At 41.3% G+C, this 72089-nt stretch overlaps 1 long non-coding RNA gene across 2 annotated transcripts; it reads left to right on the top strand.

Moving 5' to 3' along the window:
• The first annotated feature begins 18955 nt into the window (after window positions 1-18955).
• On the top strand, window positions 18956-44193 carry LOC133093103 (uncharacterized). Of its 2 annotated transcripts, none has more exons than XR_009701223.1 (5): window positions 18956-19065; window positions 20104-20295; window positions 31306-31464; window positions 41540-41783; window positions 43787-44193. It is a non-coding gene; the product is annotated as an uncharacterized LOC133093103 (long non-coding RNA). The 2 variants fall into 2 exon arrangements; XR_009701227.1 differs by having other exon boundaries at window positions 41540-41787; window positions 43787-43799.
• The last annotated feature ends 27896 nt before the right edge of the window (window positions 44194-72089 follow it).

Genomic DNA, 72089 nt, shown 5'->3' with positions numbered 1-72089 from the left:
ATTGGTGTCTTGAGAACATCATCCTAGCTGCTGTGTGGAGATTGGATAGGGAAGGGAGAGGAAGACAAGAAGAAATAGGGAAAGCAGTTGGGGGACTATGGCCATGGTCTGGGAAAAAGATGATGGTACTTGGACTATGAGAATGACAGTGAAAAGGGAGCGATGGATACAGGATCTAATTAGACTTGGTGTTTGCTTAGATGAATGTTGAGGAGGGAAGTGGGTGCAAAAGGGTGAAAGACAAGAAGTGAAGAAAATGACATCCCAATCTGAGTTTCTAAGCAAGTCATCAATGAGATGAACCCTCACTAACAGGTCAGTTTAGTGCCCAAAACAAACAATATAAGGTAGATAATCTTGAAGACAATCTGTTCTTGAAGGTTTTGTAGAGACTCTGAGATATTCTTCCCAAAAATCATCTAGGACCTGAGGAAGAGTTTATCTAAACACCTTTATGCTGCGTCAGTGTTCTCTAATATGTCATGGGAAGTTGGGTGATTGTACATTCCATTTCTTTTCTACTACACCCAAGGTGTTCTCATGACACTACACACATGAAGAGACAATGCTAACTCCAAGCTGAAATGTCCTTGAAAGGATATGAGGTTTGCAATTTTTAAAAAGCCAGGTACCTACTCTAATAGTAATTGACACATATGAGAGTTTTTAGGTTTCCTTCTAAATAGAACATTCTGTGACAATGGAGGTACTAGGCAAGGTGAGAGGAGATGCCCTAAACAATTTTTTCAAAGGTCATGGTGATTTTCTGGTCTGTCCCCAAATAACTCAAGCATTCTGCTTCACTTAACAAAGATTTATTCCAACATCAACTAATTTCATGAGCTGGTAGAAATAAAAGTATCAGTAATCTTGCAACCCCTAAGTCAGATAACACAATTCCATTCATTGGGGCATGAATGAATGGCTTGTTCAATTTGCCTCAATATATCATCTCGATCTGAACATTGTTTTTCTCCCATCTGTTCTCTTGATTCCTTTTCTCTTTCTTCGGCTCCACAAAGTACATCACTGTGTTTACACTGCTTTACGCTGCTCAGAGTCACAGAGACACAGGAAGAGGGAGCTGTGGGACTCGGAGTCTTCTGTGTGTCGTCATCCTGAAATTAGAGGACCACTACTGGATTGGCATCCCTAACAAAAACTCAGATTTATCCCAGACTCTTTACACTTAAGGATGCAATTGAGTCACGTAAGGTTCCTATGCCATCCGTTTATTTTTATCCCCTATGATCATTGTGATCATTAATTTTATATCAACTTGACTGGGCTAAGGGATGCCCAGATAGGTGGTAAAACTATTTACTGGGTGTGTCTGTGAAGGTGTTTCTGGAAGAAATTAGCATTTGAATTGATCGACTGTATAAAGAAGATCGCCCTCCCCAGCGTGAGTGGGTATCTTCCCATTTGTTGGGGCCCGATTAGAACAAAAAGGCAGAGGAAAGAGGAATTTGCTCTCTGCTTGAACTGAGACATTCATCTTCCGCCCTCAGACACTGGCAGCACTCCTGGTTCTCGGGCCATTGGAACAGGACACGTACCATTGGCTCCTCCGGTTCTCTGGATTTGGGGTTTAGGTTGGATCTACACCACTGGCTTCCCTGGGCCTCCAGCTTGCAGGCGGTAGATCAGGATACAGGACACTTGTCAGAGGGGAAGTAGACATGCTGGAGACAAACGTCCCACTCCACATATTTTGCCATCAGTGGGTCCTCCCAGAATGTAGTCTACGCATGGATTTGTCACTGCAAAGATTCTGACACTCCTGGCCGGAATGGAAATTACAATAAGGAAGGAAAGAATTTCCAAAGAAACTGCGAGTGACAAAAGTCAGTCTGTTCACAGCAAAAAAAAGGTACCCTGGTCCCAGTCTGGAGGGTACTTAGGGACGAGTGGAAAAGGGTTGCATGAGAGGACCCAAGGTGGGTAGGTGGGGATCAGAGACAAAGGGCAGAGTGAACAGGAGAGAAACTGAGGTGGGCAGGTGTGATGAGGCGCCCATGCTTGATTACCAAAGACTTCTATAAAACGAGTCCCAGGAGGTGGCTGGATGTGAAGGGGTCCCATGTACCTGGCCCCCTAGTGTCCCAGTTTCCAGTCTGGGGGCCAAAGGAGGAGCACACAGGGCAGGATTGCTGCTGAGGCAGAACTAAAGGAAAAAAAGTCAAACCACACCTCTCGGCCTTTCTCGGGGCTCCTCAAACCTCCCTGTGCTTAAGAATACAGATGCGGGGTGTGGATCCCCAAAATTTTGATTCAGTAAGTTTGGGGGTGGTTGCAGGCAGGAATCTGCATCTTAACGCTGGCTCTTGATAATGTTGGTGCAGGGGGGACCACAACCCCACACTTAAGAATCGCTTAGCGTGTTAGGATGGAGAGGAACACTGAGAAAGCGTCGGGCCTCTTCAAGGGAGGGCTGGGGAACAAAGCGCGCTTATCCCGTGCGTCGTGCACAAAACTGGGTCGTTTCCCTGGCCCAGAATGTACCCCTTGGATGGGTTTGTCACTGCTGAGGTTCTGACACTCCCGGCTGGAGTGGAAAATCTCCATGCATGACGGCTCTGCCCGGGGTGAAGAAACGTGGTTTGGATCTACTGCTTCCTTTCGGCTGTGGGAACAGTCCTGTGCTGAGCTTCCGTCCCAGCACCGGGCTGCTCCGAGGGCATCCCATTCAGAATTGAAGTCCCTGGCGCTGCACTTGTGAAACCCAGGACATTAGCACCGGGCATGTTTCGATTTTATTCTTTGCTTTTCTTGGCAAAGCCCCTTCCAACAGCTTCAGACGAGAATAGTCAAGATGAAAGCATTTCGGAAGCACTTACACAATAATCCTGTCACTCGTGGACTTTGAAAACCGATCCGCTTTTCCTCAGGATATGACAAGCCAGAGTGTGACCCATTAACAGCGGTCAAACCCTTCGCCAGAGCCTGGAGGGTCCTCCAACTTGAGCCAAACCCCTTTAAAACCACCCCTCAAAACCCTTGTCTCGGAAGTGGCCACTACTGCCCCACCCCCATACCCGCCTGACCATCTCTTATTCACCGTGTGCTTTTCAGAAGACAGTGCCAACCAGCGTCCTGTAATGCATCTCACTTGTGAGTCAGTGAACGCAATTTCAATCAGCTTCTGCAGATGAAAATGTTAATAACGTTGCACTTTCTCCCTACATGGAAACACGCATATACACACACCCACCTCCTGCCAACCCAGTGAACATTAGATAATGAAAACAAACAGAAAACTCCTAGCAATATATTTTTTACCTTCGACATCTTCGCTGAAACTGTCATGGCAAGCTGGTACTTGCCTACATACATCTAATAATTTTCCTTTTGAATTGCACCAGGAACCATCAGCAAATGATCATTTTTTACATATAGGAGGAAGTCAAAATAGATTCTCTTTTCAGGCTTTAATCAGAAGCATAAAGTTGGTCTGGGCTAAGGGCAGCTATAGCACATTCTTCCCAAAGAGTGTCTGTAGCAGCTGGCCTCCCCTGGAGTCATCGGCATTAAAAAGTCAGGATGGAAAAGGCAGACAGGATGTCCAGAGGTAGGGAGGACGTGTTCTGGGGTCCAGGTGTTTGTTAGATCAACATCATCTTCCAGTGAGAGTAGAACTTGTGACCCATTCAGAACTGGCCTCTCCAGTTATTATAAAACCCTCACTCTTCGGACCAATTAAACTGTGTTGTAAACACATTTTGAGTTCATAGTGTCCAGAGTTGAGCCCTCAACACATACATCACTACTATTTGGCGTTTACCTCCTCCTGAACTATCCCCACACACTGCCGTTTTTTTCTCTTGCTTCTCTGAGTTGATGGTGGATGTATTATGAGGGCTCTAAGAAATATTAGGCTTTATTTTGGTCTGATCTTTTAAATTTTTCCTCTGACCTTATTTGTCCTTTTGGCTTAGATCTGGACATACCTCTGAGATAAACGTGCATTTACCTGTTGATCTGAAGCCTATTCTCACTCTTCAGTGAGAGAGACCACTGAGTGTTTGTTCTCTCAGACACCAGCCCCGCGCGCTGAGGATGGCTCATGGGAAATCGCCAGCTCTCAGAAGCCTGTTCATCACACCAGCTCCCAGAGGAAACCTTGGATCCTGGGAGCCGCGTAGGTTTTCCAGGATCCCTGCTCCCACCTCGAGGGGCTTGCCCAGAACAGGTACTCCAGAAATACATGATGTAAGAATGTACAAAACTAGTCCACGGGACTTCCCTGGTGGCGCAGTGGTTAAGAATCCACCTGCCAATGCAGGGCACACGGGTTCGAGCTGGCGCCCTGGTCCGGGAAGATCCCACATGCCGCGGAGCAACTAAGCCGGTGCACCACAACTACTGAGCCTGCGCTCTAGAGCCCGCGAGCCACAACTACTGAGCCCACGTGCCACAACTACTGAAGCCCATGCTCTGCAACAAAGAGAAGCCACCACAATGAGAAGCCCGCGCATCACAAGGAAGAGTAGCCCCCGCTCGCCACAACTAGAGAAAGCCGGCAGGCAGCAACAAAGACCCAACACAGCCAAAAATTAATTAATTAATTAATTAAAAAAAAAAAAAAAAAAAAAACTAGTCCAGTTCTCTCAGTGAGAAGAGCAAGAAACAGATTCAGACAAACAGAATTTTGCCACACAGATAGTTGGTGGCAAAAATGGGAACTGGGTAGTGGTCTTTCCTAATATCATTTTGCAGGTGGAAACACCCCATATTTAGTGGCCTACAAATAACTAAAAAAAATGAAACTCAAACTTTTATACTCAAAAAGATAAAATTCGTAAATAACGGGCCAACATTCTGCTTCTGTATTTTTTTTTAAGAATTTTTCTCCCCTTAATATAAAATATAACACACTCACTAAAAAAATTGGAAACATCCAAAGATCAGAAAGAAGGGAAGAAAATCAGCTTTAAATTTAGAGTCTCAAAGAAATCCATCGTCAACAGTTTGATGTATTCAAACCCAATCTTTACTATTATGTCTTTTCTTTATAAAAAATACTTTTAAAAAATACAATTGTAATGAATATGTGATTGTGTGTACTTTTATTTGTTTTTGGTTTTTTATCCTTTTCCCCCAGTTATTATAAAATCTTTGTAAATGTATAGGGCTGTATAATTTTTCAAATAATTGGTACACTAAAAACAAAATCCCTATGATTCAATTTTAGGCTGTTTCCAAGACTTCCTTATTATAAATATTATTGCCATGAATATCTTTGGGAAAAGGGGTGGTTTTCATTTTTGGAATTTTTTCTCTTAGGATAGGTTCCCAATAGTAGAATTACTGGGTCACTGTCAAGTTCATTTTCAAGGCTCAGGTTGTATGTTGTTTTGTGTAGATAATGCACATTGCCAAATTTTTGTCCAAAAGAAAAATATAAATATACATGTTCACTAGCAATATATGAGGGACTATTTCATCATACCTTGATGAATGTTTTTTAATCACTTAAAGATATTTCCTAAAGTAAAAATTGATATTTTTAAGTTGTTTTAATTCCCATTTCCTCAATTCTTTGTGAAATTGAACATTTTCTTAAAGCACTAGTTATATTTTTGTTATTTTTTAAAAACTGTATATGACCTTTGCCCATTTACCTTTTGGACTATTAGTATTTTTCATGTCAATGTACACAAGCTTTTTATCTATTATAGATGTGATGTGATTACCATATTTGCTGTAAATATACTTTCCTAGTTTTGCTTGTTTTTTAAAAAAGCATGCATACGATAAATGGCACACAAATGGATAAATTTTGACCTGTATTTTCAACATAGGCAAGATAATGAACTTATCCATAACCCCTAAAATTTTCTCAAACCCCTCCATTTCCATCTCCGGGTGCTTACTGACCTGCCTTCTGACACTGTAGATTAGTTTGCATTTCCTAGAGTTTTGTATTCATGGGATCATATAATATGTACTCTTGTTTGTTTTCTTTCATTCAGTATTATTGTTTTGTGATCCATCCATGTTGCTGTGTCTATCAATAGTTCATTCCTCTTTTATTGCTAAGTAGTATTTCATTCTATGGATATACCACAATTTGTTTATTCATTCACCTGTTGAACATTTTGGTTGTCTCTAGATCTTGGCTATTAAAAATAAATCTGCTGTGAACCTGTACAGGTATTCCTATGGATAAGCTTTCATTTCTCTTGGGTAAATACCCCCTAGTAGAATAGCTAGATCATATGGCAGGTGAATAGTTAACATTTTCAGAAGCTGCCAAACTGTCTTACACTGGTTCTTCCATTTGACATTCCCACCAGTGTACTAGAGATCCAATTCCTCTTCCTCCTTACCAGCACTTGGTACAGTCACCCTTTTAATTTTAGTCATTCTAATAGGTATGTAATGGTATCTCACTGTATCTTTAATTTGCACTTCCCTGACGTCTAATGATGTTCAGCATCTTTTCATGTGCTTATTTGCCATTGTGTTTCTCTGTTGATGAAGTGTCTTTCCAAACCTCTATTGCTGAAACTCTCTGTTGAATACTTCAGTTTAGACATTTCAGTTTGTTTCTTTTTTTTTACGGTTACTATTTCTTAATTAAATTTATCATTTTGTTCATGTACTGTTTTCCTGATTTAATTTAATTGTCTGTGTTTTCTTGTAGCTCACTGAGCTATTGGGTTGGCCAAAAGGTTCATTCTGTTTTTTTCGTAAGATAGCTCTAGTAGATGCCAAATAAGATGACTTATTTGTCTTTAACTTCATTCGAAACAATTTTGTTAGATTGTATGTGACAGCTGTCGTATCAGCATGCATTTTAAAAAGGACTTATCAAAATTGGTGAATTTTTGTGTAGCCACTTTAATATTGAAAATAGAAGAAAAAAAGCAACATTTTCGGCATATTATGCTTTATTATTTCAAGAAAGGTAAAAACACAACTGAAACGCAAAAAAAAGATTTATGCAGTGTATGGAGTGTATGGAGAAGGTGCTGTGACTGACCGAACGTGTCAAAAGTGGTTTGCAAAGTTTCGTGCTGGAGATATCTCGCTGGACGATACCCCACGGTCCGGTAGACCAGTTGAAGTTGAGAGCCATCAAATCGAGACATTAACTGAGAACAATCAACGTTATACCACGCAGGAGATAGCAGACATACTCAAAATATCCAAATCAAACGTTGAAAATCATTTGCACCAGCTTGGTTATGTGAATCACTTTGATGTTTGGGTTCCACAAAAGTCAAGCGATAAAAACCTCTTGACCGGATTTCCACATGTGATTCTCTACCTAAATGTAATAAAAACGTTCTGTTTTTAAAGCAAATTGTGATGGGAGATGAAAAGTGGATACTGTACAATAATGTGGAATGGAAGAGGTCATGAGGCAAGCGAAATGAACCCCCACCAACCACACCAAAGGCCAGTCTTCTTCCAAAGAAGGTGATGTTGCGTATATGGTGGGATTGAAAGGAAGTCATCGATTATGAGCTCCTTCTGGAAAACCAAACGATTAATTCCAACAAGTACCGCTCCCAGTTAGACCAACTGAAAGTAGCACTTGATGAAAAGCATCCAGAATTAGTCAACAGAAAATGCATAATCTTCCATCAGGATAACGCAAGACCAGGCAAAAACTGTTACACCTTGGCTGGGAAATTCTGATTCATCCGCCATATTCACCAGACACTGCACCTTCAGATTTCCATTTATTTCGGTCTTTACAAGATTCTCTTAATGGAAAAAATTTCAATTCCCTGGAAGACTGTAAAAGGCACCTGGAACAGTTCTTTTGTCAAAAAGATAAAAAGTTTTGGGAAGATGGAATTATAAAGTTGCCTGGAAAATGGCAGAAGGTAGTGGAACAAAAGTGTGAATACATTGTTCAATAAAGTTCTTGGTGAAAATGAAAAATGTGTCTTTTATTTTTACTTAAAAACTGAAGGCACTTGTTGGCCAATCCAATACTTTGAGATGATGATTTCGAATTCTTTGCCAGAAAATTCATCAATCTTCATTTCTTCGTGCTCCACCAATGTAGTTTGATTTCATTCCTTTGAAGGTGCCATGTTTCCTTGCGTCTTTGTGTTCCTAGAAGCCTCCTGTTGCTGTCACCAGCTCCAGTTTTTAGTGACTGGCTTCAGGGAAGAATGAACTTCACCAGTCAGCCCAGCTAGAGATTCTGGGGTATCTAAGATATTTTCTATGGGTCTACCAGCTCTGCTCCTCTTGTTCCCTCTAAGGGGGGAAGTCTTAGGACGGTGTGCCTTCTCTTGATCCCAAAAAGCCAGACTGGGTGCTCCAGTTCATGTTCCCTAGGACAATACCCTGAAGTTTCAAGGCTGTATGCCCAGTCCTGTCCAGCTGAGTCCAGTCGGCTGCTGACATCCATCCCTACTATCGAGATCTGTGTGCTGTCAGTGGGGCCTCACATAGATCATTTGCAAGGGCATGTAGGGTGCCATGCACAGGGGCATGCAGGGTACCTTGGCTGATTGGGGGTTCTGCAAGCTGGTTGTCCTGAAGGGTTCGTGGACAGGCCTCTTGGTAGAGTCTGCAAGCCAGTGAGAAGGACTGTGGCCACACTTTTGAGATCCACATGCTTGTTGTTGTGAATTCCCATCCCCTCTCTCTCTGCTCCTAGCTGTTCCTGACCGCCCCCAGAGGATGTAGCCCCGCTGATCCCCTGCAGTGTTCTGCATGGGGCAGGATGGAAGTGGGCCTCCTGGGGATCATGCTGCAAGCATGGGGAAGCCAAGTGCTCACTTTGCTCTCATTTTCCCCCATGGGAGAAATCACAGGCTTAGGGTCCTCTTTAGGCACCAAGCTGTGTCACCTTTGGGAAGGGATGACATGGGTAAAATAAAACTGGTCTTCCTACCCTCTTCAATGCGTCCACTCTCAGATTTTTTACTGGACTTGTTTCACTGCAAAAGGGGAAAACTGTAGCAATGAACATCTTCCATACAGGAGAACATTTCCTAATAAATCCATGTAACTGGAACTCTGAAACTTCCCAAATGTTATACATTAATAATAGTAATGGCCATGAGCAAATATTTATACATACAACCATCTGCCAGTGTAAGCTGAAGCCAACCTATCTTAAAAGTAGCAGTGAGCTTTACTATACATTTATTTATCTGAGGGAAAGTATCTTAACCCAGCATACTGCCTGTATGTTTTAACTTATCCTGGAATTGCTTTTGCTAGCAACTATTCTTCAGCTAAAGTTTTATTGTTCCCTTTTAATAATAGCCTAAGCAACTATTCTTTTTTTTATTTTTAATGTAAAGTCCTGGAACTTAACAAGCTGATCAAATGATAAAGACATCTTTTGCTTCTTTCTGTACCTCTGCCTTCTTCTAGGTCTTTCTGCTCTCCAATTCTTAATGAGTGTGTTATCTAGAACACCAGTTCAATAAAGGTCTTCATAAACCAAGAAAAAGATAAACTTCTTTCTTCTCTACACTGTTAGTCTCTGAGCACAGTGAGACTATTAAGAGCCTTCCTACTGGGAAAAGGTCATGTGGTAAGGCCCACACACTGGCTGTGAACTTCTTGTTTCTGAAAATTGTGTCCATGGTGCTGATAGTCATCTATCTGAGAAGACATCTGCCCATCTCCTATCTCATCACCAGTAGAGCTCTGAACCTAAAGATGATGAATAGTCAGGGGCTGCCACACTGTGGACCATGTACAATCCACATAAGCAGAGATTAAAATGAGCTAAGCAACTAGACACATCTCTGAATGTATCTCTTTCCCTCCTCAACACTGGCCATCAGTAGCAAGTAATAGATTTTTGTGTCTTAGCTTTGACATCCCAAATCCTTATTCACAGTTTAATTCCCGGACCATCAAAGAAAAGGGGAAAAAACTTTGCAGGCCCTCTGTGTCATGGGCTGAATGTTTGTGACCTCTCAAAATCCATATGTTGAAATATAAACCCCAATGAGATGGTATTTGGAGCTGGGGCCCTCAGTGATTAGGTCATGAGGGTGGAGCCCTTATGACTGGAATTAGTGCCTTTATAAAACACCAATGTGAGGACCCAGCAAAAAGACAGTCATCTATGAACCAGGACATGGGCAGACTCTGAATCTACCAGTATTTTGATCTTGAACTTCCCAGCCTCCAGAACTGTGAGAAATAAATGTGTATTGTTTAAGCCACCCAGTCTATGCTATTTTTATTATAGCAGCCTGAGCTAAGCCATGCAACAAACAGCTTTCTGGAGGCAGCAAGTTTATTCTCGGAGTACTGGATAAAAGCTCAGTGCTGGAAGCAAGTGGGGAGCCTCATTCATCATTTACTGGTTGAAACCAGGCAAGTCAAATGAAGTCTCTGGGCCTCAGTGTACTCATTTCTAAATGGGAATACCATCACTGGCCCTCAGGGCAGGAGTAAATTAAATTTGATAAAGTATGTAAAACCCTTGATACCAAGTCTGATACAAAATAAGTGCTCAATTGCCCCACATCAGGTTTCCCAATCTGGGGGTCCAGCAACGAGAGGAGGAATTCCCAGAGAATCAGACTCTGAAGGCTAGTGGGATTTGATTGCAGGACTTCGACAGGACTGGGGGAAACAGAGACTCCATTCTTGGAGGGCACACACAAAGTAGTGTGCACATCAAGAGCCAGGGGAAAGGAGCAGTGACCCCATAGGAGACTGAACCACACCTACCTGCTAGTGTTGGAGGATCTCCTGCAGAGGCGGAGGGTGGCTGTGGCTCACCATGGGGACAAGGACACTGACACCAGAAGTTCTGGGAAGTACTCCTTGGCATGAGCCCTCCTGGAGTCCACCATTAGCCCCACAAAAGAGCCTGTAGGCTCCAGTGCTGAGTCACCTCAGGCCAAACAACCAACAGGGAGGGAACTCAGCCCCACCCATCAGCAGACAAGCAGATTAAAGTTTTACTGAGCTCTGCCCACCAGAGCAACACCCAGCTCAACCCACCACCAGTACCTCCCATCAGGAAGCTTGCACAAGCCTCTTAGATAGCCTCATCCACCAGAAGGCAGACAGCAGAAGCAAGAACTACAATCCTGCAGCCTGTGGAACGAAAACCGCATTCACAGAAAGACAGACAAAATGAAAAGGCAGAGGACTATGTACCAGATGAAGGAACAAGATAAAATCCCAGAAAAACAACTAAATGAAGTGGAGATAGGCAACCTTCCAGAAAAAGAATTCAGAATAATGACAGTGAAGAGGATCCAGGACCTCAGGGAGAAAAAGGATGGATGCAAAGATCGAGAAGATGCAAGAAATGTTTAACAAAGACCTAGAAGAATTAAAGAACAAACAAACAGAGATGAACAATACAATAACTGAAATGAAAAATACACCAGAAGGAATCAATAGCAGAATAACTGAGGCAGAAGAAGGGATAAGTGACCTGGAAGACAGAATGGTCGAATTCACTGCTGCGGAACAGAATAAAGAAAAAAGAATGAAAAGAAATGAAGACAGCCTAAGAGACCTCTGGGACAACATTAAACGCAACAACATTCACATTATAGGGGTCCCAGAAGGAGAAGAGAGAAAGACCCCAAGAAAATATTTGAAGAGATTATAGTCAAAAACTTCCCTAACATGGGAAAGGAAATAGCCACCCAGGTCCAGGAAGCACAGAGAGTCCCAGGCAGGATAAATCCAGGGGGAAACACACTGAGACACATAGTAATCAAATTGACAAAAATTAAAGACAAAGAAAAATTATTAAAAGCAACAAAGGAAAAATGACAAATAAAATACAAGGGAACTGCCATGAGGTTAACAGCTGACTTCTCAGCAGAAATTCTACAAACCAGAAGGGAGTGGCATGATATATTTAAAGTTATGAAAGGGAAGAACCTACAACCAAGATTACTCTACCCAGCAAGGATCTCATTCACATTCGATGGAGAAATCAAAAGCTTTACAGACAAGCAAAAGCTAAGGGAATTCAGTACCACCAAACCAGCTCTACAGCAAATGCTAAAAGAACTTCTCTATGTGGGAAACACAAGAGAAGAGAAGGACCAACAAAACCAAACCCAAAACAATTAAGAAAATAGTAATAGGAACATACATATCGATAATTACCTTAAATGCAAATGGATTAAATGCTTCAACCAAAAACACAGGCTCGCTGAATGGATACAAAAACAAGACCCATATATATGCTGCCTACAAGAGACCCACTTCAGACCCCCAGGGACACATACAGACCGAAAGTGAGGGGATGGAAAAAAGATATTCCATGCAAATGGAAATCGAAAGAAAGCTGGAGTAGCAATACTCATATCAGATAAAATAGACTTTAAAATAAAGAATGTTACAAGAGACAAGGAAGGACACTACATAATGATCAAGGGATCAATCCAAGAAGAACATATAACAATTGTAAATATTTATGCACCCAACATAGGAGCACCTCAATATATAATGCAAATGCTAACAGCCATGAAATAGTAACAATAGTTACTAAGAAATAAAAGGAATACAAACTGGAAAAGAAGAAGTAAAATTGTCACTCTTTGCAGATGACATGATACTATACATAGACAATCCTAAAGATGTCACCAGAAAACTACTAGATATAATCAATGAATTTGGTAAAGTTGTAGGATACAAAATTAATTCACAGAAATGCCTTGCATTCCTATACACTAACAATGAAAGATCAGAAAGAGAAATTAAGGAAACAATCCCATTCTCCATTGCAACAAAGAGAATAAAATATCTAGGAATAAACCTACCTAAGGAGGTAAAAGGCCTGTACTCAGAAAACTATAAGACACTGATGAAAGAAATCAAAGATGACACAAACAGATGGAGAGATATACCTTGTTCTTGGATTGGAAGAATCAATATTGTGAAAATAACTATACTATCCAAAGCAATCTACACATTCAATGCAATCCCTATCAAATTACCAATGACATTTTTCACAGAACTAGCACAAAAAAATCTTAAAATTTGTATGGAGACCCAAAAGACCACGAATAGCCAAAGCAATCTTGAGGGAAAAAACAGAGCTGGAGGAATCAGACTCCCTGACTTCAGACTATACTACAAAGCTACAGTAATCAAGACAATGTGGTACTGGCACAAAAACAGAAATATAGATCAATGGAACAGGATAGAAAGCCCAGAGATAAACCCACGCACCTATGGTCAACTAATCTATGACAAAGGAGGCAAGGATATACAGTGGAGAAAAGACAGTCTCTTCAATAAGTGGTGTTGGGAAAACTGGACAGCTACATGTACAAGAATGAAATTAGAACACTCTCTAACACCATACACAAAAATAAACTCAAAATAGATTAAAGACCTAAATGTAAGACCAGACACTATAAAACTCTTAGAGGAAAACAGAGGAAGAACACTCTTTGACATAAATCACAGCAAGATCTTTTTTGAGCCACCTCCCAGAGTAATGGAAATAAAAACAAAAATAAATAAATGGGACCTAATGAAACTTAAAAGCTTTTGCACAGCAAAGGAAATTATAAACAAGAGGAAAAGACAACCCACAGAATGGGAGAAAATATTTGTAAACAAATCAACGGACAAATGATTAGTCTCCAAAATATATAAACAGCTCATGCAGCTCAATATTAAAAAAACAAACAACCCAATCAAAAAATGAGTGGAAGACCTAAATAGACATTTCTCCAAAAAAGACATACAGATGGCCAAGAGGCACATGAAAACCTGCTCAACATCACTAATTATTAGAGATATGCAAATCAAAACTGCAATGAGGTATCACCTCACACTGGTTAGAATGGGCATCATCAGAAAACCTACAAACAACAAATGCTGGAGAGGGTGTGGAGAAAAGGAACCCTCCTGCACTGTTGGTGGGAATGTAAATTGATACACCCACTATGGAGAACAGTATGGAGGTGCCTTAAAAAACTAAAAATAGAATTACCATATGACCCAGCAATCCCACTACTGACATATACCCAGAGAAAACTATAATTCAAAAAGACACATGCACCCCAATGTTCACTGCAGCACTATTTACAATAGCCAGGTCATGGAAGCAACCTAAATGCCCATCAACAGACGAATGGATAAAGAAGATGTGATACATATATACAATGGAATATTACTCAGCCATAAAAAGGAATGAAATTGGGTCATTTGTAGAGATGTGGATGAATCTAGAGACTGTCATACAGAGTGAAGTAAGTCAAAAAGAGAAAAACAAATATTGTATGTTAATGCATATATGTGGAACCTAGAAAAATGGTACAGATGAACCGGTTTGCAGGGCAGAAATAGAGACACAGATGTAGAGCACAAATGTATGGACACCAAGGGCGGAAGCAGTGGGGGTGGGGTAGTGGTGGGATGAATTGGGAGATTGGGACTGGCATATATATACACAAATGTGTATAAAATAGATAACTAACAAGAACCTGCTGTATAAAAAATAAATTAAATAAAATTCAAAAAAAAAGATAAGTGCTCAATCAATGAAAGCCATCACTAGCCAAGAACATATTGTGCAATGTAGGTGCTTGATATATGTTTTTGATTGCAATTGAATTCAGCTAATGTGAAAGCAAAAGAAGCTTCTTGGGAAAACTATATTTTATATTTTTCATTTAGTGAACTCATTTAACATAATCTCTAATTTTTTCACGTAAGTCTTAGGTTAGCTAAACTCCCCTCAAGGTGGTTCTTTATCATGCTATCATATTAGAGAATGGTTATTGGTTTTGTTTTTTTTCCAGCATGTTCAAGTTTTGGAGGGAAATCATACCTTTCTTCCCAGGCATTGACGCATTCAACCCAGGGAATCAATGAGACAACAGATGTTAGAGACAGATGCCCAACTATCCACTCGATAGTCAGGCTTAATGAACTAACACAGGAAGAACAATTAGAGACTTCATTAATTATACTCTAGGTTCAATTCCATTGTTAATTCTAATCCTTTATTTGAGCTAATGACTTCAGGTTTTCTTATAATTTGTGCCTATCAGTGAATCATAACGTCTTTAAATTTCCATGACTGTGTAAAATTCACACTGTATATATATAACTTTCTATTTCCAAAAAAGACCTAAAGTATTTCTAAAGATACATGAAATTCTTCAAGATAACATGATTTCTTTAAAAAAAAGTATGACTATAACATGAAGCAAGGAATAAAGTTAATACAAAAATGTATATTACAAAGTCTTACACATTTGTCACAGGTTCTATTTTATGAACAGGAATAGCTCAGACAGCGCACAGCCAAGATTTTCATCCGTTAACACAAAATCAAGGCCCAGACTTTCGTTTAGGTAAACCTCCACCATAGTAAATCCACTCTAATTCAGTAGTTTGCTAATTGTTTGTCTTTGTTATTCTTGCACAATAATAGTATATTACAGGCTGTCCTGTATTCCTTAATAGTTTATTACAGAAACGAAAACAAAAATTCCTTCAGTTAATAAAACATAATGAAAATGCATTTTTGGTCACTTGATGTACTCTGGCCATATTTCGAGAGGAGGGTAATGTGATTCTGGGCTTCTAGCCTTTAAGGTGCTCAGTCTTGCTCTTGAACTAATGCATATGTGCTCATTTGCATACTCTCTTTCCCTCCCTCTTGAGCAAGCCACACTGACACCAGGAGCCTCCTTACCAGGCACCGAAACTGTTTCAAGATGTTTCAAGCCGAGAAATGGCCACCTGCATGCATTCTGGTCAAGATTTTAAGTTATCCTACCACTCAAGTCTTCCTGAGGAAAGTTCAAAAGGTGTTCATCTGAATCATTCATGCTTTTGTTATCCTTGACCTAAAGCAATCTGGTGGATTTTTCTTTTGGGGGCGTGGGGTAGAGAGGACAAACTTTTTATTAGAAAACGTAAAAAAAAAAAACACATTATATGCTCCAATATGTCAATAATTGTACGGATTTGTTTTTTATTGTATTATAAAATTATTTTTTATTACTTTAAAGTTAAGTTCTAATATGAGGTATAATAAAATAAATAAGATTTATAAAATATCTACTGTCATTTTGATCAAAAAAGAGAACCAGGTATAAAAATATGATTTTAATCAACTACACTTCAATAAAAAGTTTTAATAAATAAATAAAAATTAAAACCCCACAAGATATTAAAAAAAGATCAATTAATATTTCTTTTCTCCTTTTTTAAAAAATATGACTTCGCGCAAGTGCATAATTTTATCTTATGCATATATACAATTTCGTTTGCTCACACAAGCAAAAGTAGTAAATAATACAGCTTGATTTACTGACTTGGTTTAAAAGCTAGAAAACGCCTAAGCTAGAAAACAATTACAGTAGCAGAATTTTATTTCCATTTATTAGTATGGAAACCTTTTTTGTGATTTCAAGACCGGAAAATGCATGACACATGAGAAGATGCACCTTCTTCTGTTCAGTGAGAAATGTGCGAATCAACATCAACACAGAACTGCTGAAGAGAGAAAACCTATATAGCGTGGGTTATTTCACCTTCGCAAGCTGGGAGCCATTAAGTAATGGCTCCCTCCACTCCCCCCACCCCCTTCGGTAAAACACATCCTGAACATTGGGCCCACCTTTTCCAGAAGAATGTGCCCCACTGCCCCTTGGAAACTCCATTTCGTTTACTCGGTTCAGTTAGTTAATGACGGTCCATTTTGGCTCAAACATCCAATTCCCTTTCATCAATCATGTCTTTCTGGACTGTCAGTTTCACAGCGGTGATTACCAAGCCTTTCCAGGCGACATCCACAGACGTTCTCGAAGAAAAACCCAGATCCACTTCTCTGTTTAGGATGTCCTAGGGACCCGTTTCCTCCACTTCCTTCCAAATGAAAATGAGTTTTGTGAAAAGGGGAAACCCCACCAGAAAATGGATGTTGGCAACTCAAGTGTTAATCTAGAAATCTTATTATTTGGTGCTGGAAAAGGGCATTGTAACAAGATGGGTTTTTTATACAATGCAAACATGGGGAATGCAAAACACTGGCAACCATGAAAATAAGATTTAATTTGGAATCACAACACACAGGATTTTTTCTACTTTAAATTCTTCTTATTCAATCATATCTGTTATAAATATTCAATAGAAACAGTTTTCCAGGATTGAAATAGTCTTTAAGGAAGCAAGCCATGTGTGGTTTTTCAGTCAAGCATTTTCATGCTTCGCTAACTGTCAGGCTGTTCGTGTTCCTTTCCCAAAAAATATTCTTTATGACTCTGCTTAGGTCTCTGAAAAGCAGCTTATTCTCTGGAGACTCGAAGAATCATCTACACATCACAATTCTATAGACATCAATGCATGCAGCATGTGGATGTGCTTTAATACAGAGGCAGACCTTCCATTTGGACATGGCCACCTGTCCACGTGTCACTGCAATTAATTCAGCCCATTGTGAGCGCCTGCCTGGAAGCTGGAAAGGCCAATTTCAGCTCTAACTCTGCCACTTGTTGTGTAACTTACTGTTTAACTTTGGGTGAGTTACTTTCCCACAAAGGACCTAAGGTGTCTGATCTTCAAAATACGGAAGTTGGGCTCCATGAGGGATCATCAGAATACGACAGGTGGGTTAAAATCTGTCTGCTGCCTGCTTTTGTAAATAAAGTTTTATTGAAACACAGCCATGCCTGTGAGTTTACTATTATCTGCAGCCACGGGGGCAGAGTTGAGTAGTTGTGACAGAGCCCATCTGGCCCCCAAAGCCTAAAATAGTTATTATCTACCCGTTAACAGAGCAAGTTGGCCAGCCCTGGACTAGTTGATTTTGGGGGTCCTTTCCAATTCTAGAATTCCTTATATATTCTATAAAACACCTAATATTTATATATTAATCCTTTCAATCCCCAAATCTTTATGGAGCTTCTCCTGTGAATTATGCCTTGTGCTGCTTCAAAAGATACATATTATACATTAAGCAAACTTTATAATAGTTTCTTTTTCTTATAGGATTTAAATTATGTTAACAGCTCTTGGAAATATCCAAGGCAATATTTTGGGGCAAATGTCTTATGATTTGATTATCATTGTTAAACAGAACATATCTTTTTTTCTACTATAAATATTTAAGAAGTTTTTAAAAAAGTACAGCACAGGAGACATCTCATTAAGACATCATTTTAACAGATTGTTTAGCTTTGGTAATATAATTTGACATCTAAACATAAGCTGAGAAGGATCTCCCTCAAAACCTTTGATAATATGATTCATTGTCAAATGTTTGTTTTCGCTATCTGGCACTCATTAATTAATTCTTTTTAATATAGCTTGGATTTACTGATTTTGAAAAAGAGAATTATTCTTATTGATGTTGCTAAAATATCCAGGTGGCTTGAATTTCACCAACTAGATAGTTTAATCTAGCACATTTGTGTAGCCCTAATCAAATCTTTACTAACAGATGTGAGAAGCCCAGTACCGGAGCTAATGTTTGTGTCTCTATGATAATTAAATTAGCTCAATAAAGAAAGTAAATGAAAAATAATGACCAAAATTTTCCCCTAAGCTTGTGTTATAGTCTTGAAAACATTTTTTTCCTACCAAGTTTTTCAGTAATGAAACACAAATTGAGAACTTTTTAATTTAAAGACATATATTTTTCAAGAACTAGTCATGCAGTAAATTGTTTATAATCAAGTAATCATGTAACACTTTTTTTCACCAGAAAGTAAAGCCTAAAACTAAGCCAAAATTCAAATTTGAGGTTTCCTGATGAATTCATTATAAAGAATGGAATAATCCTTTCTTTTGGCCAATAGCATAGAAAACTTTCTTTTTTAAGTACTATCTCTTCATAGTATTTTCTAATGAATAGGAAATACCTTTCTCAGGTTGAATGATTATTTCCATGTATAATTAGTTCCTGCTTACGACAGTGCTGTACCAATGTCATGGCTCAATGAACTGGCTTTATCATTCATTAATCATAGCTTTCATTGAGCTCCAGGTGACAGTGCCCACCACAGGCCAAATAACTTCTCATTTAAAGGCAATTTGTAGAAATAGGAAAGTTTAGAAGTCTCACGTTCACCAAAGGATTGAAGAGTGTTTAAAAAGCCAAGATCAGGCATTTTATGGATGGTGAGTTCATGGAAGAAGGGTGGCTGATGGGTGAGGGCAGATGGCTTTCTGGGGAGGCCGTGTTGCAGCTGCAGGTCAGAGCACGCTGGATGGTATTCCGTGTGGACATGAGACAATGCTGCCTCTGTTTCTGTCCTGCTGTACTCTGACCTTGCTGCAGGCGAAGTGGTGTTACAGCTGCACTTGCGGGATGGTCAGTGGTGGTGGAAATGGGGCCAGTGTGGTCCCCTCTCACCCAGCCCGCATGCCTGCAGGTGTGGCAACCTCTATTTGTATATTTTACTGTATTTGTTTATTTGCCTGGCTAATCAGCTCGGGGTCACATTCCCAAGCTGGAGGTGTTCCTTCTTTGTCTCTTCCTAAGGGAAAGAAAGAGAGAAAGAGAGAAAGAAGGAAAGGAAGAAGGAAAAAGAAAGAAAGAAAGAAAGAAAGAAAGAAAGAAAGAAAGAAAGAAAGAAAGAAAGAAAGAAAGAAAGAAAGAAAGAAAGAAAGAAAGAAAGAAAGAAAGAAAGAAAGGAAGGAAGGAAGGAAGGAAGGAAGGAAGAAAGGAAAATAAGAAAGGTCCTTTCTAATTTTCTTTAGCTTCTGTGATAGGTTGTCTTATTTTAAGACCTCTTAGGCAAGGAATAGAAATATGACTTGACGATCAGTTAGAAAGTTTGTAGGTGTATCATTTAATGCACTGTAGGCAAAGTATCCATTGCAGTATACAAATAAAATAGCCCCTGTCCCAGTTCTGTGCTCTTAGTTTAATATATTCTCTTAATTTGGAAAGCTCCAAGACAAGGGTGCAATTAGTTTTTCTTTCATGAGGAGGGCTAGGATCCCTTTAGCTTGCTTACAAAAGCCGTGGAAAATCAATGTGTTAATTGCTTTCCATTGAATTGGAAATAATTTTTTTCCTGTTTCACACAAAACAAAGTGCATTTGCCTGTTAGTTCATTCAAGTGATGAAATTAACCATGTCTATCAGCGATGGGGCCCCTAACAGGCCAGTCCCAGTCCTAATGCTTTATTTACCTCATGTAATTCACGAAGGAAGAGCTCGTGTGTCCCATTGACCAGAGGAAATCGAAACTCCAAGAATAAGCTGCCCAAGTGAACACAGCCTCAGTGGGGAAGCTGCCTTCAAGATAAAAGCTATTTCTCCAAAGCACTTACTTGCAGATGTGTGGTTAACTTTCCACCCCTGCAAAGGGGAACCCATCCCTGCAAATCACAAACACTCAGGTAAGTTCACAATTTTTTTTTCAATTAATTCATTTATTCAACAATTATTTACTGATTTCTTTTTATATGCCAGGCATATTTTTAGGTTTGGGGGAACAGAAGGGAATAAAATGTCAAAGATCACTATCCTCATGGTGTGGTGTTTATAGCCATAAAGTAAGCAAGCCCAAAAATATAAAGTGTATAAGATGATGATAAATTCTTCTTTTTCTTTCAGCGGGGAATATTATTTTTTTTTACATCTTTATTGGAGTATAATTGCTTTACAATGTTGTGTTAGTTTCTGCTGTATAACAAAGTGAATTAGCTATATGTATACATATATCCCCAATCCCCTCTGTCTTGAGCCTCCCTTCCACCCTCCCTATCCCACTTCTCTAGGTGGTCACAAAGCACCAAGCTGATCTCCCTGTGCTATGCAGCTCTTTCCCACTAGCCATCCATTTTACATTTGGTAGTGTATATATGTCAATGCTACTCTCTCACTTCGTCCCAGGTTCCCCTTCCCCTGCGTGTCCTCAAGTCCATTCTCTACGTCTACGTCTTTATTCCTATCCTGCCACTAGGTTCATGAGAACCTTTTTTTTTTTAGATTCCATATATATGTGTTAGCATATGGTATTTGTTTTTCTCTTTCTGACGTACTTCACTCTTTATGACAGACTCTAGGTCCATCCACCTCACTACAAATAACTCAATTTCATTTCTTTTTATGGCTGAGTAATATTCCATTGTATATATGTGCCACATCTTCTTTATCCATTCATCTGCCGATGGACACTTAGGTTGCTTCCATGTCCTGGCTATTATTGTAAATAGTGCTGCAATGAACATTGTGGTACGTGACTCTTTTTGAATTATGGTTTTCTCAGGGTATATGTCCAGTAGTGGGATTGCTGGGTCGTATGGTAGTTCTATTTTTGGTTTTTTAAGGAACCTCCATACTGTTCTCTATAGTTCACAATTTTCACATGAAACATGCTTTTGAGACAAGAGCGTGTGACTTGCATTGACTCACTAGAAGGCACTCTAATGGGCCTGGTCTACAAATTTAAATATGAGTATTCCTTCAATAGGAACAATTTATTATAATTAATATATCTAGAATAGATAAATTAATTCTTTTTATGGGAACAGGAGCCTCTGGTTTATAGAATTGCCAATAAATCAGGTAGAGCAAGATGACATGAAATATTGAAAATATTGAAACAAAATTAGTGAGACAATTGGAGAAATTTGAATAAGTATAGGTCTGTAGACTATATATAGGTCTGTAGATTAGACAATAGTCCTGTGTCAATGCTAAGTTCCTGATTTTGATTATTTTACTGTGGCCATGTAAGAGAATGTCCCTATACTGGGAAAATAAACACTGAAGTATTCAGGAATAAAGCAACATCAGGTCTACAATTTATTCTCAGATGGTTCAGAAAATATATATATATCTCTATCTCTCTATTGAGCGTGATAAAGTAACTGTGGTGAAATGTGAACATAGGCAATCTTGATGAAGGATATACGGGAACTCTTTGTCCTATTATTGTGACTTTTTCATATATAAAATTATTTCAATATTTAAAATGTAATTTTAAAAACTTTAAAATAAATGACCCTCTAGACTAGACATCCAGTTCTGGAGTGAAAGGCTGGAATGTTCTGAGACTGACCACCGCAGGAAACATTTCTCTCCACATGTTTGTAACTTAGTTTCTGAAAGCCAAAATGACCATAGTATCCTGATAGTTAAAATAGAATTCATTTTCCAGCAATTTATTTGAATGGCCACTGGAAAATATCTGTTTTACCAAACAATGAGTACCAACATAAAAAAGCAAACTATTTTCAGATTAAGTATTCAAGTGTAAAAATATGTATCAACAATTAAATTATTGCCTTCCTTATAGACCAATGTTTCTGTATGCTGAATTTTCAATGATCAATATCAAAATATTCCAATAAATGTAGAAGGTGCGCAAACACCGTGGTTAAGATTAAGAAGCACCTTTGGGAAAGTATATTTAAACCCAAGGGGAGGTAACATAAACATGGAAAGTAACTTCAGAACTAAACTAGGAATATTAAAGCATCATAAAATTTAGGAGCAGGTGAGAATATGAGTCTGGAAGAAGTAATATTCAACCTATATTTCAATTCTTAATGTATGGAGTGTGTAATGCTTTTTAAGGTTGCCCTCTGTGTTCTATATAAGATATTCACTAACACTAATAAATTAAAAAAACAAATGAATGGAGAAGATTTAAATGTCAAAATGCTACAGGTAGCATTGGCAACCTCCACAGTCCCCCCTGGCTTAGCTGCAACGTTAAGCACTTGACATTTAGGAACTAGGAAAAGCCCTGGACTTAGTCATTGGACCCGAAGCCCCTCCCAGTCCTGGATCTGTGACATACGCAGAGTCACCAAACTGCTGCCATTCTCTGGTCCTCAGTTTCCCCATCCATAAAGCGAGGAGGTTGGCATACATGACATTTATGATAACTTGTGGCTAGCACACTATGACCTGCAACACCTTGTTAGACGAAAGACGTGAGTTCCCAGGGAGGCATTCAGATTATGCCGGAAGAGAATTTTGTTGCATTTCATATTGCTTGAAATCATTGACCTACAAACTAGAACTCAGAAATCTTCGGGTTACATGAATAGTGTTGTTTGAATGAGAATTTTCTTTGGAATAAGAGAAAATGACAAGCAAGCAAATGTACTTTCTTCTTAGGCTGAATGTTGGAATTAACTAAAAGTAACTCATTTTTTAAATTTTTACCTGCATTAAGAAAACATTTCTTGCTGGAAACATTATTATGGAGTTTGAGAGCTCCGTCTCTTTTCCCTACCTCCCAAGAAGAATTTAACTAAATCTTGAAAAGTCACCCAAATGCCAGTCTTTCTCCTGCCACCTTCAATATTTTTCCACCTGTGCTCTTATTTATTTTACATTTTTCTAATTGATTCATTTTTTTAAACCTCAAAGGCTTATAACAGCCTCATGCATACCAGTGGTGTGTGTAGCATCCGTCAGGATAATAATGCCCTAAAGGTTAGTAATGATAATTAATATGTATAGTTTGCCAAATGTTGCCCCCATATATTAGCTCATTTAATCCGTACGACAACCCCCAATTTTACAGGTGAGAAAATGGAGGCTTAAAGAGGTTAAACGATTAGCTGTAATTACACAATTAGTGATTAACTAAAATTCAAGTTCAAATCTTCTTATTCCACATCCCATGTTCTCCTTGCTACACCAACAACGTTACAGATGCTAAGGCGCATGTTACATTTTCCTTCCTAAAAGCATTTTCCATTTCAGCTGTGTTCTCTTTTCCTAGGGTCCGGAAGTAGGGAATGTGCTCATTTAAAAGAAAAAATCCAGGTTATAGATTATTTGTTTATCATTTACATACTTTACACTATACTTTCTACTCTATGTTAAGTAGTATATATCATATAATATATATTACATATCTAATTTTTCTAAAGACAGAAAGTTCTGACATCTTGGTTTGATTTTTGTTTCTAAACTCATGAGCCGAAAGACCTGATCTTGAGCTTCTATAAACTGGGCTTGTTTCCTTGTGAATGCAAGCAAAATTGAATTCCTCTCCTCTTACTTAAAGAAATCAGATAAGTTGCTGATTGGAGTGAGATATTCTGATTTTCATTTATTTATTTTTAGCGTTAATCGACTCGGTTGGTGAGTGTGTCTTGGTTGAAAAGGAGTTAAAAATACAGTCAAAGAGATTTCCTTTCCTCTTTTCTTCCTGTGGATCATGACCTTTGGTTTTTTCAACTTCCTCAATTTAGATTCAGTAAATTGTCATAGAGTGCCACAACACCTGCTTCGGTACTTGAGAAATTGACTTTTCCTGCAAATTACCCTGATCAGTGACCTTGTCTTGGCTACCAAAGGGTTTGGAGAAGGAGGGAGGCTGTCCATGTGGCCATGCCCCAGCCCACGGTTGGTATTTAGCTCTTTGAAGTTCACAGTTATCTATTTAACGTACAGACGTATTCTGGAAAAAATGCCACATTATAATCATCAACTAGAAAACCCAACTGTCACCTCTTAGGGAAATAACACTTGATCTTACAAGGGATGGACCACAGTATAATTTAAGAGCTTCCAATTATAATTTTCTTAAAGCGGGGACACTTGGTAGATCTGGCTCTTTGTTGTGAGTGACGATCTCAGTCAGGTCTCCGTGTGAATAATCACGCAAGAGTGAAATGACAGAGGATAGAAAATGTGCGGCCAGCTCTCGGAAATTGTGTCTTTCAAAGTGCTTCTTTAGGAAGAAAATTTAAGATCGGTGTCTCCTGCCACACAAACGTTGGACGAGATCAAAGGTCACCCCTGGAAGCTCAGGAGGTAAAATTATATTTTTATCCTTTAGCTTTGATTTTTGGCGGCTTACTGCATTTTTTTTTTAAAAAATTAATTGCTCTGTCCAGCCAACAGGTGTTAGCCCTCAAGTGTGGGCCCAACGGCCGGCGGCTGGGCAGGCAGCTTAAAGGCCCATAACTCACTGCAATCTTGAGCTTCCTCAAATTGGTCCAGGAGAAAGTTCTAAAAGTACTTCAAGGCCAGATGACATGGGAACCTGTGTCCCTGTCAAATATCAAAGAAAAACAGACTGTAAAATGTAAACTTATAAAGCGTGCACTTAATTCTGACAAGCTTTTAGTATCAAGTTGCAGATTTTAAGCAATAAGGCGGCTTAGGCTGAAATCAGCCATAGGAAGCGGAACCTGAAAGCTCATTTCAAATTATATGGGGAGCCCCTGACTCATTTTTTCCACATCTGTTCAGTTTAGTTTAGACAAGGAGTTTGATGCATCATTTCAGGAATCAAATTCACTTTTTACCTGTGATTTTTATAAGTCCCAAGAGCCAAAAAAAAAAAGTTTTTCTTGTTTTTCATGAAGTTTCCTACAGGTCAACTTGTATTCGGCAATTGATTAAATATTGAAACATATTGAAAATATTGTTTCAAACATTGTCATGCTGTAAATGAAAACTCAAGCTTTTTTTGGTGGGGCCATAGGTTTTTTTCTTAAATAACTGAAAGTATAGGGCTTAATCAAATATTTGACCTCATCCTAAGTCGGCTTAGAATGTCTCTAGAAAGTCTCGTTTCACCAGGACCATCTGTGCCATTTACACGGAAGGACAGAGGTTATGAAAGCTATGATACAAAGAGCCTCCAACAATCCTGTTGTTGATGAACAGAGATGATGGAAGGGTTGTCACAGCTTTAGTCTTCTCTGGGTGGGCGGTGCATTGTGGGTATGTCAGCTCTTTGGGCTACGACAAAGTACTAATGAGGTTGGAACTGTGAGGCTGTCATGGAGTTACCTTTTGTCTGTTTGACCAATCACTGTTGTCCCATTTTTGACTGGTCATGGAGAACCAGGTGAGGGGAAATGGAGGCAGGGGGCCATGGGGGAGAATGGGGGGTATCATAACCTTTCTACTAAATAAATACTTTAGACCCACACATCCCACTGGTTATGGAGAAGGAAGGTTACCCTTGTGTATAAAATGGTAAACAACTGAAAAAAAAAATTGATGGGATATCCGTGCCACGTGTTTGCACTGGTGGCCCGTCAAGTTCACATCCAGAAGTCCTGGGAGTCAATGAAAGTCAACTACAGGAAGCGCCTAGTCCGGCTCATTCAAGTCCATATTGCTGGGGAGCAAACTATTTCGAAGCTTCCCCAGGCTTTAAAATAAATACTCTGACTGGAGGGTTAGCTGTCTTCCCCGCTTCCTCTCTCTTCCCACCCGCACCGCTCCAAGAAGTGTTGGCTCGGTAACCAGGCTGCTGATATAGCAATATGCTTTCTCACATTGAAAGGAGGCGAAACTTCAGCATGTGAATTGTATTCTCCACAACATATGGTGGAGAAAACAGACAGTGGGAAGGGAAGTGATTTGTGACTGTTCATCCCAATGTGCGTTCTATTGTGTTGCCAAAAATGATAGACTTAAATGAATTGCTCTTTTTGGAATTTATACTCGTGCCTTCTTCTCATTTTTAAAAAATGAAAACGAAAATCCTCATGTCCATGTAGAAATTCCCATTTATTTATGTGGTTCCCTGGCCTGCTCCCTCCTCCCCCTGACTTCCTTACCCCAGCAGAGCCGAAGGCATTTTGGATATGGAAACTGCATGTCCCTCTGCGGTCAAGATGAACAAGAAAAGGAGATGAAGTAAAAGGGGAGGGGAAGCAATTAGTGTGGAATCCTAAACTCCAGATTCTTCTCAGAAATTTTTATGGCTTTTCTTAGGCAGCTGAGGAGAGACTGGCTTTGCTTAGAGAAACTATTAAGCCTGCTGCAAATTAATTTTTGTTGGTCTACGTCTTCTGTTTTAATTTTGTCAATGGCAGCTCCTATTGTTGAGAAAAAATTAGTACCTTAATGCTGTCTAAACATAAATCTCATCTTCAATCTATTAACATTCATCTGTGGTAAGAATAATTAGATGAAGTGTTTTTTAAGTGTTATTTACAAATAGGCTCACAAAAGAATGATTCAAACAGGCATTTTCTTTAATGGATTTAAAGACAGGCGAATGAAATTAATCCAGAGAGTCTTGCCATTCTTAATTTTATGGTCTGTGGCTGGGGGGAGAGCAGCGTGCTGCAGCCCCGATACAGTACAGTACCATGCGAGCACATCACAGTGCCCCATGGAGAGGGAAGAAGCACGTTAGGCAAAGATAAGATTTAGAATGCCTACAGATCACGGAGACAGACTGGAAATGATCCAGGGGTCACAGTGGACCAGACACAGAGTCACATATATAACCCTGTTTATAGATAAAGAAGTGAGGGGGCGGAGAGATGGAAGACACAGGGTTGTAAAACTAGGAGTTTGGAATAAAACATCTGAGGTAGGGTAAAACCCTAACGGTGGGCAGTTCTGGTTCTACCAAAGAGGAGAGATGAGGAACGGTTTGAGGTACATCAAAGCAGAGCCACAAAATTTACAACAGGGTTGAAAACCAACAGCTATGAGGAGGAACAGCAGTGGGAATACAGAGATACATGGCATGGGGTGATTGAGGCTCCTGCAGAGACCAAGGAGTGCCCTCTGTCGTGGCTCTCTGTGGGCATCAGAACTTGGGCAAGATGGCGCCATAACCACTTGTGCCAGTTGGGTCAGGATCTTCACCCTGATGTCCAGGGTGGGCCCAGCCAACCTCTCCAATCAGCCCTACACACCTCCTCTCTTATTCTCTGCTCCAGCCAAACCAGACTTGCCCCTGTTCCCCCAGACCTTACACTTTCCTGACTGTTAGAAAGGCCATGTGCCCACCCATCTCCAAACATCCAAGTCCTTCTAATGGCCACCCCTTCCACAGAGGCTTTCCTAAACTCCTCAGCCAGACTTTATCACTCCTTTGAAATCCTCTCCCACATCAGACCTTTGCGGCTTCCTTTACTTTTTGCCTTCTAGACTTTGCAAAGCCAACATTTTCATGGCTGGCTTTCACTGAGAGCTTACCTTGTGCCAAGTGCTTTACATGCATTATTTAATTATTCCCCCAGCAGCCATTAATCCCAGTCTACAGATGAAAAAATTGAGGCACAGGAAGATTAAGTAATTTGTCCCAAATCACATTGGTGAAACCAGCCAGGAATCAAACCTGGGTGGTCAGAGCCTAGAGCTCAAGCTCTTGATGATAGCAGCTTGACCGTGTAAGGAACTACAGCCATGAGCCTGCAGCCCACCTTCTAACACAGTGTGGAACAGTCTATGGCAGACTCTGGATGTCAACCTTACTCTTCATTTTATTTGGCAAGCCCTTTCCCCTGTCCCACTGCTGATGGTCCCTCTTGCTTACTGTAGTAGGCTGAAGTGTCCCCCCAAAACTCGTGTCCACCTGGAAACTGAGAATGTGACCTTATTTAGAAATAAGGTCACTGCAAATATCATTACTTAGATGAAGATGAGGTCATACTAGAACAGGGTGGGCCCTGAATCCAATGACTGGCGTCTTTATAAGAGGAAGAGAAGACACAGAAAGAAACATAGGAAAAATGTCACGTGACAATGGAGGCCGAGATTACAGTGATACAGCTACAATCCAAAGAATGCCAAGGACTGCCAGAAGCCACCAGAAGCTAGGAAAAGGCAAGGAAGCGTCCTTCCCCAGAGCCTTCAGAGGGAGTGCGCTCTGCCAACACCTTGATCTCTGACTTCCGGCCTCTATAACTCTGAGGGAATAAATTTCTGTGGTTTGAGGCATTTTGTTAAGGCAGCCCTGGCAAACTAATACATATAACTTTGTTATCTCATCAGATCATGGTTAAGTGCCTTAATTTTTTTTCAAAGAAATTGGATAAAAATGTATAAAAAATTAAATTTCTGCAAAAGCATTAAAAGAAAATGGTTAAAGAGATCTTACACTCCACTTAGAAAGGTCTAAAATATGAATCACGTGAGCTTATGTGAAAATCACTCCAGGCGAGCCTGGGGTGGGACGTGGCAAATGGATGGATGGTGATTCTCCAGATTAGTCAAAACTAGGTGCCATAAGAGGCCAGTGTGACTGCTGATGGGGAGAGGTGTGACATGCACTTTAAGAGCAAACAGATGGTCATTTCAAATAGCCCCAACCTGAAGGTTACAGGCATCAATGCCCCCAAATTCAGGCTGATTTGTCAATCAGTTGCTTCTCAGAAGGGCAGCTCTACCCCGTGCTCTCATGTGTGTATCAGCCCAGGTCAGTAGTTATTTCGTGTTTGATTCTCAACCTGGGATGCTAATAACTCTCCTCCCCTTTCTGGATCATGAGTTTTCTCTGGGCAGCTGGGCTTTTTTCACTTACCTCTTCAGCACTTAACATAATTCTTCCTACAGCGTGGTATCTCAGTAAATTTTGTTGAATCAAATTTCTGGGAGCAAGAAAGGAAGACTTTCCTCTCTGTCCTCAGGAAAACTTTATGGATGTGAGATGGAAAATATTTAGAATAATTATCGTATTCTTCTAACACCCTACAGGCCCGTATAAGTCTGACCAAAGCTTTCAGTATGAATAATAGCACTTAACCTAGGGTCTTAAAAACTATTCCCCAACTACTTATATCAAACCAATCCACAGTTGATTGGAGGATAAATCAGCTAACATAGAAATATTTGTATCATGAATTATTCTTTTCCAAGAAAGTTCACATGCACTATCTCCCCTGATCCTAATCAGAGCTCTGGAAAGTGCATGGAGCAGGTATCAGTCCACTTTAAAGAAGAAGCAACTGAGAACAAGAAAGTTAAATAAACTTGTGGTAGAGTTTGGGAATAGACTCTTCATGGGACTTCACTCTGGGAGAGACCTTAGAGAAACTTTCCACTTGGACCCCAGACCAGGGAAGTGATGCTCAAACCCATTGTCTAATGGGCCCGGCAAGGACCAGGGCAGCCAGGGGTTTGAGCAGGTATCCCAGTGAACATCAGAAGGTGGAGTTATGGGGTGGATCCAGCATAGTCCTGCCTGGCCACCACCTGGACAAGTGGCAGGCCCGAAACCCCTCTGGTCTTGACGGCCTCACCTCTAAAGTGAAAGGTTTGTAATATCTGGTCTCGAAGGGCATTCCTGCTTCTCAATGTTGAGACAAACCTAACCAACTTCCTTCTAGTCTTATGTAAACTTGGCAGTTGGGTTTCTTGTTTAGCCACTTGAATTATTTAATTTTTCCCCTTGAAGGATAAGCAGCTGATGTATCAAACACAATGGAATATTACTCAACAATAAAAAAAAGAATGAAATAATGCCATTTGCAGCAACATGGATGAACCTAGAGATTATCATACTAAGGGAAGTAAGACACACAAAGAAAGACAAATATCGTATGATATCACCTATATGTGGAATCTACAAAAAAATGATACAAATGAATTTATTTTCAAAAAGAAATAGATCCACGGACATAGAAAACAAACTTATGGTTACCAAAGGGGAAAGGCGGAAGGGGAGGGATAAATTAGGAGTTTGGGATTAACATATACACACTACTATATATAAAGTAGATAACCAACAAGGACCACAGGGAACTATACTCAATATTTTGTAAAAACTTATAAGGGAAAAGAATCTGGAAAAGAATGGATATATAAGTATTATATGTACAGTTGAATCACTTTGCTGTACACCTGAAACTAACACAACATTGTAAATCAACTATACTTCAATTAAAAAAGTGAAGCAAATTTTGCAATTTTGAGAAAACTTAGCATTCAAAATTGTGAGATATTTCTTTTTTAGTGAGTAAAAAAAATGCTAATTTCAGTTCCGCATCCCAAATTGGATGTAGGAGCGTAATTCGGTGTAGGGACTCTGAAGATGCTCAGAGGTTGCTGAATAATATCTTCGTGGTTATATTAGGGAATCCCCAGGGTTGACAAAGCTTGAACTTGGCTGAATTTAGATTTTTGGACATTTATTTGACCATATTAATTGTAAACAGATCAAGAGGATGCAAATTAATTATTCCCTTGTGGAGTTTTGTTGTTTAACCAAAAAGGGAACATTTCTTTCTAAATAAATGACCTGTCATCACTGTATGCAGGTCTCTTCTCTGCAACCCATCTTCTACTCCACTGCTGGGTTCATCTTCCTGATGCGTTTCCTTCTGTGTGTCTCTCATTTCCCCACTGGCCTTTAAGAGCGCTCCTTCCTTGCCAAAGAAAGTCCAAGTCTCACCTGTCCTGTCTCTTGGGCCCCTTTTTCCACTATGTCCCTCCATAAACTATATCCTTGGCAGAGGTCCTGGAGGCATGTCCTTTCATTGCCCTTGAAGAACAGGTGGAGACTCACCCTCGCGCCTTTCCTCTCTTCTCCTCTTTGGCTGACCCTTCTTCCCCCTGCTACATCCCAGGTCTACTTCCTAGGGCCAGCCCAGTCCAAAAATAACAGAAGCAGGGTCACGTCTGTGCTATTCCCTTGCAGCTTCTCATCTTCCTGTCTCTATGTCTGGTCTCTTCAGCAGGGCTGGAAGCTCCCTGAGGACAGAGGCTGAGTCTTCTTACTGCCAGCAATTGCCTCAGACAGAAGTAATGGGCAACAGATAAAATAAACAAAAGGCCCAAACCCTGGCTTAATTGGGAAAATGGTTTCTCCATGTCGTAATGCCTTGGATGTGTCGGTGAGCCATTATTGAGTACCTAAATAAACTCAGCATTCCACTCAATTCCTTACTCTCAAACACTTCCTTTCTTATCATGATTTTATAAAAGATTCCTCATGTTTAAGGTATTGTTTTATTTCCCTCTCCTCTTCAGTAGATTCTACATTTGAATCTCTTAGATCTGTACATAGAAACCAAACTAAACAGAGAAGTTCTCCAGGCTGTATCTCCGAGAGGAAGTCCTAGGACCACTTCCTCTGTAATGTCTGCTTCCTGCAGAAGGTATGGAGGCAGACGATGGAAACTCACACTCGAGGAATTTTTCTGTCATGGAAAAATCTTTGGTGCCCAAGAAAACATTGGCTTTGCCTGTAATTCAGGGTCAGAATGGACACCATCTCATTTCAACATCACATGTTCCTCAGAATAGTTCCCTTGCTTCAGCATGCCGCCCATACAGCAGCAGGTAGGGGAAACTCAGCAGGGTTTGGCCTCCATTGCACGGAAGGAATCTGAAATTCAAAGAAGATGCCATTTCTCCAGCTTGGGTCCAGATGAGGATTCAGAATATAACTCAAGACTTTCAAAAGATGATTCATGAGTTGGAGAAGTTATGGTGTGGAATTTTTGAAGGGGGTGGAGAAGTAGTAAATTCCCATCCTCTCATTGATTCCAAACAAGTCTTCTCATGGTTGGAACCTGGAAGCATTAGAGTAGGTAAAATATTCTCTTTTTAGGTGATAGGGAAGAAAGCCTTCAGGAAAGATTAGTTTTATGATTTTCTATAAAAGAGAATTATTTATTTCAGAGTAGGGAAACAAATATGCCAATTGTTTAGTATAAATCTTTAATGGGTCCTATGTTTTGTTCTGATTTTTATGGTCCCATTTCCCCTTCTGTAAAACTGCGATGTTTATATATGCCTTACCTCCTTCACAGGATTCCCAGCAGGATCAAATAAGATAAAATATAAGAAAGTATTTAAGAAAGCATAAAGAATTCTAAATATAAGGGAACATTCTTTTTATTCTGTGAAGGTTTTGGATAGTCTTAATGACTGCAGGTTTCTTTAAAAGACCATGCTGAGTATTTATCTCTAAGTTTCACATCTAAGTTTGTTTAATATTTGCTGTATTTGTTTTCCTACTGTGCAAACTATAACTTCAAAATTATTATTTTTAAACAAAATGCTTTATATTCTTTAAAAATAAAGATAACAGAACTTCAGCTTCAGAAGATAAAGTCAGTGTACTTTTCTCTATCCCTCCCTCAAAATACAACTAAAAATCCTGGACATAATATATAAAACAAGCATAAGAAGACTCTGAAAGGCAGAGAGAAGAAGGCAGATGGGCTAGGGATCCCAGGACTTGAAAAACAGCACAGCGATGATTTTTCTTGTTGCCTCAGACATCCCAGACTGGGTGCTGGCGAAGCAGGCAACCTGCAAATACCAACAGATGCAGACAGAAAAGCCTCAGCAAAAAGCCTGCTCTCTCTAGCCAAGGGACAAGGAAAGGGCAGCCTCGCAAGAAAGTAGTAAACTTTTAGAAAACAACTACTCAGCTGTAACTAAATATCACAGAAAACACTGTGGCCCCAGCCCCACCCATGACAGTAAAGGCCAAGTGGGATTCTAGACATCATCCCTCACCAGGCTGTAAGGTGGTGTCTAAACCCCACCCCACCCTTGCTGTGGTGGTGTCAGAGATGGCCATGTAGCTGGGACTTTCATTCCTTACAGGGAGTAAGGAGCGCCCCACCCCAAACCCCCATGTGCCTGCAGGATCAGTGAAGGTCATGTGGTAACCCTAAACTTCAAACCCCACCTGACAGTAGTGAGATGTCCCCACTACCCCAATCCACTGGTGGTGTCGTAAGTGGTACGCTTGAAGAGTCAGGATAACCTTCTAACATTCAGAGGCCACTCCACTCTGGGGTGTCACTGGAGGCCTCATGGGGAGCCAGAACTCCCACACCCTCCCAGCACTAACAAGAAGCATCCCCCTACCTTTCAAATAGGCGTCAACAGAGGCCAAGAAGAAACCTGGCCATAACGAGGTGGTGCCTCTCTCCCCTTCCCCTTCTCCTGCTGGAGCAGTGTCAGAAGAAACCAACTGAAACAGAAGATTAAAATAAGATCTAGTGTCTTATAACATTATACTAAAAATATTCAGATTTCAATCAAAATCATTCATCATACCAAGAACCAGGATGATATCAAACTGAATGAAAAAAGACAATTAATAGATGCCAACACTGAGATGACAGAGATATTAGAATTTCTAAGATATGAAAACAACCATCATAAAAATGTTTTGATAAGAAATTATGAACAACTTGAAACAAATTCAAAAAACAGAGAATTACAGAAAAGCCACAGAAGATATAATGAAGAACCAAATGGTTCTTCTGAAAAGTATAATAACTTTAAAAATTCATTATATGGGCTCAACAACAGAATGGAGGGAACAGAGGGAAGAATCATTAAATTTTAAGACAGAACAATAATAGCTCCCTAATCTGCACAGTAGAGAAAAATTAGACTGAAAATAAGGGATCAGAGCCTCAGGGGCCTGTGGGACTTTAATAAAAGGTCTAATATTTATGCCATTGGACTCCCAGAAGGATAGGGAAAAAAAAGAGTGAGGCTGAAAAAGCACTGGAAGAAATAATGACTTAAAACATCCCAAATTTGGCAAAACACACACATTTTTAGATTTAAGAAACTGAGTGAATTCCAAACAGAATAAGCCCAAAGAAATCCACATCAAGACACATTATAGTCAAACTTGAAAAAAAAAATATTGAAATCACTGAAAAACACACTGAGGAAATTCTAATGACAGTGAATTTCTTATCAGAAACCATGGAGGCCAGAGGAGGTGGCATAACATTGTTCAAGTGCTGAAAGAAAAGAACTGACAACCCAGAATCCTATATCCAAGAAAAATATCCTACAGGAAAGAGGAGGAAATCAACACATTTTTCAAATGAAGAAAAACTAAGAGAATTTGTTGCCAGCAGACTTACCCTAAGAGAATGGCTAATAGAAGTTCTCTAAATAGAAATGAAATGATAAAAGAAGCAATCTTGGGACACCAGGAGGAAGGAAAGAATATAGCAAGCAAAAATATGGGTCAATACAATAGACTTTCTTTCTTCCCTGGAGTCTTTTAAATTATGGTTGATGGTTGAAGCAAAAATTATAACACTGTCTGACATGTTTCTAAATGTGTTAAAGGAAATATTTAACACAATCTTATTATATGAAGAAGAATAAATTGACATAAAGGGAGATAACTTTTTTACATTTCACTCGAACTGGTAAGATGGTGACACTAGTAAACTGATAAATTATGTATATATAATGTGATACCTGGAGCAACCACTTAAAAAGCTCTAGGAAGAGATACACTCGAATTTTGATTTTAGATAAATCAAAATCGAATTCTAAAAATGGTTTAAGTGAATCACAGGAAGTTGGGAAAAAGAAAACAAAAATTAAAAACAGAGTGAACAAGCAGAAAGAAAATGGCAGACTTAAGACCTAACATATCAACAATAATTTTAAATGTAAATGGTCTAAACACACCAATTGAAATACACAGATTAGAAGAGTGTATTAAAAAACATACCCAAGTATGTGCTGTCTAACAAGAAACTCATTTCACATGTAACAAGAAAAGCAATTTGGGAATAAAAGGATGGAAATCAAAAATACAATCAATAATCTAAGCTTCCACCTCAAGGACCTAGAAGAAGAGCAAAATAAACCTAAAGCAAGCAAAGGAAGCAAATTATAAAGACAAAATCAGCAGTTAATGAAATTAAAACCAATATAAAAATAGAGAAAATCAATGAAACAAAGAGCTGGTTCTTTGAAAAAAAATAAAATTGACAAACTTCTAGCAAGACTGAAAAAGAGAGACACGCACAAATGACCAATATCAGGAATGAAACGTGGAGTATTGCCAAAGACACTGAAAACATCAAAGGGACAATAAGGAAATACTTCAATCTACATACGTACATTTAACAATTTAGATGAAATGGACCAATTACTCTCAAAAAACCAAACTACCACAACTCATCCAATACAAAATAGATAATTTGAATAGCCCTGTTAACTATTAAGAAAATTGAGTTTATAATTTTAAAACTCCCCCAAAAGAAATCTCCAGACTCAGATGTTTTATTGGAGAATTTTAATGAAAGTTTCAGGATTAACATTAATTCTACACAATCTCTTTCAAACAATAGAAGAGGAGGGAATATTTTCCAATATGAAGTTAGTATGACCTTGATACCAAAACCAGGCAAAGACAGTACAAAAAAGAAAACTATGGACCATTATTCCTTATGAGTAGAGGTACAAAAGTCCTTAAACATTGGCAAGTAGAATTAAGCAATATAAGAATTATATATCATGACCAAATGGAGCTTATTTTAGGAACGCAAGGCTGGTTCAGTATTTGAAAATCAATCAGTGTAATCCATCATAATGATAGGCTAAAGATAAAAATCATATGATCACATCAACATATGCAGAAAAAGCATTTGACAAAATTCAACACCCATTCGTGATAAGAAAAGACAAACAAAAAACCTCTCAGAAAAATAGGAAGAAAGAGCACTTTTTCAATTTGAGAAAGAGCACCTACCAAAAACCTACAGCTGACATTACATCTAATGGCAAAAGACTAAGTGCTTTCCCCTGACATCAGGAACAAAGCACTCTCACTGCTCTTATTCAACATAGTGCCGGTCTTTCTAACCAGTGTAATGAGACAAGAAAAGAAAACAAAAGACATACAGGTTGGAAAGAAATAAATAAAACTGCACCTACTTACAGATGACATGATTTTCTCCATAGAAAATTCCAAGAAATCTACCCCAAAAAACTCATAGATCTAATAAGCAAGTTTAGCGAGGTTACAGGATACAAGATAAATATGCAAAAATCAAGTATATTTCTAAATAATAGCCATGAATATAACATGAATATTTTAAATATAATACCACTTATTTATTTATTACCATTTGAAAAAATAACATACTTAAATATAAATCTAACAAAATATGTACAGGACTTATATGCTGAATTTATATAACACTGATAAAGGAAATCAAAGATCTAAAAAAATAGACATATTTATTCATGGATTGGAAGACCCACCATAGCAAAGATACCAATTCTACCCAAATATATAAGCAGGTTTAATATAATTCATATCAAAATCTCTGCAAGATCTTTGTAGATATAGGCAAGATTATTCTAAAATTTGTATGGAAAGGCAAAGGGACTACAATGGCTAAAACAAGTTTTTAAAAATAAAAAATAAGTGAGAAGAATCAGTCTACCTGATTTCAAGATTTATTATATAACTACAGTAATCAAGCCTGCATAGCACTGGCAGAGGAATAGACTCATCAATGGAACAGAATAGACAACCCAGGGATAGACCCACACAAATATGCCCAACTGATTTTTTTCCAAAGGTGCAAAAGCAGTTCAATGGATAAAAGATAGCCGTTTTAACAAATGGTGCTGGAGCAATTGGATATCCATAGGGGGGAAAATTAATCTTGACCTAAGTCTTGAACTTTATCCAAAAGTTAACTCAAAACGGATCACTAACTTAAATGTAAAAGATAAAACTAAAAGTTTTAGGAAAAAAATAGAGAAAATCTTTAGAATCTAGGGATAGGCAAAGAATTAGTGCCAATGACTAGGGACACCAAAATCACACACCACAGAAGGAAAATTTGATAAACTCACTTCATAAAATTTTCAAACTTTTGCTCCAAAAAAGACCCTGTTAAGAGGATGAAGAGACAAGCTTCAGAGTAGGAGAAAATATTTGCAAACCATATACCCAACAAAGGACTGGAATCTAGAATATACAAAGTACTCTCAAAACTCAATGGTGGGAAATCGAACAATCCAATTAGAAAAGGGGCAAAAGACATGAACAGACATTTCATTGAAGAGAATATACAGATGGCAAATAAGTACATGAAAAGATGTTCAACATCATTAACCATTAGGGAAATGCAAACTGAAACCATGCCCTATCACTACACACCTATCAGAATGGCTAACACTAAAATAGCAAAAATGCAAATGCTGGAGATGGTGTAGAGAAAGTGGATCACTCCTATATCGCTGACGAGAATGTAAAGTGGTATAGCCCCCCTGAAAAATTGTCTGGCAGTTTCTTTTGTTTTTCTTTTTTTTTTTTTTTGGACAAAATGTTTATTACAGCACCTTAATGACATCAATAACAAAACCTGGTTACTCTCTAAATGTCTGCTTTAAGGAAATTAAATTCTTTATGGCACATCCATATAATGAAATACTAAGCAGCCAATAATAGGCCATATGTGCCAACAGTATTGTGTGAAAATAGGAGAATACAGAACTGTGTGTAGAGTTTGATCCATTTATGTCATATATATGTATATGTGTATATATACATGTCTATATATAGACATGTATATATATGTCTATGTATATGTATATATATATGTATATATATATATACATTTTTTTAACATCTTTATTGGAGTATAATTGCTTTACAATGGTATGTTAGTTTCTGCTTTATAACAAAGTGAATCAGCTATACATATACATATAACCCCGTATCTCCTCCCTCTTGAATCTTCCTCTCACCCTCCCTATCCCACCCCTCTAGGTGGTCACAAAGCACCCAGCTGATCTCCCTGTGCTATGTGGCTGCTTCCCACTAGCTATCTATTTTACATTTGGTAGTGTATATATGTCCATGCCACTCTCTCACTTTGTCCCAGCTTACCCTTCCCCCTCCCCGTGTCCTCAAGTCCATTCTCTATGTCTGCATCTTTATTCTAGTCCTGCCCCTAGGTTCTTCAGAACCTTTTTTTTTTTTTTTTTTTTTTTAGATTCTATATATATGTGTGAGCATACGGTATTTGTTTTTTTCTTTCTGACTTACTTCACTCTGTATGACAGACTCTAGGTCCATCCACCTCACTACAAATAACTCAATTTCGTTTCTTTATATGGCTGAGTAATATTCCATTGTATATATGTGCCACATCTTCTTTATCCATTCATCTGTTGATGGACACTTAGGTTGCTTCCATGTCTTGGCTATTGTAAATAGAGCTGTCTGGCAGTTTCTTAAAAAGCTAAACGTGCAATTATCATACCACCCAGCAACTGGACCCTGGAAATTTATCCTAGAGAAATGAAAACTTGTGTTCACACAAAACCTGTAAGTGTATGTTTATAGCAGCTTTATTTGGAATAGCCACAAACTGGAAACAGCCCAGATGTTCCTCAATAGGTGAATGATTCAACTACAGTCCATCCATACCATGGAATATTACTCAGAAATAAAAAGGAATGAATTCTTGATATACACAACCATCTAAATGAATCTCTAGAGAATTACAGAGAGTGAAAAAAGCCAGTCCCAAAAGATTACATACATACATCTTCCCATTTATGTTACATTCTTGAATGACAAAATTATAGAAATGGAGAACAGATTAGTGCTTGCCATGGCTTAAAGGGGGATTGGGTTGGGAAGGAAGTGGATGTGGCTATAAAAGGGCACCTTGAGGGTTCCTTGTGGTGATAGAAGTGTTCTGCATCTTGACCTTATCAATGTCAATATCCCGTTTGTGATATTATACTATAGTTTACAAGATGTCATCATTGGGAGAAACTAGGCAAAGGGTACAAGAAAATTGTGTCATATTTGGCAACTTGTTTGAATCTACAGTCATCTCAAAATTAAAAACTTTAATTTTTAAAAATCCAGAAAAGGGCTTACGAAGTTGTAAAAAAGAAAAAAAAAAGTTGTTAAAAAAAAAATTTAGAGGGATACAGTGCTAAAAGACCAATAAAACCAGTAAAAACCAGTAAAAAAAGTAAAAAAACCAATAAAATGCTAAAAGACCAATGAAACCAGTAAAAACCAGTAAAAAAAGAATTAAAAAGTTGTAAAAAAAAAATTTAGAGGAATACAATGCTAAAAGACCAATGAAACCAGTAAAAACCCAACACCTTAAAAAAATAAAGGTAAGCAAGAGAGAGGAAATCATAAAAACAGAGGAGATTGAAACATTAATAACAGCATCCCATTTCAAGGCTTCTTCAGCTGTCCACTACTCTCCTGGGAGCCATTATGTTTTAACCATCAGGGTTTGCAAATAACAGAATATTGTTACCCTTTCTGTTCTATCTACCCTCCACCTTGATGTCCTGCTGTGATCACTATAGACATTTCTGAGTTATCTAACGTATAGTTACCGTTATAAGAACCTGAAAACTCATACAAGAGTGATAACATTAAATTTATAAGCAGCGTTTATCCTAAAAAGAAATAAAACAGTGTAAAATATATATAGTATTCCAAAACACTGAGAGTAATTCTGATGTATCTGATTACAATGAACTGAAATGGTGACATTTTTTGACACTCCTCCCCATCCAGAAGTGGGGTCTGTCTCCCATTCCCTTGAATCTAGCTGGACTCTGACTGACCAATAAAGAAGGGATATTCTGGCAGTTTCCAGGCCCCCTCTTGCCATGGTCATTCTGAAGGAGGCCAGCTGCCATCTAAGACAAATTCCTTAAAGACCACCCTGCTGTGAGGAAGCCCAAGTTAGCTGCGTAGAAAGGCTGCTTGGAGAAAGAGAGATGCCTAACTAGCCCCAGCTCATCCAACTACTCCAACCCAGTGTCAGACATGTAAATGAAAAACCCATTTTGGAGCCTCCAGGCCAAAAGTTGTGATATGGAGAAGAGTCAAGGAACCCAGCCAAGAGCCAGAACTAGGGTCCCTGGCGTGTAATGCCCAGTGAGCCATGCCAGTCATCTTCAGCCATTTGAGTCGATCTAAGCAGAGATGAGCCATTTCTACTGTGCCTTACCTGAATTTCTGACCCACACAATCATGAGCATACTAAAACAGCTGTTGTTTAAATAACCAATTTTGAAATGGTTTTTTAAGCAGCAGTAGATAACTGGACCACTGATATATCCATGTAGTGAGCATTAACTGGCACTTTCTCATGGTGATTAATATGCTAAACTTTGGAGTCAAGCTGACAGGGGTTGGAGACTAGTCTCTGCCTTATACTAGTTGTATAATCTTGAGCAAGTTTAACTCCCCAAGGCTTAATTCTTTCATCTGTAAAACAAGTGATAATTACACCAATGGCATGGGATTTTGTAACTATTAAGTCAGGTAGTGCATATGATGGCTCGAGACAAAGCTATTGTTATAATATATATTATATAAAATATACAAAGCTAATGTAACATATACAATAGGTGCTCAATAAGTACTTATTAAAAATAAACACTTTTATTGTTTATTAACAGAAATTGTTCCCAGTTCATCTCAGCCAGTGAATTTAGACTCAGCTCCTCATATCATCAGTAGTAGGTTTCGGGGCCCTTTTTTTCTTCCTTGAAGAAGGAAATTTTCTAAATACAATGTGGTACCCTGGATTGGATTCTGGAACAGAAAAAGGATATGAGTGGGAAAATTCATGAAATCAAGATAAATTCTGGAGTTTAGTTAATAGCAACGTACAAATGTTGGTTACTTTTGACAAATGTGCCATGACTATATAAGACGTTTAACAATGAGGGAAGTTGTGTGAAGGGTATATGGGATCTCTCTGTGTTATCTTTCAATTTTTCTAAAAATTTTAATTTATGTCAAAATAAAAAGTGTATGTTTTTAAAAGACATTCTTTTCCAAACCCTTCTAGCTAGTTGTCCCTTCTGGATTCAGGCAGCAAATTGTACTTAAGTTTTGTTTCTTATCAAAGGTTTTGCTTCCATTACTATAACATATCTAACTTTTCCGCTTTAGATAGTAAATGAAACACATATCTGCCTTCTTCCTGTTTGAAAATACATTTCTAATTTTAAACGACGCCTAAAAGAAGTTTCTTTTGGTTTTAAATCAGGAAAATATTCTGTCATGGATTTTCCTTTTCAGGTTGTAGTGGTTTAATCTGTAGTCTTTCAGCTTGAAACAGTATTTCTTAACATCCAGGCAACATTTTCCATTTAAATATGCAGAAAGACTCCATGGTGTAAAGGTATCGAGAAGGTTGCATCCTGAGATCATCAAACTCATTCATTTACTCAACAAATACATGTCTATTGTGTGGAAGAGCCAGTTCTGGGCCTGAGAATTAAAGGGCGTAGTAAGACAGATATGGTCCCCGATCTAGAACATGCAACTTGTGGGGAGACCAACATCAGCCAGTCAACCACAGGAATAAATGTAAAACTGCAACTGTGGAAGTGTCTGCAAGGAGAGGTAGGTACGTAGTGCTCTGCAAAGGGGCCCTCACCAAGCCCGGGGCATGGGAGGGGGAATCAGAGAAGGTTTCCCTCAGAAATGATCGTTGCGGGCTTCCCTGGTGGCGCAGTGGTTGAGAATCTGCCTGCCAATGCAGGGGACACAGGTTCGAGCCCCGGTCTGGGAAGATCCCACATGCCGCGGAGCAACTGGGCCCGTGAGCCACAATTACTGAGCCTGCGCGTCTGGAGCCTGTGCTCCGCAACAAGAGAGGCCGCCATAGTGAGAGGCCCGCGCACCGCGATGAAGAGTGGCCCCCGCTTGCCGCAACTAGAGAAAGCCCTCGCACAGAAACGAAGACCCAACACAGCCATAAATAAATTAATTAATTAAATAAAATAAAAAAAATTTTTTAAATGGTTTTACATTAAAAAAAAAAAAAAAGAAATGATCATTGCACTGAGGTATGAAGAATCAATAGACACCCCAGATGATGAAACTAGCATGTACAAAGGCCCTGGAACAGGAGGGAACAGGAGAAGGCCAGGTGGCTGGAAAACAGAGAACAGGAAAGAGAAGGGTGTTAGGTGAGGTTGGCAGTGGGCCAGGGCCTTGGAGGTCTTGGGAAGGATTTCAGTTTTTTTCTAAGACTAAAAAGAAGTCATTGACATGCTTTAAGTTAAGAGGTGACATACTTAGATTTTCTTCTTTAGCTGATTGCTCTGGCTGCAATCTAGAGAATGCCCTGGGAGAGGGGAAAGTGGGAAAGGGCAGATCAGTTAAGAGGCCATTACAATAGATAAAAAATATGGCAGTAGGGCAACAAAGGAGGTGTTTGCAAGAAGTAAAGAACTCTTTAAGAAGTTTGGTTACTGAGAGGATGAGAAAGAGAGAGGGTGGCCACTGGTGGTGGATTGGGAATCAAGAAAGGATTATTTTTATTCTGTGAGATCTGAGCAGATTTAAAAGCCTATAGGAAGGATTCATTTGAGGTAATGTTGAATATCTATAAGAGGAAATGGATAATGAATTGATAGTCTAGGTATCCTGACAGTCACCCAAGTGACTCTCCCCTTCCGGAAATGTGTATCATAGCAGTCAAGGTACATTCAGGACACAGAAGCCATTCCCGCTATTTGAACAGAGATAATTTAATGTAAAGAATTTTTAGTAAGGTTAAAAAAAATTATTAAGTAACTGAAAGGCTTAAAAAGACCACTTTAAGGCATTGCAGAGGTAGCTACTGCAGAAGGCAACAACCACCCCTAGGGATGGAAGAACAAAAGGAAAGTTCGGATTATTAAAATTTAGAAGCTTAGAAGAGGGAGCAGTGGGGTGGGACCCAGACCTCTGAGGAGGAAGCACTGGCCAGAATATGTGTCTCTATAGGGGCACCACGAGGCTAGTTCTGTAAGTGTTGGGAAAATTGCAAAATGGATTCAGCCATGTCTCAGGAAGGAACTGCAGCGGCGGGGGTGAAGCAGCAAGGTCTGGAGAGGTGCTCAGAAACAGGAAGCCGAGAGGAAGGAGCAAGTCTCTCCTTCCTCCTCCATCTCCCTCCTGCTCCCCCTACTGGCCGAGCCTCACAAGGAGCCGCTAGCGGAGCAGTGATGGTGTGTGCAGAGTCCCAGCCTCAGCACCCCAAGTTGAGTATAGCAGAGGAAGGGCAGACCTGAGAGATAATAATTCCTTCTGGAATTGTAAAGAGTTCCTAAATGGGCCTTAATTTATATTCATTTTCAGTGAGATAAGGCTGGACCCATGATAGGTGTTCATACTGTCATGTAAATACTTGGAATTGACAGAGACCACTTTTCTGATGGCAACTCTTCTGGTGTGGCATTTAGACTCTGTCATGTTTACTTAGAAAGGAACATTAGCTGCCGGAGTGTCCAGTGGGGATGCTGAACTTGTGTGTCCTCCACCAGCTCATACAGGCTTCATTTTCACCTGTATGGAAATGGGGATGAGGATTTTTTTTTTCTTTTTCTTTTTTAACACTTATTTTTCCATTATTTAAGGGCTACTCTCACTGGATGAAATTTGATATATTCAGAAAAGTAAAAAGAGATGTATTTGTGGGGCTTCCCTGGTGGCGCAGTGGTTGAGAGTCTGCCTGCCGATGCAGGGGACACGGGTTCGAGCCCCGGTCTGGGAGGATCCCACATGCCGCGGAGCAACTGGGCCCGTGAGCCACAATTACTGAGCCTGCGCGTCTGGAGCCTGTGCTCCGCAACAAGAGAGGCCGCGATAGTGAGAGGCCCGCGCACCGCGATGAAGAGGGGCCCCCACTTGCCGCAACTGGAGAAAGCCCTTGCACAGAAACGAAGACCCAACACAGCCGTAAATAAATAAATAAATAAATAAGTCATTTTTAAAAAAAAAGAGATGTATTTGTTAAATCACCCAGTATTCTACTACCTAAAGACTCCTGACCTTTTATGCATATTTTCAGTTTTCTTTAATATCATTACAATCATTTGAATATAAAATTCTGTATTCTTATTGTTTTTTTCACTTAATCTTATTTGACAAACATTTTCCTTGTTACTACAAAGCCTCTGTAAACAATTTTTAATGGCTGTGCACCATTCCTTTGAAGGGGACGTTTCATAATTTACCCACCCACTTTTTAATGGTCAAACATTTCGGTGACTTGTAATTTCTTACTCTTCTAAATGATATTTCAGTAAATATTTTTGTGCCTATGAACTTTCCTGTACTCAGAATTATTTCCCTAGAAAAAGTGACTGAGAAGGAATTACTGAGTCGTAGGGTATAACTAAAGAAAAAGTATGGGTTTTAGAGTTGGAAATGCCAGCAAGAACCACAGCTGAATTCTGACTTGACTGGGTGAGGCCCCTGGGAGCCCAGTGCAGGAGGGGATTCTGCTCTCCTTGGTGGGGGAGAATTTTCTCTGAACCAGGTATTAAGACCTTGGCCAAGCAGAGTGATTGGTGTCTGAGCCTTATTTACAGAGACATAGAGACAGTGTGGGGTGGGTAGAGGCTAAGGGAGAGGGGTCTTTCCACAGTTCAGCAGGACTGAACCTGTGTCTTCACCATGCAGAGGACTCTGGGGAATACAGCACTGCTGGGGCCCCTGGCTTTGCCACGTTGGAACCACCTGGAACCAGCCAGCTTGTCAGGAGATCCATTTTGTCACTGTGGGTCCTGGCAGCAGGGATGGTGACAAATTGCCCCTTCCGTGCGGCTTCCTGGGGAGGGGAGCCAGGGTGAACTGACTCTCTGTTACTGTTGGGAGAGCTCTTTCAAGAACCTTCTGAGATTCCATATATATGTGTTAGCATGGGGGTGGGATAGGGAGGATGGGAGGGAGACCCAAGAGGGAGGAGATATGGGGATATATGTATATGTATAGCTGATTCACTTTGTTATAAAGCAGAAGCTAACACACCATTGTAAAGCAATCATACTCCAATAAAGATGTTAAAAATAAATAAATAAATAATGAAATAAAATTGATTAAAAAAAAAAAAAGGAAGCTTCGGAGGCTTCAAGAGGCCCTACACGTTACGTGTTATGTAAGGGGGACCAGAGCCAGGGAGGCGTGGTTTGTTCATCAAGGTGGGGTCATTTATCCCTCACGCTGCTGAAGCCTGAGAAAATCAAGGTTGATGCTTTTTTTTAATGAAATTATTGTCATGAAATATTTATTGTATAAGTACATAAAAGGTTGAAGCCAGTTTCCTTAAATTCTTTTTAAAATGGTCTCCCCGCAACTGGAAGATGAGAGAGAAGTGGAGAATTCAAACCAACTGGGAGTCTGACTTTTTTGGGGGGGATGGGGGTGAGCCTCATGTCGAGCTACGGAGGTGACAAAACAGCAAAAATGCAGACCAGGAGGCCAGAGTCATTTTCAGCTCACTCTAAGTGACTGAAAACAGGATCGAGGTAGACTCTGCTCAACATCTTTGGGGAGAAACTCCATCAACCAGCCTTAGAGGCCAATGGATAGGACTTTTCTAGCAAGAGAAAACATGGAGGGCATTTGCCACCTCCCTTTCTCCAGGGAGCAGCAGAATTCCGCAGGAGACCTCTGGGACCTTTCCAGAGCCTGCATGATGCAACTGGGAATTAAATTTGGCCAGAAATGTTTGAAAGCTGGAGACCCTCAGCAAAGGCTCAAAACCGGTTGCTGAGTGGGCCTCCCTATTGGAGTTTTTGCCAAACAAAATGACTTGAAAACGATCCAGTCAATGACAAAGCACTGCTGGCAAACTGAGCCCTTGAAAGTCATTTGAAAATGGACTCTTCCTCCTCTGAGACCAACCCTTGGCCACCTGGGTCAATAATTATGGAGTTGTTTGGACTGGAAGGAACTTGGCCAGGGTCATTTAGTCCATTCCCATGCATCGCGCTGGGATCGAGTTCATTATTCCAAACAACCTGTAATAAAGAGTCCCCTCCTCTCGCTCAGAATAGCTCCAGGGATGGAAATTCCCCTTTCTTTGGCAGTTCATTCCCTTGTTTTGCTTGTTCTCTTGTTCTGCACAATCCCTGGTTTGGTTTTTCTTTTTCTTTTTTTTTTTAACTTCTTCAAACTCTGAGCCCATGTTTTCCCTCCCGTAACTTAAGCCACTGAAAGCGATTCCTTCGATAACATCATCTCGCCTATTGTGAAACTGCTAGGGGCTCTGTCTTCTGTTGTCTTCCTAAGACAGAACATGGTTCAGGCTCTTAGCTGTTCTGTCTTCCAAATCCTGAGTGGCTTTCTTTTGTTTGTTTGGGGTTTTCTCCACCCCTTAGCCAGACTCTCTAGAATCACTGCCTCTTAAGGGAAAAGAGAAGTCACAAAAGCATCTGTTGGGAGTGACATGGATGCCCCAGGTTCTTTGCCTCCTGGCTCCCAGGACGTTTTAACGGCAATCCTTAAAGTATGAGTGCAGGAAAGGATTTCAGGTGGAATTACCGTGAAACAACTTCTCCGCATGGATGTTCAAGGGATTATCAGGGTGATTTTACAATTCGGTGTTGATGAAAACACAAATGTGGAAGACATTTCCAAGTATGCCCACCTCCTTCCTAAATAAAGCCCAATCCTAAGGCTGTTCATTCCTTCCTGAACCTCTCTCTCTCTCTTCCTGTTCTTCAGCTCTTTTTTCAGCTCCCCTGGGTGCGTCACCCACCCACACAACCACAGCTGCCTTTGGGTAAACCCCAGGCTTCTTTTGAAGTTCAGCTGTTTCCATCCGGGCAGCTGGATGACAGGCTGAGAGTGGCGCCCCTCAGCCTCCTCCTGGCTGGTCAGAGCCCTGAACTGCGCTCCGGGGACCTCAGAGCTAATCTGAGCCTTGTTTCATCTTCCGAGCATCAGCTCCCAAAGGCAGGATGCATGATTTTGTCTTGTCTCTCTTTCTCCTCCCAGGCACCCAGTCCTGAAGAGTTGCAGTTTATGTTTCTGGAAAGTGTGGGGAGGCCCCCTCAATTTCAATCTGTTATGATCCCATATTTAATCAGGTGAGGAGTTGAGATAAATGACCTTAGTTGTAAGGATATAATTTTGTAGTCTATCTTACTATCTGGTAGAATCAGTCTCCCCTCTTTATCCTTATTTTTCAAAATTGGCATAACTCTTTTAGAGTCTTAATACTTCAAATATATATATATACTTATATATGTGTATATATATATATATATATATATATGTATGTATGTATGTTAGAATGTGTCAATCAAGCTTTGATAGCTTTTTTTCAAGTTCAGCCAATTTTGCATTCCAAGTTGATCATGGAAACTTTTTTTATACATTGTTGGATTCCACTTGCTGATGTTTTGTTTAGAGTTTTTGCATCTATGTTTATAGGTAAGACATCTATAGTTTTCCTTTTTCATACTGACTTTGTCTGGTTTTGATATGAAAGTTAGTACTAGTCTCAAAAAAAAAATGACTTTAGTTGTGATAAAGGTCAGGCCACTCAAAGCCTCCCCCCTCCTCTAGTCCCTAGTCCATCCACTCTGATCTGTCTCCTTTAAGTTTGGACCCCCAGCTTCGGGAGCACCTGGAAACTTGATTAAAATGCAAATTCCCTGGCCAAATCCAGACTCAGCAAATTAGCATCTCTGGGGATGGGGTCCAGGTGTCTGCATCTTTAACCACCTCCTCAGATGCTCCTTGGGCCCGGAATACTGCCTGGAGCTGAGGGTGTGACAGGCATATGTCTCCAGCATGTACCTTGTGCCGCTCTCCCTTACACTTTCTGTCACTCTGCATCTCATCTCTACTCCTCATCCTCAGGTCTCCAGGACCAGGGTAGCCCATGCATGTCTCTGAACCCCCTATAGACTGAGCCAGCCAACTTTTAAATGCCCAACGTGACAGCCGGCGCAGTGAGACCTGCAGGGCCAGCAGCCTGGGATCCTCCACAAGGACACTGAACAGGAGTCAATGAACTCGTGTTGATGAATCACTCTGTGGTACCTCCATCCTCTTTCAAAGGACTGTTCCCGCGCAAGTGCCTCATACAGAATGCTGGCCATGACTGTTCTTCCTGGAGCTCTTATTATGGGCCAAGCACTATTCTGACCAGGACTTGGCGTGAACATGGCAATTACTTCATAGGGTGACTGGGAGCTTTAAATGGCACGATGCATGTGAAGTGCTTACAGCAGTACCTTAAAGGAGGTAAGCTCTCAATAGGTTAGCTTCTACTACTACTATGATGATGAAGATGAGGAGGAGGAGGAGGGCAATGAGGATGGCAACCACTCAACTGAGTTTTTGGAGGACGTAACTCGAGGTCTTCACGCGGGTGTGTCTGATGGGGCGGAGCCAGAACCGAAGATCAGGATAGGGCCTCTTCCCAGTCTGGTTGCAGAGTTGCAGTCATCCCTTTGCTCCTGTAGGATGTTGGAAGGACCAGGAAGCGGTGGGCAGGGCCACGGACGTACAGAGGGAAGGAGCGGTTCTCATGGGTCTTCGGCTCCTTTCCATTCCCACAGGGAGCGTAACCCTCCCCACACTGTTCCCCCACCAGGCAGCTCTGTCTCATGTCCTCACCAAGCCCTGATAAGCTTTGCTTTTTCAGCTGCCAAGTAATTCCCCACCCCCATCCCAGCTTCTGGGCCCCCAACCTCCACTCTAGCCAGTGACGATAGAGATAGATGGTCTTAACCTCTTCAAAAATGTTCTTTTCTCACAAAGGAATGGGAACACTGTCAAATTTCCAAATTTAAGGGTAGAATGTCAGTACATATTGTTTGTATATTTTTGTACATACATGTTAAATTTATACATTTATGGTCATTTACTTTCCAAGGACTGAAAGAATCATACTATCAGACACATTCAACACAACTTGAAAAATCAAAGAAACAAGAGTCTTACAGTGGTCAGAGAGCGGAGGTGGGAAGGGGCGTCACTATTCCCAAACCAGGCCAATGGGGTCGGGTGTAGCTAAGCCTTCCATTGAACCCCGACCTTCCCAGTAATGGGGCAAATTATTTGGGAAGGAGACACACTCCCTCGTCTCCTGGCAGACACGACTCTGAGAGTTTCAATGAGGCACGAGGCAGAGTGGAATGGACAGCTTGTACCTCCAACTTTAGGTTTTAGTGGTGCTCAAGGTCCACGGATGGTGCTGGAGAAACAAGATCCTGCAGTAACTGGTCAGTTTTCAGAGCAGTGCTCTCGGCCACGTGGCCAGACATACAAGTGCTGCGGCCACGCACAGGGGCAGCTCAAACGGATGGGAGACGGGGTCTTACGTGAAAGAGAACAAGGGCAGCAAATTCTTCCCTGGAGAGAGCGTCTGTGTGTGTATGTGTGTGTGTATGTGAGTGTGTGCACCCCACTCATCTTCAGCGTGTTCTTTCTGTTATTAAAGCAAGAACTGCTTTCAATTCTGAAAATGACCCTGGCCCTCACTCTGAGCCCGGCCCTGGCCCCGGCCCCGGCCCCGGGTATCAGCCACAGTCGCCACAGCAGGGCTGTCCTCTCCCTTGCAGACATCCAGGACAAAGACACACCACTTAGGAAGGTGAGACGCCTTTTAAAAATTAGACAAAATCTTAGAGGGTTTATTTCCTTTATCTTTAGACCTACATCCATTAACCCACACTCGAAGACAATCAGTGCCGCTGTTCGGGAGGACAACTCAGATGGGTCGAAACTGCCATTGTATATCCAGGAAAGAGAGAGACACAACATAGATTAAAAAAAAAAAGCCTGTTTCCAGGGAACCAGCTCCCCCTGAATGCGGCCTGATAGAAACCCAAGATAAAACTCTCATGGATTCTGCTGTACTATAGTGTCACTGAGACAATTTGCACAGTCTGTGAACTGCTCCCATTTGCCAAAGTTCTTTTTTAGCTGTTCTAAACTTGATCTCATCAAACTCTTATCTTTTAACTATACGGAGCAGCATTTAAAATCATAAATTTGGGGGAGGAGGGAAGAAAGACAGGGTTACATGAATAGCTGGGACCAGACAACAGCCGAGGAGATGTCTTTTTTCTGAAGACTGCAAACCCTGAACCATGACTTATTCTGGGCCCTTCTGATCCTCTTCGCTCGCATAGGACCTCTCGCTATGATGATACACTTGCAAGCCTCCTGGTTCCCTTTCCCAGCATCATTGTGAATATCCAGTTTCCTTCAATAGCAGCCATCTCTTTAAACCATTATAATACATATGGATTTTACTTTCTGGCTCTTCTTGCATATTCCTGTCTATCAAAAAAAAAAAAAGATTTATCTTTCAGAGGTGGTTCTATCTTTTATTGCTTAAACAATCATCTTCTGTATTGTTGAGAAAAACCCAAAGCTGTCAGTGTTCCTGGTCTCGGGTCTCTAGCACACTCACCTCCCCCCTCCCCCTCTCACCCCCATCTGCTTATAATTTAATGCTCTGTATGTTTTAATCATTTCATTAGGCATGTCTTTATTTTGAAATGCAACTAATTCTTCAGTTCAAACAAACAGCCAGTAATTCTAAAAGTGAGACCATTCTTTTCTTTGGGGTAGAGGCTGGCCTAGAAGAAATATCACACCTATTTTGAGAAGGGTGAAAGAATTTAAATGCTCCTTTTTTTTTTAATCATTGATTCTTAAAAGTGGAAAGGATCTTAGAGATTTGTTGATTATCTCCACAAATGTGGAACTAACTTTTGAACAGTTCTTCTCACGTCCTTCTGAACACCATGATAAAGCCATTATTATTATTAAGGCTTATCAACAAATAGACTAAAAAAAATTATGTCGTAAAATACTCATTCCTAAGAGTATCTCATTATCTCATACCTATACTTAGTAATAAAAGACACAAAAGAGAAAACTGACCCTACTATAGAACTTGTATATTTTACTAGTTTATTTTCTTTATAGGCATTTACATTTATTAAGGCAAGGGGGGGTCATATTTTGCTATGGGTGGAAAATAATTTACAAAGTGCTTCACTTTATCGTTTTTGTCCCTGAATTTCAGATTTATTCTACATCCAGTATGAAGCTGCTGAAATTCCAGCACTTATTTAGTTTTAACATTATATTGGTGGCCCAACTGTAAAACATGGAATTGATGTCTTTATTTTCAGATACTTAATTGATTTCTGGTAATAAAATGTTCTTTCAACATTTTAGAAGCACAGGTAACATTTACTACACAATTTTCACTTAATAAAATTTGTTGAAGCATTGGTAGATAAATGGGTAGGATACACATTAACTTTTTTTTTTTTTAATTTATTTTTGGCTGCGTTGGGTCTTCGTTGCTGCGCGCGGGCTTTCTCTAGTTGCGGCGAGCGGGGGCTACTCCTCGTTGCAGTGCGCGGGCTTCTCATTGCGGTGGCTTCTCTTGTTGTGGAGCACGGGCTCTAGGCTCGCGGGCTTCAGTAGTTGTGGCACGCGGACTCAGTAGTTGTGACTTGCGGGCTCTAGAGCGCAGGCTCAGTAGTTGTGGCGCACGGGCTTAGTTGCTCCGCCGCATGTGGGACCCTCCCGGACCAGGGCTCGAACCCGTGTCGCCTGCATTGGCAGGCGGATTCTTAACCACTGCGCCACCAGGGAAGCCCCAACATTTAATACTTGTGTCTTAATTCAGGTTTAAGTGCCAGTGTTTATTAACCTTGGTACATAGCAAATGCACTTTCTGATATAGTCTCTTCCAGTGAAGATTTCGTCTAATTCAAAAACATAAATCAGAACCATTTAAATTTCCATATAAAGATTGAAATGATGATGATCTAATAGCGAAGTTGTCGCTATTAGACAACACATTTGAGGAATTGTTTTAGAACACATTTGGGAAGTTATTGACAGATGGGAAGCCCGTGGGTGGCTGGCACAAATGGTTGTCATGCGCCATCTAGTGGCTCTACGATAAACTGTGCTCATTTCCCGGGAAAGGTTTTTGGAGCCAGTTTGACTGCTACGAATTTCAGAGCCTGTAGGAGAAGCCAGGGGACGTTTGTCCATCTTTAAGGCTTTAAACTGAGAGGGACCACTGAGGACAGCATGCCAAATTATCTTCCAAAATCTCTATGTCCTAAGGAACACCTAAGAAGTAACTAGTCAGGGAAACTGTTTCTCTCTGGATCCGGAGCAAAACTGGGAAGCAGTCGGAGAAATCTTTGCCTGCAACAGTTGTGGTATAAAGCAAGGTAAGTAGCATGACATTCCCTGCTACATTTTTCCCACAGAAACCGTCACTGTGTGCAGAAACTCATGATCTGGACATGACTTCTACAACCCGGAGGACCTGCTTAGCATTGCTGAATTTGCACAGGGGAAGATTCTGTGGCAGGCGGCTCATTTTATCCAGCATTTGGTGCTAATTCATAAGACATCTTAATTCTTACACACATGCATAATAGTGACGTTTTGTAATGGATTACAATATCCTATTTCACGATTATCAACAATCTGATTTTTAACTTTCTAGTTGAGGGCTATTACAGTAAAAGAATTAATAGGTCCAAAATTAGTAGCAGAAAATAAATATCTCCAGGTTTATTCTTATAGTGGCAAGTTATTCAAAATAGAGTGAGCACTTTGAGTTCTTGCATTATTTCAGCTTTAGATATCTTCAAGACAATTTGAAGTGTGACCATAAGTCATTTAGGTGTAAATTTCACAAAAATCACTAAATAAACAATGTGTGGGTATAGTGGCATGGTGGGAAGAGCGTTCAATATTTGAGAGTAAACAACTAAATTTAAGACAAATTGTTTAGGAATCTCACAAATGAGACAGTTTTGCTTCTCTCTAGTTTTCTACACTAGCATGTTTACAGTGCTTGAAAAATGCTGCTTTCAAAGTCATATTAACTGCTTTTTAAGACCATCAAATGAGAAACAATTTAGCATATTAGCTCCAAAATAGAAAACCCTGCAAGATCATTTCCTCTTAACGTTAAGGTCAATTTTTATTATAAATGCATGCTTTCAGTAATGAATGCTCAGCCTAAAAGATATTTGCCTTTGCCTTTTGAGCTATAATCCTGATCCCTATGTTGTGACAGAGCTTCAACTACATCTCAAACATTTATTTTTCACTTTCTACATCAAAGGGGACCATGGATCCATTTAAGGTACCTGTATCATTCATTTATAGAGAAGCCCGTAAACAAGTAGAAACATGAATAACCTGACTGTTATGCAGGTGAAGTCACCTATCAAAACATCCTGAAATTTTTTTATCACTTTAGTGCACTATTCTTAATTAAATAGCTTTTGTCCTGAAAGCTAAAAGTATGTTTTAAAATACTGGTATATGGAAAAATGAATTAGATTTGTGGGCTTAGATCTCCATTGTTGCCGACATATTTAGAGGTCTACAAAGAAAATTTTTTCTCCCAAACCTTTTGGCTTTCCTTAATCTTATATGTTCAAAGTGATTGCATTTTCCAGAATATTTACCTATGAACTGACATTATTGTTGGAAAAAAAACAGACTAATTTTTGGCCGTGCCGTGCCTCACTAGAAATCCTAATTATGATGTACTATGTTTGTACTATGAGAGAGGAGAAAAATAAAATATGAAAAATTCCAGTCTCTGGCCCTTGGCCTTTTGCCGGCTTTCCTGTTTTCTTTCAAGTCCTCAGCATCTATGCCATAGCTCAGCTAAGGGCCGATATAATTTTCCTCATCTTCCAATGCTACACTTTTCAAATACACCTGAAAATACAAATCAATGACAATTTTTAAATTCTCTGTCCTTAGCAAAGTAGGAGCATATGGTTCAAGCCATGTGTGGTAGCCGTGCTATCCTGGGCAGTCCTTTTAAATCTCTGACTCTCTCCCCTGTCCACTTTATAGAGATGTTGCTGGAATAAGAGGAGACAATTTCAGGAAGGTTTGGGGCTCAGGAGGACATCAATGCGAGGCATTGTTTTGCACAGTCTGGCTGAAGTGTGCAGTGCAGAGTAAAACTGAGCTCCTCTTTTATTGTGGAGCACAGTTGGGCTGTTTGATCTCTAAGTCCTCGGGTAATTGGAGTCTACACAGCATGTGGAATCGGGGCCTGAGCAGCTCGCCCGCATGCCCAAAGCCCGCCGCAGACCTGCCTGCGGCACCATTTCCCACCCCCCGACCCCACCCCCTGCCAGATCCAGCTTGTATTTGGGCTTTGCCTGGACACAGGACACAGGGGCAGCTTCTGAGCTGAGAAAATGACGATGGGCAGATTCTCAGTGGAAGACATGCTGTTTGTTATCAGGTACCCAGAAGTGAACAGAAACTATCCCTGTTCTAGGCAGCCAACCTGCATTTGCGGGGGGGGTGGGTTTCTCTCGTCACAATCCACAGCCCTCCCTCCCAATAATGGTAGTTTTCTGATGCAACTTCGCCACCACAGGCTTGTTTTTCACACTGGATTTCCATGCAATCTACCTTCTCCCCCGCCCCCAGCCCACCATGCACTCTCCCTCCTCCAGCTCACAAGGTACCATGGTTGGTTTACACACCACTCACTCCACAAAGAGTCACTGGGCACCTACCGGGCGCCAGGCACTCAGCTACCTGGGAGCTCTGTGGTGAATAACAGTGACATGCGTCTGTCCTCAACAAGGAGGGTGACCAACCGTCCCGGTTTGCCCAGAACTGAGCGGATTTCTGAGACTTAGTGCTTTAGGTTTTAAAACTGGTGCCGTCCCAGGAAGACTGGGACGAGTTGGTCACTCTATCATGGGCCTAGCATATGCTATCTTCTATGGCTCCTTGTCTGCTTAGAAAGACGTTTGTGACCCTGTCCACAAAGGAGGGTCCTTCACACGTGTGTTCATGTCTGAGACCTAGAAGCTTGCATTTTTGCATTACGCGGGACTGCAGCAGTTATCCAAATCAACTGCTTCCTTTTCTAGATAATTCCAGGTGGATCCAGGTTTTGAAGGGCTCAAAGCGTATACAAGCTGGGACCCTCTTTAAGAAAAATAAGGGAATTTCCTAGCGGTCCAGTAGTTAGGACTCTGCACTTCCACTGCAGGGGGCATGGGTTTGATCCCTGGTCGGGGAACTAAGATCCCACAAGCCGAGCAGTGCGGCCAAAATTAAAAAAAAAAAAAAAGGACAAAATGATGAGGATGAGATATAGTGCTTTGGGGGAGGAGGCACACAAGAATGCAAGACCAGGGGACTGAAGCTTAAGTTTCACTGGCTTCATGGACAACCCACCTTTGTACATAGAAATAGTAATTAGTGATTAACATTTATTAACTCATTGAATCCTCACAGTCAGCCTGTGAGGCAGATGGGTTATTATTCCCATTTTACAGATAAAAAAGTTGAGGTCCAAAGAGGTTGGGTAACTTGTCTGTGGTCATCCAGCGAGGTCCACTGCTCAGCTTCCTTCTGCCAGAAATGGCAAATGACTCTCCCACTGGACAGAAACTTGCAAAACAGAATCACCTGGCTAGCAACTCAACAAACTCAATTGGTTTAAAACTTAAATCCATAAGGTAAGTAGCCAGTCAAATTTTGTGGACCCCGAGAGGTTCTGCGTGGCAGGAAACCCAAGAGGAGCCTGAGTGCATCTGCGGCTCTCACAAAAGGATGTACTCTGTCAACATCACACATTTCTCTAGATAAGGATGAGAATTCTAGCACGTGCCTCAGTATGTGTGATGGTTGTACCTGGAGGGAGGTCTATCTTCTCCAGCTAAGGGAAGGCGCTGGATTCTCCTAAGTCCATTGACAAGTCTGAGAAACTATTTTCTTGCCTTGGTTCTTAGCATGACTCTTTTCCGCTTCTTTACCTCTCTCCTTCTTTCCCAGCCTCCACCAGACACACTGTGGGTATCCTTTGGTCCATAGTCCTATAAGGAACCCACTGAGGAGGGGCAGTGGACAGAGGATTAAGAGTGTGTAGTTTATAAGACAACAGTGTAAAGCAATTATACTCCAATAAAGATGTTAAAAAAAAAAGTGTGTAGTTTGCCACCAAACTCCCTGGCTTGGAATCCTAGCTCTGTGACCTTGGATGAGTCACTTCACTTCTCTGTGCCTCAGTTTCTCCATCTGTAAAATGGGAATGATAACAGTATCTATCTCACTGGTCTTGGGAAAAGTAAATGAATAAATTTGTATACAATGCTTAAAACAGGCCCGGGTGCATAGTAATACTATAAGCATTAAATATTATTATCATCATCAAATTATTATTTTTACTGGCAATTGGGCACTTCGGTGCAGAAATGCCAACAAGGAGGAAGGGCAGTCTGCCAGGTACAAGATCGCAGTTTGAGCATTCGAACGGTCATTTCCACTTAGAGCCAGTAGTGAGTAGCTTTGAATGTCTCCGTTCCCTTGATGGTCTCTTGTTTTGGGTCTGTCTGTGGGACACATGCTTAGCCTAGAAGTGGCGCATTAAATAGCACCTCTTAGGCTGCCCATCAATTGCTAATTAAAGTGGTATTAACCCTAATGGGTTGGGAAGCAGGACTCACATTTACCCGCCGTGGGTTTCCACAGGCTGAGCAGACAGCTCCCCATCTGGACCGCGCACCCTCGGGGTGACTGGGGCCCTCGGGAGAGGGAAGCTGGGTGCAAGCGCTGAAGTTCTGCAACTTCAGAATCTGCTCATTGTTCCTGACAAATAATAATATAATAAAGCCCAGACGTGCTCGTACCGATCAGTCACAGGTGCTGGTAATAGTTCAACTAATTACTTCATTATTTTTGCCACTCCACAGAGCAGTTTGTATTTATGGTCCTGTATATGGTTCTATTACTACCACTTATTGTGACGATTCCAGCCATTCCGAGGAGTCTCTGAGGGCCTGGACAAGTAGAATCTTGTTTTTCTTGATTTCCCTGGGGGGTAGGAGGTAGGGGGTGTGGTGGAGAGAGGAGGAGTCTGGAGGAAAAGCATCCCACCGGCATCGACCTGCAATTGCTCATCTAAGATGAGTGATAAATGATGGGTGATTTTTGAAACGCTAGAATTTTTAAACAAAACAAACATATCCTATCCCGTGAGGTACAAGGCCAGCCGTGGTGAGAAAGAGAAGAAGACAAGATTGAACTGCCCTGGGCCCGCACCCCTGATGGAAAAGGGCTCAGACCCAGCCCTGCATCATTAAGTTGGAAGCAGAGCTGGAGGCGGTCCCTAATGAACACCAGGCCACAAATTAACAGAGTTGGTTTGAAAAAACATTGTGAATTTTAGTCACTCAGGCATCAGTAAATCTGCTAGAAGTCAGGGCTGGTTGTTTATAGCTTGTTAAGATGTTGATTGTTTACATATTACATTTTCCCTTTGAAAAAGTGGGCACCTCGCAGCGGCTTCTTGTCACTCATCGTGTGCTGGGGTGCTTCCTGCCAGGGAGAAAGGCTGCCTGCTGTTTGCTGATCTAATTGGGGCAGTTCTCCACTTTGGGGTCCCTTCTTCTCCTCGGCCCCTTCTCTCCCTTTCTCCTGCATTTAAAAATCACTCTTAAACCCAGTGCCCCTGGAAGCAGAGTTTCAGACAAGCCCTGGGTTCTGCACAGCCTTCTATGTGCTCGTTACTTGCAGATACACAGCCAGGGTAGATGCTGAGCACTGCCTTGTCGCCCCCCTCGGGTCCTCCTTCTCAAAGAGGCTTCAAGGGCCTGATTTACACACCTGGACTCACTGGCAAGGTTAGGAGCCAAAAGCAAGCAAACAAACAAACGAACCAAACCAAATCATGCATGCTCCTGCTGCTTTCACTGATTGCAAAGAAAAGTGACCAAGTCACAGAAGGCTGGAGGTCGTGCATCCTAACTCTCTCCTTTGACTGAGACCCAGAGGGGAGGTGGCAGCTGCAAAGCCTCCCCGTGCCTGGATCCAGCAAGAAGCAGAGCCCAGGACCACAGACTTCCTGTGGGCAAAGCACCTCACGGGAGCTGCTTTCCTGTGTCTTCACTTCCCTGTTTAAACCCATTCAACAGGTTTCTGCCGTGGTGAGCACAGCCTCGTCTTCTTCAACGGCCCCCAGCAGAGCTCGACTCTCTGGAGGTTCTGGGGTTCATGTCGTGCTCTGTCCTTTGCAGCCGGAGCTTCTTCCTACACATTTTCCCCGTGCAGTCTCTGTGGCCTATTCCCCTTTTCTGGGCCTTCCATGGTCAGAAACCTGCCTGTATGGTCCAAAGCCAGTCAGTTAGACCCTTCGAAGGAGGCGGGGAGGGGGGAGCACACAAATCTCCTTTTGTAAATGAACTTACTGAACAACGCGGGTCCACACTGACCCGTCACTTCACAAGGATGCCAGCGGTGTGGGCCTGCTGCCGCCTGGCTTGAGCGCTTCTGTCCACACAAGGGCCTGGGTGCCAGGCGTCACTGCTGGCAAAGGAGCTTAGATTGGGCTGGATGCTGAGAGCAATAAATAGGCAACAGATCTCTGTTAAAATCACCCCTCAGTCCCAAGATGAGAGCGGATCCCACACACAACTTATGATGAGTGACTTGCAGCCAGCACTGCGCTCAAAGGACCACTCCCCAGTAAAAAGCGAGGCGTGACGGGAGGCATCCCTCCTGACCATAACCCCGGGCTAGCCCTGCTCCTCCCAGCCTGGCCCGGCCTTCCCCAGGGTCCCCTGTGGAAAGGTATGTGGAGTGTGGCAGTGACGGTAGCCGTAGCAACGGGTGAGAAATCCACTCCTGAGGCTGTCCTGCTGCCCCTCGCTGTAGCCTGCGGGGACAGCACAAGCTTGATTGGAGGGTGTGAGCTTTCACCGTGTCTAGACATTTAAGTCGTGCTGTAGACGCTCAGAGGAAAAAGCATAAGGCAAGCTGTATTAGTTTCCTGGGGCTGGTGTAACAAATGATCACAAACCAGGTGGCTTAAAACAGCAGAAACTTATTCTCTCACAGCTCCGGAAGCTGGAAGTCTGAAATCAAGGTGTCAGCAGAACCTCTGAAGTCTCCAGGGGAGGATCCTTCCGTGCCTCTTCCAGCAATTCTTAGAATTCCTTGGCTTGTAGACCATGTGGCTCCAATCTCTGCCATCCTCATCACTTGGTGTTATGGGCGGAATTCTGTCTCCCTCACCCCAATTCATACGCTGAAGCTCTAACCTCAGCACCTCAGAATGTGATTGTATTTGGAGATAGAGCCTGTAAGAGGTAATTAAGTTAAAATGGGATCATTAGGGTGGGCCTTAATCCAATACCACTGGTGTCCCTGTAAAAAGAGGACATTAGGACATAGGTAGCAGGTCAATGGATGACCATGTGAGGACACAGCAAGAAGGCAGCCATCCACAAGCCAAGAAGAGAGCCTTCACGAGAAACCAGATCTGCCAACACCGTGATCTTGGACATCTAGCTTTCAGAACTGTGAGAAAACCAATTTCTGTTACGACATTTTGTACGGCAGCCCAAGCAAACTAACACACATGGCGTCATCCCCGTGTCTCCCTGCCCCCATCTTCTCATAAGGACACTAGTCACAGTGGATTAAGGGCCCACCCTACTCCAGGATGACCTCATCTTAACCACCTCTACAATTACTCTGTTCTGAATAAGGTCACATTCTGAGGTTCTGGGGAGGACATGAGCTTTGGGGAAGACACTGGTCCATGCAGGGCAGTGCAGTTTGCCTAAAAGAGTAATTTACCCTAACCCGCTTTTCATGTTGACTTTTGTATAGGTCTCAGTTTTCTCTCCCTCCTGGAGGGCAGTCAATGGACCATGGTAAGAAATGCCTGTGCTTCACTAAGGGCTGGGAGCTCCAGTCTATGAAGCAAAGATGGGCTCCAATTCCTCCAAACAGCCCACGCCTTCCACCTCGGCATGGCATGGCCCGCTTGGCCTTCTCCAGCTCTGTCCATCAGCAAGCTGACCAGGCAGATCTAGGGCCCCTGCCATTTGCTGTTATCTACACCTGTGATCTGTCTGATTCAATTTCTTCCTGAGCTATTTGTCCAGAAATCGAGTGCGAGCTGGAGCAAGTTGTTTGATCCCTTCCCATCAAGAAAATGCCGGTGCTTCTCAAGGATGGGAGATGGTGGGGGGGAGGGGGGGATTAGGTGCCTCTAGTTCCTATTTTTTAGAAAGAATGAGAGTTTGGTGGTCCTCAGTCTTGGCCACATAATCACCTAGAGAACTTGAAAAAATGCTGATTCCTGAGTTCCCCTGAGATTTTGATGGAATTGGTCTGGGATGGGTCTGGGCACTGGGATATTTAAAAGGTCCCTGGTAATTCTAATGTCCCTGGCTGAGACGCACCTGCTCAAGGTGACTAGAGTCCCGAGTGATCAACTAAATGGAATGGGGGTGAACTTAAATGACGTACACCAACTCCCTCACAAAAGAGACAAGGTAACTGGTATCTCGAGCACCCAAGGTTGCCCAAGGTCTCCCAAGGAAGGAACCCAGGGATCCAAGATGAAACCTCAAGCCATCAGCCACTGGCTTCTCCCCAAGTTTTCATTTCCTGGCTGCAAATTAACATATTTAATGATTTTAGCCCATCCCGCTGATCTGCCTTTTAATGAGGTCTGCAGGCTTTTATGGACCTGGTCTCTCCTCACCCAGGTACATGATTTCATCTACACTTGGAAATGTGCTGCAACCTCCTTATCATTTTGATGCCTCACCTAATCGGCTTCACCTGGAGAATAGCCACGTCCCCCAGCCACACGCACCGAGCCCAGCCAGCCTTCAGCGTGGCTGTCACTCATCCCTGGGAGACCCAGGTGAGAACATGGACCTGGCTTTCAGCAAACTCTCCCACTCCACGGACATGGGGGAAAAGCCCACATTCCCCCGTGACCTCCAGTGATTGATAGACAAGCGAAGGGCTCAGCTTGCTAACATTTACAGCCACAAGCTGCCTCATTTTTCCCACCCAGACTTTTCAACTGTCTACTTCATCTTTACAGACAGAAGAGTTGCAATTTGCGTTCATAAAGCTCATAACCTGTTGCTTTATGTCCTATGTGTTGGCTTACTATTGGAGAGCAGGAAAATGGGAGAAATAATTAAATAGGTTGCTGTTCACTTCACTGGGGATCAAAGTCAAGGGTCAGCTTTGTTGAAATTTGGAAATAAAAGGGGCCTTTGTGTCCCTTAAAAATATCGGCTCACAGAAGGTCTTCGTAATAAAACAATTTCTGAAGTGTATTTTTTCTTATATTTATTATAGCTTTTTTTTTTTCTTTTTTTTTGAGCCTTTCAGACTGTCTTATTATTATTGTTCCTTTTAAACCAGGGTCTCCTGCGCTCTCTCTCTCTCTCTCTCTCTCTCCCCCGTTCTCACTCTTCTCTTTCCCCACTCCTCTCCAGAAAGCACATACATATTCCTTGAAGGATCCTGACTCTTACAAGGTATGTTTTCCTGTAAACAATTTTCACACAATTTATTACATGTCCTTAAGGATAAGAAAAAACTATACTTTTGCTTTAGTACTCAAAGGAGTTTCATAGAAATCCTTGGTTGCAAATCGCCCACTTAAAATAATGAAAGCACAACCCAAGTGTTTACTCGCTGGGGGTGCAACGCTCCTCTGCTTGCTAGAAGGCCTGGGGTGCCCAGGGTGCTGGGACCTGCCTGTTGGGATGGGAGAAATTAATTAAATTACCTTATATTTAGTGTTAATTTTGTCCTGGGCTTGTCAGATAATAGACAACAAGCCTGGACTTGGCTAGGAGCATCAGCCTGGGCAGGAACAGAGTCTCCTGGGTTGTCCTATCGTCAGACTAATTGAGCTGACGTCTTGGTAGCGATTAGTTACAAAAGTGATTCCAATATTATTTCAACAGGTGTCAATTTTGGGGGCTGTGATCAGAATCACACAACCTGCTGCATGAGGATGGCAGTGCTCAGTTCAGCCACTTGGGTACTGACGTGACCGTCTGTCCAGCTGGGGGAAGGGAAGGAGGCTTGGCGATGTTTCTAAAGAACCATCACTTGCAAGAGAATGTGAGAGTGAAATAGGTTAAGATGTCAGTCTGGGACTCACTTTCACTGGGTCCAGCTTGGAACAAGGACATCTTTGGGTGATATAAGAAAGTCCTGAGGATTCTTCCTATATTTGGAGTGAACGCTTTTGATTACTGATTAAATTTTGCCTCACTAGCGCGAACCTGAACCTTTCAGGAAGTGGGTTGTGAGAAGTCCTAATTACCGTGAAATTATATTTCCCCGTAATGTTACGGCCCCGATCCACATGGACCTATAGGACTGTAATTCCCGAGGTAAGGAAATTCGTCCAGGCACTTGTGATTGTGCAGACTTGCACTCAAATATTATTTCCCAGTCTCGACTCCCAAGCCATGAAAAGCACTTTTCACTCAAATGAAAAAGACCTTCCGAGGATTTCCCTTCCTTGTTTCAGAGAACTAAGCACAAAGCACAACCTAATGAAAGTACTTTATCAGATCAGCTCCTGTGGGCCTGGTCTTCTGTCCACATAGCTCTGCCCAGAAGAGGAGACCCCTGGTAAGGACACTGTGCCAGGCCGCACCCCTCGGAGGTCCCCACCGCACCCCACACCTGCTCTGGGGGAAAGTCTACTATTTAAAGCTATCAGTGGACCCAATAACGCAGGCTTCTGGCCCCATGAGAAAGGGAAGAAGTAGGCTTTCACCTTTGGAAATTCAACGTGAACTTACCACTTACACATACTGTTTGGTTAGTTTCCACATGTTGTTTGTCCTGAACAAAGATCCTTTTCCCTCCCAAGCATCCAAAGCTGGTGTCGGGTCTCTGAATAAGGACAAATCAAATCATTTTGTCTATTCCCTAGTAAACCCAGAACAAAATTAACGTAAAATATGGTGAGTTGTTTAGCGTTTCTTACCTTATCTCACAGATCAAACAAGATGGCAATAGGGCCATCACAGAATGCCCTGGTAGAGAAAAGTCTTGAATCATCCACCAGAGATCTACAAGACAGCTGCACCCCTAAGAGCCTGTGGGTCACACAAGTGGTCTCAGAGCCAAGTTGCATCCTCTGTCCAGCCTCAGAGGAAAAGCCTTGAGCGTACGCAGCCAGCCTGCCAGTAGAAGAGACGTGGAGCCGGCATTCTGGCTGAGTCCCTGAGTAAGGTCCTGGAAGCCCGGTTCGCCTGACCTCAGGCCACAGAGAGCCACTGCCAGCTCTCGGTGTCTGCAACGGCCTGATGCAGCTGCCACAAGCCCAGAGCAGCTGGCAGCAGGCTGGGGGGGGGGGTAATGGGGGGGGTGAGTCACCTCCTGCTGCGGATGTCTCAGCAACCGAATCTGCTGATGGGCAAAAGCAATGAGGGTGGGACACCTGGCTTTGCTGTCGCTTTACATACCTGCCACAGTCACTTTGGATGCACAGAATCACATGTTGAGTGGAAGGTGGATAACTGGCTGAAAATATATCTATTCATCACAGCAAGACAGGGGGAGTCAGGACATGGTCCCTCACATTTGGAAGAGCTAAACTTGGGCCGAGGTCTTCAGAAACAAAATACCATTATATACAAAGACGGAAGGGTAACAGGTGGCCCCATTAGGAAAGAATTCACAAAGCTTCATTTCTGATAATCACTTGGAGACCGAAATATAATGATCCCATTTATTCCATCAGCAAGAGTTGTCACGGTCTTGTTATAAGAAGAATGAGCCTCCGCCCTTTGGAAATTCAACGTGAACTTACCATTTGCACATACCGTTCAGTATAGTTTCCACATGTTAATTGTCCAATAAGTAACTTCCTGAACAAAGATCCTTTTCCCTCCCAAGCATCGAAGCTGGTGTCAGGTCTCTGCATAAGTGCAAATCAAAGCATGCTGTCTATTACCTGATAAACCTAGGACAAAATTAACTTAAAATATAATGCGGGGCTTCCCTGGTGGCGCAGTGGTTGAGAATCTGCCTGCTAATGCAGGGGACACGGGTTCGAGCCCTGGTCTGGGAAGATCCCACATGCCACGGAGCAACTGGGCCCGTGAGCCACAACTACTGAGCCTGCGCGTCTGGAGCCTGTGCTCCGCAACAAGAGAGGCCGCGATAGTGAGAGGCCCGCGCACCGCGATGAAGAGGGGCCCCCACTTGCCGCAACTAGAGAAAGCCCTCGCACAGAAACGAAGACCCAATACAGCCAAAAATAAATAAATAAAAATAAATAAACTAAAATTCTTAAAAATATATATATATATATATATAATGCGGCTGTTTAACTCTTCCTAGCTTATGAATCAAGTATATCTAAGATGGAAATAGGAATCTCACAGAATGCCCTGGAAGAGAAAAATCTTCAAGTAGTAATCTGTTTTCTGGCTAAAGAGTATAGACTTTTGGTGTTAATATCATCTCATGTGTAACATGCAGGTTATTTACATATCTAACCACACATTTATGCTATAAAAGTTATATCCATATACACAGTCTATACATAAAAAATAAAATATTAGAATTCTATTAAATATCCTGAAATCAGATTTTTATAATTAAATTTTTCTCTGGCTTTCTATTATTTACAAAATGTATTTGTTTGGGTAACATTTTAATTCCTGAAATTTAATATTCCATGGTACATCATTAAAGTAATAAGACAAGTGAGTGAGTAAATGGGTAAGTGAACAATACATGTCTCCACTGTCGATTTCTCTCTTGGTGAGGACAGTTCCAATTTTGAGAGGCCTCTTATAGAGAGCTGGGTTTGCACCCCACCTCTTTCCACCTTGACTTTCTAGATTGATCTGTAGGCATTTTCCAAGAGCAGACTCTGGCTTAGAGAAAGCACTCTTGGAAAAGTATGTAATGATATTCCCTGCAGTTACTTGGCCAAATAAAACTGACTCTTTATAGTGCAGAGAGAAAACAAAATTGTTTACTCATTTAGTATTTATTAGTTTGGAAATGGGGACATCGTACCTAGCACACAACGAAAGGCTGATGTTTGCTTTATCGAGGTACCTGCCTGGCGTGTCTTCAGAAGACAGGAAGAAGAGGCTTACAGTTCCTGAACTCATGTTGACTCTCTGTAGCACAATTCCTCATGTTTCAGGGGGCAATTAATTCTCATAATTGACGTTGGTACAGCATGGATCTTAAATGATTTATGAAAAGAGTTGACTGCCTCAGTGCAGGCATTTCTAAGAGTATCTTCACCCATTGCTGCCATATCCTGTGGAACACCAGATACAAAGGAGACCAGAAGATGGGCAGCGATGGGAGCAAAAGTGTCACATCTCAGCTTTGAACCTGGGCAGCTCAGGCTTGGGGACAGCACGTGCTAAGCCTGGGCCACACCAACCTCGTGCATAATCCAGAGCTGTAAGTCAGACCCTGGCCAGGCCTAAGGTGGCATTTGAGGTAGCAGGTTTAGAGTGAGACCACGGAGCCTGAAATGGGGCTTCTGGCTGTGCAAATCTGTGGTCATGTGGCTCTGTGGCTGTCCATATCAAAGGCATGTCCATCTGTCCAAATGTCAGCCCCACTGGGCATCATCCACTGCTCCTTAGGATTTTGAATGCCTTAGGAGTTTCCTTTCGGAAGGCAAAGACCCCAGTACAGATAGGCTTTGAGCTTTACACTTTGTTCATGAAGTAAGACCTAACTCAGAGTAAAATGATTCACTGTGAGAATTAATAATGGGGCAGGGAAGAAGAGGAGGAGGATGAAGGGGGCAGCTGATAGGGAAGAACAGGGGGACTAGTATTTACTAAACATCTACTACGTGCCAGGCACTGCGCTAGACCCTCTATATATTGTTTGTGTTGTTTCTAAATCCCCACAAGGACACTGAAAGATGGGTATAATTATCCCTATTTACAGAGGAGAAAACTGAGACTTAAAGAGATGAGTAACTTGACAGGCCAATCGCTGGAAGTAGCCGTGCTGGCGTTTCCCCCCTGGGTTACCTGACACAGTGTATGCTTCTTCCATGATGCCTTGAAGATGCTCCAAAGACACACCCTACGTCCTCACCTGTGATCCCTCCCCAGTATCCCTAGGAGGTAAAAAGGTTGTTGACTGATTCCAAGGAAGGTGTCTCGTGGTGGCCCCAAGGGAGGGGTTAGGTGCTTCATTTCTTCCCCCAGGTCTCCATCCACCACTACAAAGCAACTCCATATGGGTATAATGTAAATAAAAACTGTGTGAGCTTTCTAGGCAAGCACAACCTCAAAGCAAGTCCTCTAGAGTCAACTTCTAACCAGATTGTCAACTCGAAGCCCCTCTCGTCCAGAAAATTTGGGGACTCCTTTGATTTACAAAATTATATATCAGTATCTCTTAGACTGAATGCTCCCTGAGAGGAGGAATTGTGTCTGTTCATCTTTGCGCTGCATCTCATAGGCTATGCCCAGTACCTGACCTAGAATCATTTCCCAGTAAATACTGGCAAAATGAATGAATGAAGACGAATCTCTGCGTTCTTCAGCTTTAAACCGGAAAAAGCCTGAATCACTCCCTGTGGGGTGCTAGGGCTCCCCCTCTAGACTTCCCATCCCCTAGGGAGAGAAATGTCCCTGCAGCTCTTGGATGGCTTCTGGAACATTCTGTACCCACCTGCACCAAGCAAGGCCTGTGACATTCTTAGGACACCAGTGAGCTGCCAGACTATGCCAAGTTTAATGCTCCCCCAGCAAAAAAGGAAACAAGTACGGGCCCAAAGATACATGCGAAATGTACATGTGAAAACCGAACTGCTATTTCTTGGGGCATGATGAGAGGGTGTTTCTGCCTTTCAACAAAGGTCTGGGTAAAGGAACTCAGAGAAGCCTCAAAGGCCTGACACTGAAAGAGGGCTGTCCATAATTTATCGCTTATCTGCCTAAGAGCTGTCTTGGACAGACTGAAGTCATTAGCCGAGCAGGCTTGGGTGGGAGGAACCACTAAGGTACCTGGCACGGTGAGTCCGGAAGGGGCAAGCTCCGGCATGGTCAGCTCCTAAATCTCCAAACGCAAATTACCAGGGCAGAAACACTTGGCACGTTCACCACATCCTCCCCTCCCACCTCCTCGGAGCAGCATGTGCCCTTTAAAAAAAAAATGGCCCAGATAAAAATCACACCCATTTACTGCAGCGTCTTTTCCATCATTGTAAAAGAAAGGCCTTTATCACCTCCCCTGAATTAGATCTGTGATTTTTTTGAATGACATGTATAATAATTAGACTGTGAAGATGTGCCGTTAATCCATTTAAAGGTGTAAAGAAGCCCATTTAATGAACATTATAGTCACATTAGACTTGGAAACATCCAACTCCTTTGTTGAATAAAAAGAAGTTCAATGAGATTAACTTCTCTTAGTTGGTTTTAAAGAATAATCAAACACGTCTCCCTCTGATAGTGTGCTGTGCCTTCTCGCATGGATTCTGCATACCAATGTCTGCCAGCCCAGAAGGGGAAGAAAAAGGCCACTGGACCTCACATTTCAGTTAAACAATTGCAAATTAAAGAAGATCACTCCTACTTTCTATACTCACTATAAAGTGATAAGAGGCCGAACTCCTTGAACTTGTAATTATGTAACAGAAATGTTAAGCTGGTTTGCTATTCTCTCCTGCTGCGTTAACTACATTCTTACAATTATCAAGTTTACTCCTTGACACATAGATATTTCTACTGGGAGACCAGTTACTTGATCCTATCAGATTTTGACCACAAACAGGGTAACGGATTCTGTTTACAGATCTCATTCTGTTTCACATCTCCCGACAAGGCAGCCGTGATACCTGCCTAACGCAGGTAAGTGCCCAGCGCAGGCGCTGTCTGCTCCCATTTACAGTGGGTCAGAATCCAGATATCTTAGCTAACTCCTAGGGCTCTTTAAAAGAGCCAGACTAGAAAACAGAAATGGACAAGTTTGGAATAATCCCAGAGTTGATGGGAAAAAAAAAAAAAAAAAGATGCTAAATCCCAGTTGCTAGACTGTATCTTTCTTCTGAGAATTCCCATTATGGGCACACAGTTTATCCAAGTTGAACCCAAAAGATGGGATTGGTCAGATTTAATCTGCTAATTAGCCTCTTCTCCCTCAAGCATCTGACTTTCTACCCTCTTTTTAGCTTAGGAATGTATATTTTGCCTTCTATGTTCCCTCTCTGTCTTATCTATAGCTGCTAAGAATTGAAAAACAAGCAAACAATTGAGGTGTGTAACATACTGCCTAAGATTTCAGAAGGCAGAAGGTATAGATTTCTTTGCACCAAGGAAAAGAAAGTTTCAATAGTGAGGAAGGACAAGCATGAGTGGGAGATGAGAGAGCTGGCTCGGGAAGAGCGTGTCAGCACAGCACCCTGCCTCCTTGCTTGGTACCTAATGCCTCTTGCTAACCAGTGACAGTGATGGATGACTGTGGAGACTGTCTAAGCCAAACTGCTAACCAGCGCTGTGTTAGATCTTTTTGTAGTTTAGGAAACAAAGCTGATAAGATCAAGAGGCAACATAATCCTGGTTAATGTAGTGTGATCTGTCTTGTAGAGCGTAATTGGGCATCACACCTTAAACCAGCCGTGATATTTGTAGGAATGGAAAGGAAAACTTACAGCCGTTTAAAAGAGTTGCTGTTGTTGTTGTTTTTAAATAATGTGTTGTGCCTTCCTCCCATTATTATGATCCACCATAATGTGATCCGGAGGGGCAGGGTCTACTCCCAATGGGCTGACACTAACTCAGAAATTAAGCCTGGGACCTAGAGATGATCATACTTAGTGAAGTAAGCCAGATAGAGAAAGACAAATAGCATATGATATTGCTTATATGAGGAATCTAAAAACAAACAAAAAAAGATACAAATGAACTTATTTACAAAACAGAAATAGACCCACAGACACAGAAAACAAATGTATGGTTACCAAAGGGGAAAGGAGAGATAAATTAGGAGTACGGGATTAGCATATACACACTACTATATATAAAAAAAAATAACAAACAAGGACCTACTGTATAGCACAGGGAACTATACTCAATATTTTGTAATAACCTATAAGGGAAAAGAATCTGAAAAAAATACGTGTATATATTTATGTATAACTGAATCACTTTGCTGTACACCTGAAAATAACTATACATCAACTATACTTCAATTTTTTAAAAAGGGGGGAAAAATTAACATATATTTCAATAAATAAGTATAAGATTAAAAAAATAAAACCCTAAACTTAAAAAAAAAAAAAAAAAAGAGAGAAGAAAATAAATTAAGCCCGGAGACCCAGCACACAGCTACAGTTGTACTTTTCACCTCTGTTTTGCTCTGGCTCATTTATAATCCTCAGAGATGAACGTCCAAGAAGGATGAAACAGGGAGAACTTGTTCTGAAAGGTCACAATTAGATCATTGCCTTTCATGGGTCTTCAAACAGAACCAAGGGGAAAAAAGCCTGGGGCCTTCCAACGCCCTCGGAAAAGAGGTAGAAGAACATTACGTTTTGTTATTTATCACTAACACTTTTCCTTTTCCTGAGGTTATCTTCATTATATGTTTATAGCACAAAAGACGTGTACTAGGTAAGACTAAAAGGTGACACATTCGCTCTACAAGTGAGCGAAATGGCAAAAGCAGAGGAAAATTTGATGCATGCAGTTCTGGAACGGAGTGTAAAAGATGATATGTTCTTTTTGGTACCTGGCTGGGGGTTTTGTGTGCAGAAACTGATTTAGAAATCTAGATAGCTCTGGGATAGTCGTCATGGGTGAAGGTTGCTAATATCACCAAAGTTTGAAGCTATTCTGTAACTGCTTTCATCAGCCTGAAATTTAAAATTACACTTCAGTGAAGAATATCTACAAGATCTTAAAAAAAAAAAAAGGCATACCCAGTAGTATCCATTCATATGCAGAAGAAGTGTCAAAAAGGTTTTATCTCAGCTCCTAAGCAATGTGTCCTTTCCACCCTTTCATTTAAAGGATCATTTAAATGTGAATGCATTATTTTTTGGTTAGGTTATTAGATTGTGTTCAGATTGCACAAATAATTATAAAACTTGAGTCCGATTAGAAACTGCTCTGGATTTTCCTCTATGGGATAAAAATCTTATGAAAAGCAAATAAATGCAAAGGAGAGTAAAAGTCGTTTGTCAATATGCTGTCCCAAACTTGCCCGAAGATAATTATCATTGCTTATAAATACATGTTTGAGGTTTGCTTGAATACGTTTTTGTAGAAAAGAGAAAAGTTATCATCTTGAAAGGAACTAAGTAGCGCCTCAAAATCGCTATCATGGTCTGGAGTGAACTAATCACTTTATCCTCATCCCCGAACACATTTATCCACCTCCTAATTCTTCACCTAATTAGAGGGAAATGCAGAGCCGTCCTGGTCAGGGAGGTGGGGATTAGGGTTAAGAAAACACTTGTATTTGGAACCCCCTACCTCCCCTGGTCAGTGTGAAAGATTCTCAAAGAATCTCCCAGCCTAGCTAATCCATGACCCTCAGCAGGGGAGGAAGTGTTAACAATTTAGTTTAAAACTCACACTCTCAGACAAATGCATCAAAAACGGCTTTTCTCCTTTGATTTGTAGGTATTAGTTGTTTTTCCAGGCCCCATTAAGGACTCTTCATCCTGTACAGCAAGGGGCATTAAGCCCTGGCAAGTTAGAGTTGTTCCCAGCTCTGTGTTATTCAAAGGCAATTTACACTAATTATTCGAGCCCACAGTGTTACCCATATTAGCAGAATGAACCATCTCAGCAGGTAAAAGTACTTTTGAAATGTTAATTTATTACCAAGGTATAAAAATGTCTTGGAATTAAAATAAAGTGGAAAAAATGAATAGCAATTTTAAAGGATGGGACTGAAACATTCTGTACCCCTTTTTTATTTGCAGCAACTCCTTCCTAACTGCTTGCCTCTTAAAAACATAGTTTGTCATGGCAAATGGCAATGCGTTCTCTGACATTATGGTTAATACAAAGATCTCGCCTACTTTGGTGCATTTTTCTATCCAGTTTACCAAGGGAAGCCAAATGAACCTTCCAACCCAGCCGCATTCAGAAGCAGCGAAGTGATTTTGGGCCTCACAAAATCTGCTCATGGGTGTTGGCTGTTGTTTCTCAGCCAATGGTATTTTCAAAACCCTCTTTAATATTCCATTGCTTGTTCCAGAACAACTTCTCTGGTCTAGAAGAAGCAAGGCCGCATCAACAATTTCTCCAGTAGCATTTGTGACTCCATCCAAGGACGGACGCACGTGTCAGGGGCTCCCAGACTACAATTTCCAGGGTATCCCAGGCACAAAAAACACTTTCATCATAAAGGCCAAGGCTCTGCTTTGCCTTCTGGCTTAGTCTCTCTCCCCTTCCCAAGTGACTGTGTGGGAGAAGGGGTAAGGGAAGAACTTAAACTGAAATTAGACTCTGCCATATTGGGAAAGAACTCACTGTTAGCTGAGATCTGACAGCTAGGCGCTCCCCCTTACAAGAAGTGCCAACAGCGACCCCTCCTGGTGACCTGCACAAGCCACAGGGTCCAAACAGTGCAGCTAGTTGTCAGTGAAGACTACTTTCACATCTTCCATTCATTCATTCTACAAGCATTTATGCACCAAGGCACAAGAAACAATCTCTGCCCTCATGCTGTTCAGAAGACAATCAGGACAATAAACTCATAAAGCTGTAACAGAGACATGAGGAGGGGATGGTAGGGCCCTCGAAAAGAAAGACCCACACAGTCCAAAAAATACAGGAAACTGTTTACAAAAGTAAAATAAAGATTCACTAAGCAGAGGGAAAAGAAAACCTAAGGTTAAAAAAATAGCAGGTGCAAGGGCCCTGAGAGACACAACAGCATAGCCCAGATCGGAAAGTTGGGTGGGTTATCCAGACTGTCCAGAGCTACAGGAAATGATCGGGAAGGAGTGGGAGAAAAAAACTGGAAAGGTAGACAAGAGCCCCGATCAGCTGTCCTGGGAAATGCAGTGCATCTTCCCACAGACTAGAGGTCTCCCAACTTTTTTGACCAGGTTTCCCCATCCCTGAAAAAAGA

This window comes from Eubalaena glacialis, chromosome 1 (assembly GCF_028564815.1).
Source record: "Eubalaena glacialis isolate mEubGla1 chromosome 1, mEubGla1.1.hap2.+ XY, whole genome shotgun sequence".
NCBI lineage: Eukaryota > Metazoa > Chordata > Mammalia > Artiodactyla > Balaenidae > Eubalaena > Eubalaena glacialis.
The sequence above is the reverse complement of the archived record's forward strand: the minus strand, read 5'-3'. Positions and strand labels throughout refer to the sequence as shown.